This window comes from Artibeus jamaicensis, unplaced genomic scaffold, assembly GCF_021234435.1.
Source record: "Artibeus jamaicensis isolate MK-2021 breed Jamaican fruit bat unplaced genomic scaffold, CSHL_Jam_final contig_1085, whole genome shotgun sequence".
Lineage (NCBI taxonomy): Eukaryota > Metazoa > Chordata > Mammalia > Chiroptera > Phyllostomidae > Artibeus > Artibeus jamaicensis.
The window spans coordinates 2,909,614-2,980,578 of record NW_026521214.1 but is presented as its reverse complement, the minus strand read 5'-3'; the positions used below and the strand labels follow the sequence as shown (position 1 = coordinate 2,980,578).

At 47.4% G+C, this 70,965-nt stretch overlaps 2 protein-coding genes and 1 long non-coding RNA gene across 5 annotated transcripts; 1 reads left to right on the top strand and 2 right to left on the bottom strand.

Annotated features, from left to right (window-relative positions):
- Positions 1–26,222: 26,222 nt before the first annotated feature.
- On the top strand, positions 26,223–43,663 carry BTNL9 (butyrophilin like 9). Its single transcript, XM_053663770.1, has 11 exons — positions 26,223–26,366; positions 32,195–32,320; positions 33,598–33,945; positions 35,291–35,572; positions 37,831–37,962; positions 38,100–38,132; positions 38,409–38,429; positions 39,345–39,365; positions 39,593–39,619; positions 41,857–41,883; positions 42,702–43,663. The coding sequence occupies exons 2-11, from the start codon at positions 32,215–32,217 to the stop codon at positions 43,328–43,330; spliced, it is 1,626 nt and encodes a 541-aa protein (XP_053519745.1). The 5' UTR covers positions 26,223–26,366; positions 32,195–32,214; the 3' UTR covers positions 43,331–43,663.
- Positions 28,648–37,834, bottom strand: LOC128627167 (uncharacterized). Of its 2 annotated transcripts, none has more exons than XR_008391326.1 (3): positions 37,511–37,834; positions 34,551–34,688; positions 28,648–30,258 (listed from the first exon to the last, which is right to left on the bottom strand). It is a non-coding gene; the product is annotated as an uncharacterized LOC128627167 (long non-coding RNA). The 2 variants fall into 2 exon arrangements; XR_008391325.1 differs by lacking the exon at positions 28,648–30,258 and adding an exon at positions 33,886–33,932.
- A 23,145-nt stretch (positions 43,664–66,808) lies between the features above and the next one.
- LOC119057817 (olfactory receptor 56) lies at positions 66,809–67,912 on the bottom strand. Of its 2 annotated transcripts, none has more exons than XM_053663349.1 (2): positions 67,873–67,912; positions 66,809–67,779 (listed from the first exon to the last, which is right to left on the bottom strand). In XM_053663349.1, exon 2 carries the CDS (start codon positions 67,775–67,777, stop codon positions 66,809–66,811), a length of 969 nt encoding a protein of 322 aa, XP_053519324.1. In that variant the 5' UTR covers positions 67,778–67,779; positions 67,873–67,912. The 2 variants fall into 2 exon arrangements, with proteins under 2 accessions (XP_053519324.1, XP_053519322.1); XM_053663347.1 differs by having other exon boundaries at positions 66,809–67,778; positions 67,904–67,911.
- Between the last annotated feature and the right edge of the window lie 3,053 nt (positions 67,913–70,965).

The window sequence follows — 70,965 nt, the reverse complement described above, 5'->3', positions numbered from 1 at the left end:
CCTTTGGGACCTTATTCATGGTGACATTGAATGTTTGAAGGAGAGACCAGTTGCACTTTTCAATGGCCTCAATTCTGCACTTGTCACACAATTTCCTCAAGGTTAAGTTCGAGACAGACTTTTCCAGCAAGAATACTGCACAGTCAATGCTGTCCTGTCTAACACAGCCCACAAGGTGACAGAGAACCCGGTTTGACATGATTCTCCTTCCTTCCATCTGCCCCTGACTCTGGCCCTGTAAAAGTAAGAAGTGAGAGGACCAGGCGTTAAGGTCTCTCAGACTGTTAGTCCACATGAGGCATTGGTCTCCTTAGAGATTTGTCACTGTTGGAAGCTGAAGGGCACGGATTCCTCCCATCAAACCAGTCTTTTGAAGGAAATATTTGGGTGAGTGGTTTCTGGTTATGATACCAATTGTTAACAAAGGATCCCTGCAATGTTCAGTTTGGGTGTTTACTCGATTTCCAATTTTAGTTGATTATCATCATGTGGGACAGGTGAAAGAGTTTATTTCAAATTAACAACATCTTTTCTTAGTTTCGAAAGTCCTTGGCGTCTGAGAGAGAGAGAGAGAGAGAGAGAGAGAGAGTATCAAATTGGAGGCTTTCTTCTGCTCTGTCCACACCTGAACTCTTGTGTGAAGGAGGAGATGAAGGGAGCCACAGGCTGAGTGGAGGGGAAGTGAGACCCAGGAGACAAGAACAACCTCCCTAAGCTACATCCAGCCTGTGCTGCAGAGGGACCCAGCCTCGCCCCTCTGCCCCCAGAAAATGGAGGGTGTAGCCCAGGGCAATGCTGCCAGGGACACTTGCCCAGAGACCTCCCCCTTTCCTCAGCAGCCACTTCAGGCCTGAATCCCCCTCATCAGCAGCAAAGGGGTGGTTTTCTCACACCTTCCAGGGAGGGAGGTGTTAGCATCCCTGCCCTACACTGGGAAACAGACTGCAGTCAGAAGGAGGAGACCCTCGGTGGAGAAACTCGCCCTCTTACTGTGGGTTCCAGTCTTCGGAGGAGGAGGGGCAGGTGATGGGAGAGCCAGCAGGGGCCTCAGAGTGTGTACAAATCATCACTGAGACTCCAGGGGGAAAAGTTCAATGTACTGAACAGACTTCATGGGAAAGGAAATGAAAGTGAGAGGCCAAGATAAAGCAACACTTCATCCAGTAAGGGTTTTCCCCAGGAAGTAGCACTTTCCTCCTGGGAGACAACAAGCCCCTGGGGGATGTGCCCTGATCTCACCTGGCCTCCAGCTCCAAGACTTTCTGGCCCCATCTGCACCTCCATAGGACCCCAGGGGCCAGCCCCTCCCTTCAGCATGAATGTCCCCCCGACCTTGTTTCTCACTCAGATGGGGACGCTCAGTACTGGGGGTGGGGGTACAACAAGAGAGTTCTAGGAGAGACCCTGCCTTTCATGCACAGCTCATTCCCCAGAGCAAGGAGCCAAGGCTGTTCTGTACCTTCCGCACCCCTGTGTCCAACACTGGACCTTCTGTTTCTGATTCAGAATTGGGCAAGTGTCCTGTCTTTTCTTCAGCCCTCCCCCCAGTCCCCCTGGTGCATCCTGCTCCAAGGTGTGAGCCACGGGTGTGCTCTCTGGGCTCCAGACTGGACAGCAGACCGGGCAGGCCAATGAGAGCGGCTGGGCCGGGTGTCTCCCCATCCCCTGACTGAAGTGCTGTGGCCCTGACTGCAACCCACCCACTGTCTTTCCAACACCATTTCGGTGAACGATGCCCTGTTTGCGAACATGTGACCGCAGACAGGCAGCCTGTTTGCTTCAGAATCTAGGAACTAACTTCCAAACAAACAGACTCTGACCTTCAGGCGCTCCAACACCTGGAGATTTACACCGTGAAAACAGGACGGTGTAAAAGCAGGGTGACAGAAACCAGACCCTCGATTGCCTGGCTCCGAGCTCTGCAAGGACTTTGGGTGCCGACTGTGCGGACTCGCGTGTAACGCCCTCGTCAGAGCGCCCACCACCCGCTCTAGTTTTCTATGTCCTGCTTCCCCTGCTCCATCCTAACAGCCCCGCCTGCACTGAGAGTGAGAAGGTCTCCTCGACCTGCTTTTTCCTTCCACCTGCCTCTGTCTCTTGATTATTAGATTTTGAGGAGCAAGCAGCTGAACCGCAGTTCAGTGTCAGTCCTCAGACAGGTCAGGGGCTTAGGATGGGCATTCGGATCCTGAAACCCTGTTAGTACATCTGGTGAGGAGAGGAACTGCAGGTCTCAAGAGCTCTCTGAAGGTGTGTGGACCCACATAAGGGAGGACCCTGTGGGTGTCTCCCTCAGCCTCCCGCCTTCACTTAAACCTGTGAGCCAAGCATTCCAGGCTTCTATCAGCCATGGCATAGTCTGCTTTCTGTGACATGGAAACACTGGGACACTGGATAATAGTGCTGTAACAGCAGAGCTTTCCTCTCACGCTTTCTCCTGGGCCCCTGTGCTGTGATTTCAACCTCTTCCCAGGTTTTGGTTTTCAGGCTGGAGAAGGAATCGTGGAGTGGCAGGTGAAAGAAGCCACTTCCCCTGCCTTAACCCCTCATTCATCTCTTCCTTACAAGTCCCTAGTTTATGGGTCCCAGGACCTGAGGCCATAGGTGTCTTCAGAGATAAGCTTGTGGTGAAGGAGACCCTGAAACTGTCTGCAGACATGGGGAGGTGGGGCGGGGCGGTGCACGTTGCAGAGAACCCCATGATCTTCCCCAGATCTCAGGGGGATTGTGACATCCCAAAAAGTTAACCAGCCTGGGTCCCCCTCTCCCTCCTTCCTGTTCTCTATGGGAGCACTGACCCTCCTGCTCAGTCTGCTCTTTTCAGAACTGAGACAGGCTTGGAAACACAGACACCAACATGTGAGGGGTGACAGTGGGACAGAGGCAGTAGGCATGGCAGAGGGAGCTGACCAGCAACAGATATGAGCGCAGGTCACAGGAAGTCCAGGATGGGGGCACTGTGAGGGGGTGAAGTGGGCAGGCTGGGGGAAGTGTGAAGGGACGATAAAGGTCTCACAAAGTCGAACAGTGGGCATACTGGAGGCACAGTGGTAAGGCTGGGCTGACATGCGGGAGTTTGGACCTCACAGTTGGGCATCTGCAGGTATTGGTGAGGCCATTGCCGGACTGCAGATGAAGGAAGGGCAGGGGGAGTGATGGACAGAACCTCTGGCTCTGGGACCTCACCTGATTCTACCCTGAGCAGGTCTGCAGTGGGAGGGCTGGCCTCTGCATCCAGCCCAGGTCCCTCCCCAGCATCTCCTTCTGTCTCTCTCCCACCCCACCCTGGTGGAGGTAACTCTGGACATGGGCACGACTCTCTCCCAGCTCCACCTTTCTGCTCTGAAAGCTGTGTCCTGTAGGAACACTTGCCAGAAATGTGCCCTGCCCAGAGGAGAGATTCTACAGGAAGTGTGTGTGGGGGCTTCTCGGCGGTTCCTGGCAGGAAAACATTAGTGGGAGGTGGGCTTGGGGCACATGGGAATGTGGTACTGGGTGTGTGCTGGGACGACGTGGACAGACAGGTGGCATGTGTGCCTTTGTATCACAGAAATGGGTACCAGGTGCTCAGACAGAAAACGTGTATTTCACATTCAACCCCCTCACCCTACAAAATCATCCTCTCTTCATGAACACACCGAACACAAGTGGTGGTCTCCCTGGACTCCGGGGGGGAAGCCGCCTCCTGCTTCAATGTAAATGATCAGCCCTTTATTTACACGTCATTTTGAAGGATAACTGAGGATCTACATTCAGCATGACTTTCCACTATGACTCCCATAGTGATCTGCCCAGTGTCCCAGGGATCAGAGAAAGCAGCACCTTCTGAAAGGGCTCCCACATACCCAGACTTGGACAACCTGGAGCTCTCCCCACAGGTGACCACACCTGCCTCTCCAGGGTGATGCCAGAGGAAATCACACCTCACACGCTTCTTCATGACCCAGAGGTGCACAGGCTCCAGAGCCCTGCACGGCCAGCAGTGATGGCTACTGGGCCAGCAGGCTTGGTGCATGGGTGTGGAGTCAGGGTCATGGCTGCTCTGAGACTGGAGGGAAGAAGGCTGACAGTGCATCTAGTTTGCACCAACTCTGTCCACCAAAGACCTTTGACAAGTAACAACTTCGTGGGCTCCTTGCCAGTCAAACAGGGACAGGAATTTCCACCTCAGCAGCGAGTGAGCCTGAGGGGCAGCACATGTGAGTCAGGCTGCTTTCGTCTATGATGTGGCCTCAACTCACGACGTGTCCTTTAAATTATGCTTTTTTCCAGACTGAACACTGTTTGCATCCCATGTTGGTCCATTTCCCATCCTCCCAGTCACCCATGGAGTAATCATTGAGCACCTGCTGTGTCTGCCCAAAACATTAAAGAGGAAGTAATACTGTACAATTCATTTCACACGTCCAGCAGTGCCCTGATACCAAAATCAGACAAGGTCATTGAAAGTTTTGGGGGGAAATCTATAGACCCATCATCTCTCATGAACATAGATCAAGATTTATAAATGAAGTTTTAGCAGGTTGAATCTAACCATGTATTCAAGGATCATACATACCTACCATGTGTGGTTTACCCCTGGACTGCAGGCTTAATAATCAAATGTCAACCAGTGTAACTCACCACATCAGCAACTTAGATGATACAACAGTTTGGATGGATTTGAAGGGCATTCTATTAAGTGAAAAAAGTCAATCCCAAAAGGTTTCAGACTTCCGATCCCATGCTATGTAATATTCTCAGAATGACAAAATTAAAGAGATGGAGAACCCAGCAGCCACAGCCAGAGTCAGGGAAGGGAAGGAGCAGTGGCTGTGATGGGGCCTCATGAGGGAGCTCGTTCACAGTGATGGCACCGCACCCACAGCCGCAGCGCACACACTGCGGGGAGGGGAGCTGGGCCTGTGGTCCAGCACATGGCACTGTGCCTGCACCAGCTTCCGGTTTTCCCCATGTGTTACCGTTGTTGAAGATGTCCCAGGGGACACGCTGGGTGAGGGGTGCTCAGGACTCTGTGCTGTATTTGCAACTCAATGTAAGCCTACAATTATTTTGAAATAAAAATATCTTTCTTAAAAAGCAGCTTTAAATATGCAATTATCTCAGAATAGAGTTTAATGAAAAGAAATGATTGGGCTGAGCCACTGTTTATTACGTACGGCCACTGAGATAATGAAACGGTCAATGCGGGTCTCCAAGGTTGAACTCGTGAGAGCCCACTTCAGACAGCAAACCAGGAGGCTCTGGACACCAGAACCACTATCTTCAACTCACCTGAACTGCAGGGTGCCAGCCACCACAGTATCCAAAGTAAACGAGGGTTAAAACTGTGAACAAGAAACTTTGTGTGGACAGGTGAAGCAGTTCACTGTAATGTAACTCGGCTTGGCTGAGTTAGAAACAGTGCATGCCAACAGAATGAACATCTCTCCCACCCCAAATTCCAACCGCCACACATTTTCATGATAAAAATGATTAAAACTAACCAAAGCTGCCAGAAACAGAACTGGGGCCCCCAGTGCCTATTACCAGGACCCAGGCGGGTGTCAGGGTCCAGCTGCCACAGTCCTGGGGGCTCCTTGGGGCTCTGGAAACCCTTTTCTGGAGGCCACCTTTTGAGCTTTCCCACCTCAGGACAGTGGTGGAGAGCAGTGCTGAGGGCCTGAGTCTGCAGTCAGGCCCTGGGGAGGGAGGCGTATCTCTGAGGATCGTTAAGGAAGGAAGCAGATTGGGCTGGGAGGGTGTACTGAGTCCAGGGAGCCACTGGGGGAAGAGGGTCTCAGAGCACATTGTGAACGACTGAGGCAATGCTTTGTTCCCTGTGTCCTAAGGGAGTAAGAAATAGAAGCCTCAGAACTAGCAAAAGAAAATAAAGAGGCAGAGAGGGTGGGCTGGGTTGAGGGGTTGCTGTCTAGGAACAAACAGGCAGCACAGGGCCAGGAGATGGTAGAAACTTATCTCCTGGGAGTAGTTCCCAGCCACACTCGAATGCATGCACTCACCATCTCACAGATGGGTGTGTGTGTGTGTGTGTGTGTGTGTGTGTGTGTGTGTGTTAGGGGAAACAGAGATGAACTCTAAGCTCCTGGGTGGTTTGATTGCTCTTTTTTTTTAAAGAAGATTTTTATGTATTCATCTTTAGAGGGGGAAAGGGAAGGAGAGAGAGGGAGAGACACATCAATGTATGGTTGCCTCTCATGCATTCCCTGCTGGGAACTGGCCTGCAACCCAGGCATGAGCCCTGACTGGGAATCAAACCTCCATCCATTGGTTCACAGGGGCACACTAAATCCACTGAGCTACACCAGCAGAGCTAATGGCTCTTTCTATGGCCAAAAACCACTGAGTCACTCCTAAAACCTGACTTCACATCCTAGGTCTGGTCAGAAAGAGGCCCCTTTGCCTTAAAAAATGACAACAATATATTCTTATAATATGATAAGAAACATATTCTCATCAAAGTAATGCAGGCTCATGTTTAAAGAGTAAAATTGGGGAAAAAACATTATAGTTAAAAGTAATGGCCCCCCCAAATCTTTCCCCCTTCTTTGTTCCTTCCCTACTTAACAACCCAGGGAGCTGTGGTGCCCACCTGTGTGCCCAGGCCAAGGAGCACTGACACTGGGCTTTGCAGCGAAAGAAAGAGAAGCTGTTTCATTTGGAATGGCGCCACCCTGGAGAAGGGCCAGCCAGTGCTCAAAATCCAAACTCCTCATGGTTTACAGGCCAGAGGATCTACAGAGTGAAAATCATGGGTAAGGATTAGGGTCATGGGCCTTTGTGGATTGGTCAGTGATTGGGGAAGCAGTTGGTTTTCATCTTCTGGCCAGCAATTTCCATCTCAACTTTAGGTCACCTTATCTGGCTTCCGAGTGCTTGTGGTTGGGGGACAGGGTCCTTCTGCTTTATAACTCTGGAGCTGCAAACATCTGAACATGTTGACTGTTGACTGTTGGTTTCACCTCCTCATCCCAGTCTTGTGCCAGAGTTGAGAACCTTGTGGCTTCTGGTTTGGATTCTTCTGTAGCTACTTTCTCAGTGTAAGTTGCATGTTTGCATCCCCACTGCTTGTCTATTGATTCTGCCCTGAGCATCAGGATTAACTCATTGAGACCCTCTGCCTCCCACAACTCTTCCCACGTGCCTTTGTCACTACAACCTCATTTGCTGCATGGTCACATCTGCAACTAAGAAGGTAAAAGAAAATCTTTGCAAATGAACAGAGTCAGAGATATCACACTACTAAAGGACATTAATAAAATACGGGGGGATGTTTCCAGCACATTGAACCCAAGAAAAGACAAAGTGGAAGAGATATGTAACACAAGAAACAGTGGTGAGCTGCAAGACGGCCAGTGGTAGTGACTGGCACTGGAACTGCTATGAACACACTCAGGACTTTTAATGTAATTTCCAGAAAATAGTTCTTCAAACAGGAGAAGGAAAAATGGATGCACAGCATCTGAAATAAAACTTCCAGATGATTTCAAAACCTGGGAGTTTGAAGGAGGAACAGTTAAAAGGAAGAGAAGAAAAATAATGCTCAATATTTTTCTCATTCAGAAGTGACCAGGGTGTTTAGATATCAGGGGGGGAAATATGCAGGTTTATAAATTTTTGAAGGTAATTACAAATAGGAATGGGTCCTACAGCTTTCAAAACATGAGGTAGCACAGAGAAACAAAACTGCATGATCCACTTGGTCAGGAGCAAACGTACAAGAACACAAAAGCACGTTCTATTGGAACGAAAAAGGATGAGCCTTCCCCAAAGCAAGTCAGCAGTCACAATAAATGTGGCAAATTAAATTCTCCTGTGAAAAGACCAAGACTTTATCTCACAGCAGAAAAGAACTCTTCTGCCTCCAGCTCATAATCATGATGAATGTAGCAAATAGTTATAAACTGTATACCACGCTGTCCTAAATGCTTTATATATAGCAACTTATTTAGAGTAAATTTTAAGTATATTTTGTTGATTATGCTATTACATTTATTTCATTTTTTCCTCCTTCTATTTCTCTCTGCCATGCGTCCTCCTCCTACCAGTATTCCCTCCTCCCTTAGTTCATGTCCATGGGTCATACATATAAGTATTTTGGCTTCTCCATTTCCTATACCATTTTTAACATCCCGTCTATTTTGTACCTACCATTTATGCTTCTTCTTCCCTGTACCATTTCCCCCATCCTCTGCCCACCCCTCCCTGTGGATAACCCTTCATGTGATCTCCATTTCTGTGATTCTGTTCCTGTTTTACTTGTTTGCTTAGTTTGATTTTGTTTTTGTTTTTTAGAATTGGTTGTGCATAGTTGTGAGTTTATTGTCATTTAATGTTCATTGTTTTTATCTTCTATTCTTTAGATAAGTCCCTTTAACATTTCATATAATAAGGGCTTGGTAATGATGAACTCCTTTAACTTGACCTTATCTGAGAAGCACTTTACCTGCCCTTCCATTCTAAATGATAGCTTTGCTGGATAGAGCAATATTGAGTGTAGGTCCTTGCCTTTTATGACTTCAAATACTTCTTGCCAGCCCCTTCCTGCTTGCAAGGTTTCTTTTGAGAAATCAGCTGAGTTTTATGGGAACTCCTTGGTAGGTAATAAACTGCTTTTTTCTTGATGCTTTTAAGATTCTCTCCTTCTCTTCAACCTTTGGCATTTTAATTATGATGTGTCTTGGAGCGGGCCTCTTTGTATCCATCTGGTTTGGGATTTTTCTGGGCTTCCTGGACTTTCTTGTCCATCTCCTTCACCAAATTAGGGAAGTTTTCTTCCATTGTTTTTTCAAACAGATTTCCAATTTCCAGCTTTTTCTCTTCTTTTTCTGACACTCCTATGATGTGAATATGGGAATGCTTAAAATTATATCAGAGGCTGTTTATACTATCCAGTTTTTTTTTTATTCTTTTTTTCTCTCGTTATTCTGATTGGTTGTTTTTGCTTCCCTGTGTTCCAAATCATTGATTTGATTTTTGGCTTCATTCACTCTATTGTTGTTTCCCTATATTGTTCTTTATTTTAATTAGTACATCCTTTGTTTCCAACTGGATTTTTTTATATTGTTGAGGTCCTTGAGCATCCTTATAACCCGTATTTTGAACTTTGCATCTGATAGATTGCTTATCTCCATTTCGGTTAACTCTTTTTCTGAAGTTTTAATCTGTTCTTTCATTTGGGCCATGTTTCTTTGTGTCTTTATTTTGACAGCCTCCCTGTGTTTGTTTCCATGTATGAAGTAGAGCTACATAGACTCCTTGTCTTCGTATCGTAGCCTAAAATGGTAGGTATCTTGTAGGATCCAGTGGAACGGCCTTCCCTATCACCCAAGCTGGGTACTCAAGGTGTGCTCTTTGTGTGGGCTGAGTACACCATCATCTTGTAGTTGAGTCTTGGTTGCTATTGACAGGTCAATGGGAGGGATTTACCCAGGCCAGTCAGTTGCAAAGTTTGGCTGTGACCTCTGTTCACCAATCTCCGCCCTCCAAAGAGGGCTCCAGCTATGCAGGGGCAGGGTGATGGTGCTCTGGTAGGATCTGTAGCTGGCCATTGCTTGCTCAGGCCCTGTGGTTTTCTGGGTGGTGCAGGCCAAGGTCAGCCCCCACCTCTGTTTTGCCTGGGGCCACTCAGCATGAGCTACAAAGCAATCTGAGATGGCTGCTACTTGTGCTGGGCTTGGAGATTCCAAGGTAAAGCCAAGCTGTGAATGTAGGCTGGCTGCTCCTAGTGCTGTGCCTAAGGCCACTTAGCAAGAGATATGGGAGTTCAGAGCTCACTGAGGCCTGTTGTTGTTTGTTTCAGAGGATTTAGGAAGTTGTGAAGCAGGAGCCAAAATCAGCCATTCCTATGGAAAAGCTACTGTCAACAAGTGTAAATTGTGTGATGGAGCTCCAGGGGGCCTCCAGGGGTGGCAAACAGTGTTAACTAGGTTAAGGGAGTCTCAGATATGGCAGAGGCCTACTGGCTCTATGGATCTGGCTGCCTTTCTGTCTGGAAAAAGCTGTCCCTCAGCTCCCACCTTGATGCCAGACATATCAGTTCCTCTCTGTATGTCACTAGTGCCTTTCAAGCTGCCACCCTGGTGCTGGAGCTCAAAGGGAATTTAGCATGTGGACTCTTTAAGGGGAACTGCTTGGGACCCCAACAGCTTCTTCCACTGATTTAGTCCCTGCTGGTTTTTCAGCCAGAAGTTATGGGGACTTATCTTGCTGGCACTGGAACCCCGGGCCACAGGGCCTGGTGTGGGGCTGGGACTCCTCAGTCCCAAGATATCCCTCCTGAAATTTTATCCACCACAGGTAGAGGTGGGACTAGCCCTTTCTGCCTCTTTGCCCTTCCTACCAGTCTGCATGGATATGGTTTCTTTAATTCCGCAGTTGTCAGACGTCCATTCAATTCCATTTCTGCCAGTTCTGAGCCCTGGTTGTTCTATAATTTGGTCTTTTTTTTTAATGTGGTTGTGTGAGGAAGTGAGCCATATTTACCTATGTGCCATCTTCCTGTTTCATATTTTTAAACTCCTTTTTGTAAGCTAGGAATCAAAAGAAAAAACTTGATAGAGTATCTACTAGAAACATGTAGCAAAAACCACCTTTAGCACTAAACACTAGCAGCATTTGTTTTGAAACCCAGAATAATACTAGAATACCCTGCTAATGATGCAATTTTTAAGTCATAAATAATGAAATAGAAAAAAAATAATTTCTTTCATATGATGAAATTGAAGACCCAAGAGAATTAACTGAAAAAGTAGCAGAACTGTTAAGAGAGCTTGAAAGGGTAATTGAGTACAAAATATAAACCTGACAATAATTTTTCCCTCATGTACTAGCAATAAGAATAAGAATGCCCTTTTCCAAGTTTTACTGGAAAATAATTGTATATAAGAGTGAGGCATTCTACATAGTGGTTTGTTTTACATATATTGTTAAGTGTTTAGAACATTTTTTAACCCTGTTTATAATGGTCATGAGATCTGGGATATAAAATCCAGGGGAGGAATGTTAAAAATCAATGTGCTTCAAGAAGAAAACTAAACAACTGCGTCCAAGGATAAAAGTGGACTATATTTTTGAATAGGAAACTGCTGTAGTGGCCTGCCCAGGAGGGGAACTAGCCATTGAATCAATAGGATGAATGTAATGGCTAATAGCCTGCCCAGGAGGGGTCTCACAGCTGAGTCAAGAGGATCAGGGAGAGCAAGTAACTAAGTAACTGAGGAGTAAGAACATAGAAATTCATATTAACTCTTATCAGCAGTTCTGCTTTCTTGCTTTCACGCCAGAAGCAACGGTCCAATTGGCAGACCACCCCTCACCCTATATAGACAATTGTTCCCCACTGATCAGGGCCCAGAATCTGGAGACTGACTCCTCTGGGTCCACACATGGAAAATAAAGTTCCACTCTGTACACCGGAAAGCAGCTGAGTTGTTTTCTGTAACATTTTGGTTCCCTGACTGGGAAACAACTCACATGAGCAGGTCTTTGCCTCTGGTGAGGGTGATGGGGGAGTGGCTGAGAGGGAGCCCAGCAGCCGAAGGGAAGCACACACCCTGGTGATTTCGGGTCCCAGACACCCTGGGCTCTGTGGAAGTCATCCTCCGGACCGCTCTTCACCCGGCAGGTGGGGTGCGGACTGGAACTATCTGAACCTGAGAAGGTGCTGATCACTAAGTGCCCTGAGGACCAGAGCCTGAGATAAGGCCCACCCTTGTGGTGGAAAAAGAGGCTGATCACCTTTTAGGCAGGCAATTAGCTGTAAGTCATCTGGAGGCCAATTGGCCATCTGGAAGGGGATACATATCCCCATTAGGTTAGGGCAGTCCTACTCGGGAGGGACTGTATAAACTCTTGCATGTTTGTTGGAATGTTTGTGTGAGTGACTGTGTTTGTGGCTCCACAGGTGAAAACCCTACAGAGCAAGAGTGGGCCCCAACCTGCAGTTCCTTGGTCTGTCATATGGCATAACAGCTGGGAATTTAACCCAGGTCTACTCAATCAGCCTTAGCTAAGACAGACCCAATCTCCCCGAGAGCGGGGAGGCCAGGCAGGCGAAAAGAAAACCCCTTCCCTTTGTTTGTCTGTGTCGTTCTGGGAGGATCACCATGAGTGGGGGAACTTCCACTGTGTTAGACTGCATGCTGCAAAACTCTGACTGATTCCCAGGCCAGGAACTGAGCATGAATGCCGGTCAGTTAGAGGTTTTTTGCACCTCTGAGTGGCCAACATTTGAAGTAGGCTAGGCCCCTGAAGGAACACTGAACTTAGGTATAATTAGGGCAGTCTACCTCATAGTAACAGGCAAGCCAGGACACCCCAATCAATATGTTTATATAGACTGCTGACAGGAATTAGCACAGGACATGCCATCAGTGTGCAGGTCAGAAGCCTAAGACAGTAGGAAAGGCTGGCGGTAGGCGAAAAGTGGTGCAATCCAGTGTTTTAGTCGCCCAATCAAGAGAAACACACTGCCCCCCATTTTCAAAGGAGAGCCAGAGGAAGAGCCGCCTATCAGCCTGCCTCCCCTATATGCTCTGGAAGCAAAGAACCTCGTCTGTGACCTAAATTCTGGCTCCTGCCAGTCTCTGGTGGCAGAGTAGAGATGCTGTTCAAAGGGGTTGGCCTCTCTAAAATATGCCCCAGTATGACAGAGCAGTAGCCCAGTGAGACAGTGACCCGCCCCCGCCACTGGAGGAACAGGAGGCTGCTGAGGCCCACATGGCCCCCTGCACCTGGTCCCACTACACGGGTCATCAAAAAGACGAGCAGCGCTACCCCAGCCAAGCCCCCATGATTGAGCCAGAAGCGAACTGTGAAGACCTCCTGGGCCTGGGCTGGTGACCCCGGCAGTGGGTCCTTTGGGAAACCAAATACCTCCCGGGAGAAGGGAGCCACCAGATTGCCTAAGAAAGGAAAGAGACTGGCACATCGGCACATGGGAGCATGGAATGAGACCAGTGCACCTACTGTAGAGAGAAGTGGTACTAGAAAAGAGAGTGCCCCAAAAGGAAAAAGAAAAGCCCCACTGGCAGGCAACAAAGACCAGGGTTACAGGCACCTACAGTCCTCAGCCTAGCTGGATTAGACCCAGACCAGACTGCCACAGGGCTTCAGAAACTCCACCACTCCCCGCGGTGAGGCCCTGGCCAGAGATCTAAAATTATTTACCAAGGAGACTGACCCAGTGTTACTGTGGTGTGTAGATAACCTCCTTGCAGCCTCACCAAGCCAAGACCAGTGCTGGGAGGGTCCTTGCCAGCTGTTCGAATTGCTAACCAAGACAGGGTACGGGGTGTCATTAAAGAAGGGGCACAAATAGAAACAGAATGAGAAAAATGTCCCTAGAAAACCTGTTTAAAAGGTACCTTTATTTCCCTAACCTGGCTGCACTCTGCACCTCTGTGGCGACGCAGTGTGCTACTTGTGCCTGGAACAATGCGGCACAGCATCCAGGGATAAAGCCAGGAATACAGCACTGAGGGAGGCAGCCGTTTGAGGACTTGCAAGTGGACTTTACTGAAGTCAGACCCAGCTGAGGGTATAAGTACCTCTTAGCCTTCATCTGCACCTTTTCTGGGCGGGTAAAAGCCTTCCCCACAAGGACTGAGAAAAGCCAAGAAGTCATCCAGGCCCTGAAGAGGGAAATCATCCCAAGGTATGGATTGCCCCTGACTATTGGGAGTGACTATGGTCTGGCTCTCATCTCAAACATAATACAGGAGGTAACAAGGCTCCTCCATATCACATAGAAATTGCACACTGCATACCAAACCTAGAGCTCAGGGAAAGTAGAACACATGAACTGGACTCTCAAGGAAACTCTAACAAAGTTCCACCAGGAGACTACACTGCCTTGGACTGACTTGCTGCTGCTGGCACTACTTAGGGTTAGGAATTCCCCTAACCCTTCAGGCTATACTCTGTATGAGTTAGTCTTTGGGAGACTTCCTCCCATTCTCAGAATAGACAATGGGGGACCCCAGAGAGTGGAAACTCTGGTGGTGACTCTGCCTTCTGGGGAGATAAGACCCACTACAGCTTCTCCTGCCCTGCAGGTGGGAGAAGTCTCCACCATGGATTCACAGCCTCTGCAAGAGGGCTCTGCTCACCCACCCAACCAGGAGTTGGCAGGGGCTTCCTTGGCTCCTGAAAATGGAGCTGCAGGGCCCCCACCTTCACAGGTGACTGTGAAGACCTCTACCCCACCTCCACTGATGACTACAGCCTCGGTGAACCACCCCCAGTGGGTGGAGGAAGGCCTTGTGGTGCCCCCACACCCACAGGTAGAAGGAGTCTTGGGAGCTTCCAGGGCTCCTGAAACCAGAGTCCTGGGACCTTCGCAGGCATATGGAACCAAACTCAGGGTGCTGCCATTTTAGGTAAAATGGATGAGCCACATGAATGCCCCACCATGGAGGACAAAGCATTCATGGGTGCCGCAATCTTGGAACTGGCTAAGGCTTCTTTTCAGATTATGAGCTGTATGATGCTGCTGTGTGGACACTGCAGTAGTCAGGTTCTCTGTGTAACTAGTTCTGACAGGAATAGCTCTGGTTTTGAAGGTCATGAACTGAGGTCCAAGAGTGACCAACTGATTTATAGGGTGTTTGCAATGTCTAAGCATCAGAAAGCTGCAGGATGTCCCTTCGAATCTAGAAATTTTTAATAGAAGATACTTATAGTGCTAGGGACTTTTGGCTGCCACATACTGAGTTTAAGTAATAAGTTTAGGTAGAGTCCTTCCCTTCTGGGAAAAGAACCAAGAATAAAAGAGAATAATAGGTAAATCTAGATGAGTAGAAATGTGTATAAAGAATGTAAAAGTTTTAAACCTAAAGTAAAAAAAAAAAACCTCAACTACTTGTTTTCTGGTTTCATGGGAAAAGAACAAATTTCTCTGCCATTGGTCATTTCTGGTCAGAAACCCTGTGTACCTGAAGACCTAGAAAAGGTCACTGTAGCCTATTGGGGAGGATGCCTTTGCCACCCAGGACCCAGGAAGGGTCATTTGGGGCTGATGAGTGTATCAGCCTAAGGCAAAGCAGCATGTCTCTGCCATGAGACCAGGCCTGAAGGAGCATGTCTCTGCGAGGCACCAGTGGAGGCATTGGTGCCAGAGGATGCCTCTACCTGTATATTGTTCTGAAACTCCGTGTTTCGAATTTTGCTCTGTATCTGCTCTGAAAAGGAGGTTAAGGATCCCAGAAAAGGTTGAAACTTCATACTCTGTAAGAAAGTGAATGAGGGAAAGTGTAAAATATGTAAATGAAGAAGTGTATAAAAGGATCCAGAAGTTTTTTGGATGTTGCTGAAAGTCTGTGGGAAGCTATGCAGATAAAAAAAGGTGTATAAAAGGTTGTAGAAATTTGCAAAGTTTTGGAAAGGAATTATGTGGGGTTAGTAATAGAAGGCATAAGGCATGGAGATGCCATCTTGGTGAGTATCAGAAGAAAAAGGATTTTCCATCACACTTTGTATTTTTCTCCCTATCTGTTTCCTCCAGAATTTGGCATTCTGAAGTAGTAAGTGATGACATAAGGTTTCTTTGCGTAAAACCAAGAAGACCAGTCTTTAATAGTTATTTTGTTAACCAAGACTTTGACTGAAATGTCACACCTGAAGGAGGCATGTATGGGTTCTGGTTGTTACCAGAAAGCTCCCAGGAACTGGAATTGACCTGTGAAGCTATTGAAAGCCCCTGAGAAAAGCCTGGTACTTTGGTTGGTTGTGCAGTTTGTGCCAGTCTTTCCAGGGAAGGAAGGAAGTTTGCTTTCCTGAAAGATGGCTAAAAAGGAACCTGTAGGCACAATGGAGGCTCAAGAATTTGAGTGAAATGACTGGTACAGGCGAAGCTAGATGGCAGATGTGTGGCTCTGCTTCTGTGCCCCAAGGGGCAGAATGAAAAGTCAATCTAAGGGTTCCCTGTGTGAGTTCCAGCAAAGCAGACTTAAGGATCATAAGTGATCCAGGCTGCTCTAGGTGTGTTTATGCAAATGAACAGTCAAAATCAAAAGCAGGACCCAAATTAGTCCCTGGAATAACAGTGAGGGTGAGCTTAAAGAGAAAAATTGTGGTTCAAGGAAAATCACAATGCTCAGTATTGGACATCAGAATGGCGCAGCTAACTGTCTTGAAAGTTTGTTTTCATTTAAGAGTTGAAACCAGGTTTGGGATATCACCAAAGATGTACAATGTACAGGTGCAAAGGACCTATCAAATTGCCACTGTAAATGTCATTGCAGGAAGGACCTTCCAATGTAATGTCTTCCCAAAAGACAGTCTCACAGGCGCAGAGACTGCTTTGGGGATTATTGTGTAAATTAACCTGTGTGTTCTTCTGTTTTCATAGGGTGTATGCCTATGACCTGCCTATGCATATGAGTGATTAGTTACAATATAGGCCTCACTTAAGGATCCCATCTTTGTCATCACCCCCTGAGACACAATGGTTTGATTAGAGTAAGTAGTTAGGCTGATAACGAACTAGGGCGGTCTGTGGGCTTTACTTTAGAACTGATTTTTCCTTTTCTGTCTTGATAGCTTAGACAGAAAGGACTCAGAAATCTAAAAGGAGGAAAATCCTAATGTATTCCCCTCAGCCCAAGTGAAGTATAGTGGGCCACAAGAGTCTGGGATAGGTGTAGTATGCCTTGTACACCTTCCACTAGATAAGCCATTCTTTACTAAAGTCCCTGCCTTTGTCATGTAATAGTTATGATTTAATTGTGCTCCCAATTTCTTGCCTAATCTGTCACCTCCAGAACATGACCTGATCAGAAGGCCAACAGTCCAGTAATGCCAGCCTTTGGAGACCAAGCCTGCGACATCCTGGTGACAGCCAACTGACCAGGACCCTGTAAGGTCCTTCCCCTTGCAGGAAGGACACCCTCCATGCTGCACCACCCCTCTCCTCTTTCAGGGTAACCCTGACCCAAGGGTAGGTAGGACAACCTCCATGTCCAGCCAGAAGTAGTTACAAGAAAATGAGACCTTCGTCCATTGTCCTTTATATAATTCCAGAAGGAAAGAGGGGTTTCAGGACCCCTCCCTGGTAGTAAATCACAGGAGCAGAAAAATAATGAGGAAAGAAACCTCATTAAAGCTCTGAATCCAGAGAAAGGGGGGACCTATACATACCTAAGAGAGGAATGTTGCTACTATGTAAATCAGTCAGGGATCATAACTAAGAAAGTTAAAGAAATCAGAGAGAATATAAACCACTGCACCAAAGAAACACAAAGTTAGAATTAGAGAAATTGAGGAATAAGTCCTCAAGCCTGGCTCCAGTAGCTAGTTCCCTTTCTAGGACTCCTAATTATTATCTTCTTAGGTTTAAGCTTCGGCTTAAACCTGTATCCTGTGGATCATAGTCCAGAACTTAGAAGCAACAGTTACCCGCAGGGCAACTGCCAGGATCCTGTCCCTCCAGCGAGACCGTTATCAGAAATTACAACAGCCTCCTGACGTACAAGAATAACCATAAAGTGATGCTAGAGCAGTCAACAGCACTGTCAAGCATCAAAAGGGGGAAATGTAATGGCCTTCCCAGGAGGGGAGCTGGCCATTAAATCAATAGGATGAATGTAATGACTAATAACCTGCTCAGGAGGGGGTTCACAGCTGAGTCAACAGGATCAGGGAGAGCAAGTAACTAAGTGACTGAGGAGTAAGAACAAAGAAATTTGTATTAACTCTTATCAGCAGTTCTGCTTTCTTGCTTTCACGCCAGAAGCAACGGTCCAAGTGGCAGACCGCCCCTACCCTATATAGACAATTGTTCCCCACTGATTGAGTTCCAGAATTTGGAGACTGACTCCTCTGGGTCCACACATGGAAAATAAAGTTCCACTCTGTACACCGGAAAGCGGCTGAGTTGTTTTCTGTAACACTGCCACAAAGATGTGGCACTTCAATCCAAACCCCAAGATGTTTATTTTGGAAAAAATAGAGATGATTTCAAAGTTTAGACAGAAGAGAAGATACATAAATATAGTCTAGCAACAGGTAACGACAGGTATGCACTCTGAGAAATTCATTGTCGGGCGATTTCACTGTTGTGTGAACCCCGTAGAGTGCACTTACTCAGAACCGGATGCTACAGCCTGTCACACACCCAGGCTGTGTGATAAAGCCTATTGCTCTAGGCTACAGGCCTGTATATCATGTCACTGTACAAAATGATGTGAGACTGAATGAAGCACAGAACACGATGCCATCAAGACACATGGTGAATGGAGATGTCTGAGGCTGCTGCTAGTGGAACATGGCATATAAGTAGAAAGAGCTCACTCAAAAACTTGATGCCTGGCTGGTGTAGCTCAGTGGAATGAGCGCAGGCCTGTGAACAAAACAACTGCGGTTCGATTCCCAGTTCGGGCACATGCCTGGGTTACAGGCCAGTACCCAGCAGGGGCGCACGAGACGCAACCATACATTGATATTTCTCTCCCTCTCTCGTTCCCTTCCCCTCTACAGATAAATAAATAAAATCTTTAAACAAAAACAAAGAAAACATTGATAAAAAGCATAGCATATACATAAAGCAGTAACATAGTCATTTGTTATCATTACCATGTGCTGTGTCCTGTACATGATGGCACGTGCTGCACTGTTACGTGACCGGCAGAGCAGCAGGCGTGTTTACACCAGCATCACCACAAACACAGGAGGTGTGTGCTTTGCTGTAACATTGCATTGGGTCACTATATCACTAGGCAACAGGAACTTGTCAGCTCCATTATAAACATATGGGGCCACTGTGGTATTTGTGATTCCTTGTTGATGAAACATCATTATGTGGCAGGTGACTGTGTAGCTCAGACACTCCAGAAAAGGAAGCACAGGGCTGGCTGGTGTGGCTCAGTGGACTGAGCACTGGCCTGTGAACCGAAAGGTTACCAGCTCGATTCCCAGTCAGGGCACATGTCTAGGTTGCAGGCCAGGTCCCCAGTAGGGGACGTGAGAGAGGCAACCACACCCTGTTAAATAAATAAATAAATAAAATCTCTTTAAAACAAGAAAATCAAACTGTATGGAAGTTCCACAACCAAGGAGTTAAGGAACAAACATTCATCCAGACTGGTAGGAGGGGCAGCAAGGACTCACCGCAAGGCAGCGGCTGGAAGACCAGGGCCAAGGTGGTGGCTGGCAACCAGGCTAGGTGGTGGGACTGCGCAGTCCCACATTCACGTGCAGATAACCGGGAGGAATAACTAGGGAGCAAGTCAGACCACACGCCAAAGGCTCCCCCACGGGGAAATAAAGCCTCAAAGCTTCTAACCTGTGGGGGTTGAGGCAGCAGCAGGAGAAACTCACAGCCTCACAGGAGAGTCCACTGGAGAAACCCACAGGGTCCTAGAATGTACATACCCCACCCACCCAGGAATCAGCACCAGAAGGACCTAATTTGTTTGTGGGTAATGGGGGAAGGGACTGAAAACCGGTAGAGAGTGCAGCAAGCTGCAGTGTTCCCTGTTGGACACTCCCTCACATACAGCATCACTATGCAGCAAGGTGGGTTGCCCCACCCAGGTAAACACTTAAGGCCTGCCCCTTACTACACAGGTGTGTTGAGACAAAAAAAAAAAAAAAATGGCCCAAATAAAAGAATAGTTCAAAGCTCCAGAAAGCATACAACTAAGCAACAAAGAGACAGCCAACCTACAAGGTACACAGTTCAAAACAATGGTTTTCAGGATGCTCCAGGAACTCACTGGGTACTTCGACAGCACAAAAAAGACCCAGGCAGCAATGAAGGTCACATTATGTAAAACAAAGAAAAATCTACAGGAAACCAACAGTGATGGGAAGAAAACCAGGACTCATATCAATGCTTTGGAGCAGAAGGAAGAAATAAACATTTAACTAGAACAAAATAAAGAAATAAGAATTCAAAAAAATGAGGAGAGGTTTATGAACCTCCAGGACATCTTTAAATATTCCAATGTCCAAATCATAGGGCTGCCAAAAGGAGAAGAGGAAGACCAAGAAATTGAAAACTTACTCATACAAATGATGAGGGAGAACTTTCCCAATCTGGTGAAGGACATAGACTTCCAGGAAGTCCAGGAAGCTCAGAAAGAACCAAAGAAGGGAGATCCAAGGAGGAACACACCAAGGCACATCATAATTACATTAGCCAAGATTAAAGAGAAGGAGAGAATCTTAAAAGTAGCGAGAAAAGGAGACACTTACCTACAAAGGAGTTCTGTTAGACTATCAGCTTATTTCTCAAAAGAAACCTTGCAGAAAAGAAGTGGCTGGAAAGAAGAATTCCAGGTCATGAAAGGCAAGGACCTACATCCAAGATTGCTCTAGCCAGCAAAACTGTTATTTAGAATGGAAGGGCAGATAAAGTGCTTCCCAGATAAGGTCAAGTTAAAGGAGTTCATCATCAATAAGCCCTTATTATATAAAATGTTAAAGGGACTTATCTAGGAAAAGGAAGATAAAAAACATGTACAGTGAAATGACAGCAAACGTGCAATTATTAACAACCACACCTGAAACAAAAACAAAAGCAAACTAAGCAAACAACTAGAGCTGGAACAGAACTGCAGAAATGGAATACATGGAGGGTTATCAAAAGGGGAGTGGGAGGGGAGAGAGGGGGAAAAGGTATAGAGAATAAGTCGCATAAATGGTAGGTAGAAAATAGACAGGGGAGATTAAGAATAGTATAGGAAATGGGGAAGCCAAAGAACTTATATGTACAACCCATGGACATGAACTAAAGAGGGGGATGGGGTGGGAGGGCTGTACAGGGTGGAGAGGAACAAAGGCGGGGAAATGAGACAACTGTAATAGCATAATCAATAAAACATATTTGAAAAAAACAAGAAAAGGAAGCACGGTTGAAAGGGGGTGCCCTTCAGGTATCACAGTGTTATTAAAATGGTGAGCTGTGTGTGTGGGCAGATAAGTAGGCCAATGGAACATAATAAAGGCAGGCCCAACGTTGTACGGAAATGTAGTAAGTAATAAAGATGCTGCTTCAACTGGGGGAAAACCAGTGTTTTTTCTAAACAGTGACATGACATTTGCCTTCCATTGGAAACTTTATATTCCCTTAAAACACACACATGCACACACACTCCTGATTAATATAAATAAAACAACACATACAGATTATTAGAATAACAGGAATATTTGTATAATATGCTTATCATTTAACTCATATTTTATTCTAAACATAAAACAGATCCCAGAAGCTATAAAATAAATTGTTGGCATATTTATCTGCATGAAAATTTTACATCTTTCTAAGATGAAAGATACCATAAATAAAGTTAAAACACAAACAATGGGTAAAATATATGCCTCAATTATTACAGACAACACAAGCAATCATTCTAATCAATATCCAAAATATCTGAAGAATGACTACAACGTGATAAGAAAAAGTAAACAATCCAATAAAAATATAAACATGAGATAGAGCAGACAACTCACAGACCCAACATGCAAATAGACTATGAACATGGTAAGATTCTCAACTTTACTAGGGATAGGAAAAGGCACACTAAAATAAATTAAGACATCATATCAGTATTTATTAAAAGTTTTTACAGCCCTGGCTGGTGTGGCTCAGTAGATTGAGTGCTAGCCTGGGAATCAAAGGGTCCCTGGTTCAATTCCCAGGCAGGGCACATGCCTGGGTTGCAGGCTAGGTCCCCGATGGGGGGCTTGAAAGAAGCAACCACACACATTGATGTTTCTCTACCTTTTTTTTCTCCCTCTCTTCCCCTCTCTCTAAAAATAAATAAATAAATGAAGTCTTTTAAAAAATAAAATAAAAGTTTTTACAGAGATGGACACATTGAACCCTGCTTCAAGAAGTAGAAGTAGGCACAGTATTTTAGGAGGGTCGTTACCAAAACCTTACCTGCACCTACCGTTATCCAGAAACACCCAACTGTTCTGAGGAAATAAATACACAGAACACATCCACCGTGGCATTTGTTTGTAACAATGAATTTCCATGTATCAGAAACCAAGACAGAGAAGAAAGAAACACACACATGCAGGGGCAGGGGCAACAGGAACGGAGCACTGTGCAGTGACCGTGCAGGCTTGGGGCCACGTCTGAGCAGGCGCACTGTGCCCGTGACGAGGCCTTGCCACCTCTCCCTGGAGCCGGTTCTCAGAACTGCACCCAGGCGTAGGGCGTGCACCTCCCCAGGTGTGTGGTCACCTGGGAGCTCAGCCTCCTGGTTAGGGTTGTGGGCTCAGAGTTGCACACTGAGGGGCTGGGTCTCCTTGCTTCCTGCGTTCTGAGAGGAGGTCTCCTCTCCTTCTAGTCTCTTCCTCCCACCTCCATTCTCCCTCATGGGGTCTGCGGCAGAGGGGGTGTGCCGTCCCAGCTGTGGCTGAGCACTGCGGTCCAAGGAGCAGAGAAAAGAGCCCTGGCTGGCCACCCACGTCCACTGCCGTTTAACAGCCGCTCCCCTCCCCCAGCCCAATGGCAGGCAAACATTTTAGTCCCCTTCAGAGAAGGTCAGCTCTGTATTATGTTCCCCTTTGGTTTTTTCCTGAGGCAGTTACTGTAAATGGCTTGATGCTTTCCTCAACCTTGGAAAGGGGCCACCTTTTGCTCTCCTGGACCTTGCGAAAGGTAATATACCTGCGCAAGTTTAGGTGGGGATTTGCACACTTACTGGGTCCAGGCGCCCATAATCCAGGTGCAAAGTTGATTGAAATAACTGACTCAGGTTATCAACATTCTTCTTAAAGTCTTTATAGCGACACTGTCAAACTTACTTGGATGTGTAGAGAGCTAATCCTGAAAGAACAAAGAAAAAGACAGAAGGGTCTCCTACAAAGGGTCCCTCGAGAAAGTAGAAGTTCCTTTAAGAGAAATAATCAACCCATTAAAAAAATGATTGTGTCTGAAGCCCAATTTCCCTGGCAACATTTCCTCAGTGACCCCATTCTATTCTGGTTCCACCCCCAATGGGCTGGGCCCAAGGCAGTGGCCAGGGCCCAGTGCCTGGGGCCTTCGGGGGTGGTTTGTGTGGCCAGCCCCCTGGGTGTCAGGTCTCCTGAGGGCCAGAGTCAGGGCCCTTTCCAGAAAGGCTTTTTCCAGGCTAACAATTTGTCAAAGTATAAGTTTTTTCAAAATTACAATATGACTCACTCAAATATAAAATAAATACGTGTCAAAGATTTTATTCAACCCACTAATTTATGAATGGACCAGTAGTAATATGGTAGAAAATGGCTCAGAAAGCAGCTGAGGAACTGGATATTTAGAAGCAGCTTAATACAGAAATGTTGGGATAAGATTGCTGGCCTTTACAGAGCTGGTTGATGTCCCACAGGGCAATACATTTGGGGCTATTTTTTCCCCCCTAGACAGAAATTATTTGCAACTCTACTGGACAAAAATCTGCAAGTTAGATATACAAGTGCACAAAGCCTGGGACCTTCCAGTACTAGTAAACAGTGGTCGAAAAGTCCACCGCAATCAGTACATAATCCTCAGTTGTGCCAGTGCCCCGCACAATGCCGGAAACACACATTGCCCAACTTTTGGCCTTATTTAGAAATTTTAAATAATTTTTTCTCAAAATGATTTTCCTCTGACCGAACAGGTGCTGTTTCTTTGACAAGGGAGCCAGGGGAGGGTGTGGCCGACACAGAGCAGCCCTCCCGGAGCTGGGGAAGGTCTGACATCCTGGGAGGTGAAGCACCATCTCAAAGGAACTCCCTCGTCGTTTTTCTCCACTACAGTCTCTTTACGAAACTCGGTCGCTGGCAAACTCTGAGTTTGGGCTGGCTCTTTGAAAAAGCGTCATCAAGGTACATCCTCCAAAGCCCACCCACCACCCCTCCAAATGGACAGGACTCTTGAGCTCCCTGTTCCCTCAGGGCCCGCATTTGGCTGGTGGCGCCTTCTTCTCTCCATTGCGTAAGGCACGGAGCCCAAGTTCCCTTCCCAGCTACTTGTGCAAGCTAAGAGAGGATGCTGCTTAGTTCTTTAATACAAAGGAAGTCCCCAGAGGTGGGAAATGCCCTTGACCTTGGAGAGTTCATGCTGGTGGGGCAGTGGAAGGGTGTCCATGACTCTTTCCACCCCTCAGACCCCTCAGGACCCAACTAGGGATGAGGGTCTGCAGCTCAGGGAGGAGTCGGTGGGCTTCTTCCTCTCGCTCAATGTGTGCGTGCCCCTCACTACCCATGTGACAAAAAGCCTGATGGTGGGCACTATGCCAGCTGACAGGCGCAGAACTGTTGGTCTGACTTCCTTGGAGAAAAACAAAAGAAGGGACGTAACAAGGGACAATCAGTGCCCAAACTTTGGGCTGGTGCGGGGAGAGGCTGCGAAATGAGTGATTGTTCCTTCTGTCCCTGAACGGTGCAGACCAAACACCACCTTTTAATGACAGCCTCCTCTTCTGTGTGTCAACCCATGTGGCTGGCAGGCGTTCTTTGTGAGGAATAGTCTCTCCTGGTGCCTTGAGAATGCCCCAAGGGCCAAGGAGTCATGGTCACTGAACTCCAGGAGCCAGAATTGTAGAGGGGAAAAAACACAGTCACATAAAGACACTTGCAAATGTGCCTTGTGAGACATTTATGCAAGTTCCAACTATTGGGCAACTTGAAGAGAGGAAGAGGTGCCTGCACAGAAAGGTGGAGTTGACCCGAGATGATGCTGGAAAAGGCTGGCGTAGGGTGGGTGTTTCATGGGGAGGAAGGGGAGGCGCGGGTCCTTCCCTTCCCACTTAGAGCCCCCTGGGAGTCCATTGTTTCTAGACACAGGCTTCTGTGTATTTCTGGAGGCCTCCGAGTGGTGGTGCCTGGATCTGCAGGCGCTGGCAGGTGGGGTCCGCCCGCATCCTGGCAGGACTGTGCCTGGGGCCACAGGAGTGGACGGTACCTCCTGCCTTCGCATTCTTGTTGTGACAGCCTCATCCCAGTCCGGCCACCTGGGGGAGCCCAGGGGAAGGGCAATGAGAAACCAGGACTCACATTTCCATACAGCCCCTCCATTCAGCTTCCCTTCTCTTCTTTGGCCTGAATTGCCTCAGGTCCTTCAAACTTCCAAAGGGCTCTTGGTTGCTGGTAGAATGACCTGTGTGGCATGAAAAGACCTTTGCAGTCTGGTCTCATCTGTTCTTGCCCAGCCTTTCTACAGGGGATTTTCATAAACTCTCCCAGCGAGCCCCTAGTCTTCCCCTACCCCACACATGCTAACCCCTCCCTCTACTGAGAAGGGCTCTCCCCTCTCAGTGCCTTTATTATTTCCCTGACCCTGCTCTTTGGTCAGTGTGTATGTTAAGTTCAATCTATCCCTAAGCCCTCCTGTGTCTCCCAGCCCCAGGGACCGGCACCCACCACGCGAACTCACCACTCAGCCTCCTGTGCTGTCCCTAGGTCATAGTTGTGCGAGCATAAGCCCAGGACACGTGCACCGGCCACCAGGACAGGAAGGACCCCTACTGCACCTGCTCACCCAGAGCCGCGCACCTGTCCAGGCCCCTTCCCAAACAGCAGGCCCTTCTGCAGTCTCTGGAGCTATGTGTCCTGCAGGTGCCACTGCCATGTGCCACTGCTCTGACCCATCCCTAGGGAGGATGTCAGCGTGAGGTGCAGCCAGGCAGCTGGCCCCTTGATATACTGCGCTTCTGTCTCACTAACACCAAAGTTGTGCAGTGGCCTGTGGCACAACGGGGAACAGTGGGGTGATGGCTGCTGCTTCTTTTTTGCGCTCCACTAATTGGAGAGATTCCAGGACCGTGCCCCACTTAACTGCCAAGTTGTGTGTGACCAGCTCTTGCGTTTTACTTAGGGTGATGACCCCAGGTTGTCTATGCCCTGGCCCTGAAGAGGAAGGGAGAGCTGGTTAAGAATTGGGCACCAGGGCATTCCTAATCCCCAGCTGGAGATATTTCAGGCCAGGCTGTATCTTCTGCAGTGACGGTGAGGAGCGCGGGGCCGACTAGGGGCGGCCATCCTGACTCCCTGAAACCCCAGACCCCAGGCAGCCAGCTGAGCATTCCCTTCCCACAGCCCGCCGCTCTGCACATCTGCAGTTTGCAGTCTCCACAAAACTCCCAGATACCTTTCCCCTCTTTTTAAGACCTGAGAGGGAAATTTTCCTGGGAAATTTCATCCATGATTTGCCTCACAGAGACAGGATGTGACAGGCACTTCCTCCTTTTGTCTATCTTTCTTGGTTTGTATAGCAAAGGGCAGAGCGAGCAGCATGTGTCTTAAGGTGGAAGGTGCATGAGAAATTCTGTCACACCCACTGGTCCCCCCAACTAGGACCAAGACTCTTTACAACAATCATCTCCTTTGCAACGGAGCTGGGATCAGCAGGACTCATCTGCCATTTCAGACTCTCAGCTGTGACCTGCCAGGTATGTGGCTCGTTCTAAATGCCTGCCTAAACGTCCAGCTTTCAGAAGTGGAAAGCAGAAAGGGATGGCTTTTGGAGACAGTGCAGATGGGTCGCCCCATCTTCCCAGCAGGGCCTGGCTGCAGGGTGGGGTGTTCAAAGTGTGGCCACGGGAGACACCCAGTCAGGCAGTCCTGCCTGAGGAGGCAGGAATCTGACCGGTCCCATTTCTCCTTCTGCCTCACCAAGGGTCCCCTTTTAAGGAGGTTCATCTCCCTTAGAGACTAGGGGCAGAAACCCTCTTGTGGGCCTCCTGAAATCAAGCCGAAGCCAGCAGCAAGCATCAATCACCAGCAATGGACGGTCAGGCACTGAGGGACACTGAAGGAGGAAAAGGTGCCAGAGTGAGAAACCCCACTGTGGGGTTCACAGCGTGGGGCACTGGGAGTGGGAGGGGGTGAAGCACACAGCTGCTGCACGGCCCAAGCTCGCCAAAGTAGCAAAAGCAAAAGCAACCTGTGCAGAGATGCTCAGGAACAGAGGGACTGGTGGTTAAGAGAGAGCATCAGGTGTTTTTCAGAGCTGGAGGTGCAGGAGGAGAAAACTGGAGTGGGTTTGGAGCGGGGCCAGCGAGACAATGAGGAGAGAAATGAGGGGGAAACAGGCTTCCCCCGGGGGTAGAGTGGCAGCATTTCTTCAGGACCAGTGTGCACGACCCTTATTCTTTCCTGGGTCTTCAGGAGGGACCTGCTGGAGACTCTCTGGAGAGCAGGGAGAATGCACCTGCCAGCCGTGCTCAGCTGCAGCCCAAGACTCTGTTTCTGGTTGTCCCCCCCTTCATGGGCTCCTCCATCGTCCTCTCCCCTTCCACCCCACCCCCCACCCCCACTGCAAAACCTCCTGGCCGGAACCAGGATCTGAAATCCATTGACACCACAGTGTGAATAGCTGAGATGGGACAGTGTTTCCCCTCTCTAGGGACTTGCTCTCCCCAGTAAAAACCAGAGCCTTTAAATCGCAGAGGTTAGAAGGGCAGCAGGAGGGAGAAGGGTGCCCTTGGGGCCTTCAGCCCTCCAAGTCCCTTCAGGAAATTGCCAGACTCACTCTGTTCAAAGCTTTCAAGGCATGTCGTTGTGTGTTGGAAGCAAAGTGACCACAGGTCATGTGCCTTCTGTTCCAGAAGATGCTGCTCACAAGCTTGAAGGGAAACTCAGGTTTTGAGTGGGTTTTTTACATTTTTGTTCATTTGTTGGTTGGTTGATTTGTCTTGGGGCCGACACCTGGGGACTCGAACCTCTTCAGTGCACGTGATGCTGTTGGGCCAAGTGCTGCAGTGTGTGGCCAGGCGGTCCCTAACAGGGGTCATGATGGTCCGAGGGACAGGAGACTGAGGCCGTGCCCAGTCCTGACACATGGCACAGCAGTGAGGAATTTGTATTCCAAGAAGTTTAGAGCTTGGGGCTCCACCACCTCGCTGCGTGTGGACAGGTCACCTAGCCTCCTTGTGCCTCAGTTTCCTTGTCTGGGATTTGGACCCCTGGCAATAATAATCTAACACTTCTGATATAGTTCAGTGATTGGTAGATACTAAGTTCTCAATTTGCACTAATTTTCTATTGTTCTCTGTGTGTGTGTATGTGTGTACACAGCCTCCTCCTCCTGCAGCCTCATGACAGAAATCACATGGGTAGTTCATGTGGCTGGCTGGGTGGCTCAACTGGTTGAAGCATCATCGTCATCCCATACACCACAAGGTTGCAAGTTCAAACCCCGGGCAGGGTGCATACAGGAGGCAACCGACTGATGTTTCTCTCACACCTCTCTCTCTCTCTCTCTCTCTCACACACACACACACACACACACACACACACACACACACACACACGGGTATATCACAGCAGACAACTATGGTCCTGCAGTAGTTTCAGGGTCCAGCCAGTTGAGCCAGGGCTGCAGCAGGAGGACTCACGCTAACAATCAATGCGAGTCTTTTTTTTTTAAATTTATTTATTTTTTAAATTGATTATGCCGTTACAGTTGTTCTATTCCCCCCTTCATTCCCCTCCACCCTGCCCCCCATCCCCATCATTACCCCCCTTTAGTTTATGTCCATGTGTCTCAAGTCCTTTAGGTTCTATATTTCCCATGCTATTCTTGCCCCCCCCCATCTATTTTCTATCTACTGTCTATGCTACTTATTTTCTGTACCTTCTCCCCCCTTCTCCTCCTCCCACTCCCCCTGTTGCTAACCCTCCTTGAGATCTTCATTTCTTGTTGCCACTCCTGATCTAGCTGTCCTTTTAGTTTGCTTTCGTTTTAGGTGTGGTTGTTAATAACTGTGAGCTTGTTGTCCTTTCACTGTTCATGTTTCTTTAACTTCTTTTTCTTAGATAAGTCCCTTTAACATTTCATATAATAAGGGCTTGGTGATGATGAACTCCTTGAATTTGATCTTATCTGAGAAGCACCTTATCCGTCCTTCCATTCTAAATGAAAGTTTTGCTGGATAGAGCAATCTTGGTTGTAGGTCTTTAGATTTCATGACTTGGAATATTTCTTTCCAACCCCTTCTTGCCTGTAAGGTCTCTTTTGAGAAATCAGCTGACAGTCTGATGGGGACTCCTTTGTAGGTGATTGTCCCCTTAGCTCTGCTGCTTCTAGGATTCTCTCCTTCATTTTAATTTTGGCTAATGTAATTATGATGTGCCTTGGTGTGTTTCTTCTTGAGTCCAACTTTTTTGGTATCTCTGAGCTTCTTGAATTTCTTGGAAGTCTATTTCCTTTGCCAGATTGGGGAAATTTTCTTTTATTATTTGTTCAAATAATATTTCCACTGGTGGCTGTGTCTTTCCCCCTTCTGGTACCCCTATAATTCGGATATTGGAGCGTTTAAAGATGTCCTGGAGGTTCCTAAGACTCTCCTCATTTCTTTGAATTCTTGCTCCTTGACTCTTTTCTGTTTGGCCATTATTTGCTTTCTTCTGGTCCACTCCATTGATTTGAGTCCCAGTTTCCTTTTCATCGCTATTGGCTTCCTGTGGAATTCCATTCATTTCCATTAGTTTAGCCTTCATATGTTTGTCTAATTTGTGGCTATAATCAACCAGATCTGTGAGGATCCTGATGACCAGTGTTTTACACTGTGTGTCTGAGAGTTTTGCTATTTCTTCGTCGCTTAGATTTATCTCTGGGGCTTTGAGGTCTTTTTGCGACATTTTTGGTCTGTTCTGGCCCTTTAAGTGTGAGAAGCGGCACCTTGAACTCCCAGGTCGCTGGGTTGTGATGCTGTATGTGGAGGCGTGGTCAGAGCGGGGAAATGGTGGCGCCCTCTACCGCCACGGCCGGTCCAACCGCCCACTCCCTCGCCTGTCCGCTGGCACGCAAATAGGCGACTGCAGTCAACACGCAGCACTGCCTCCCCACTGTCTCCTCTGCAGTCGCTCACCTGGTGGGTTGCTCGGTCGCTCACTATGTCCAATCCTGCGTTTGGAACCCGTGCGTCTGGATTCGCGCATCTGGATTCCGAGCCTGGGTCCGTTCGACCGAGTCCTCCTGTGCAACCCCTCACCAGACGCCGGTTTCGCCCCTTACCGGTCGGGCTGAAGAATTTGTTGTTAACGGACTTCTGAAAAGTTCAATTTTCCGTGTTCTGGTTGTGTTTTCTGATGCTAATATTTAGTTGTCCCTAAACTTGGTTGTGTGAGAAGGCACGGCACATCCACCTATACCTCCATCTTAGCGGAAGTCCCTCAATGCGAGTCTTGACTGATTCCTCAGAACCCGGCCAGTCTCAGGGGATCTGTAAGGTGTCCTAGGCCCCCCTCATCTTGGCAGGGACTTGGCAGGTGCTGATAGACCTTTGTGGCTTTGTCCTCCTGGAGCTCCAGGTCAAGAGTCCAGAAGAAATGACAGGCCTAAAGAGAAGAGAAAGGAACAGTGAGAGAAAATGCAAAGCCAGTGTGCACCCCCTGCTCTGGGGGTCTTTGCTGCTGATTTCCAGGCCTGACACATACACATTCCTGCCAACAGCCAGAAAGGGGAGAGTCCAGACCACCTGGCCAGAGCCTGGACCCCGGTGCAAGGCCTCAGTCTGCTGGTGCGAATAGTCATTCCAGTAGCTGCTAGCCATTGAAACAGCCAGGACCCCTCCAGAAGGGACTCAGCCTCCTTCCCCACAGAGGCCCCTTCTGAGCACAAATCAAGCCAGTCCACCTTGCCTCCCTCCACCTTCCCACCTGCATGTGAGCTCCAGGAGAGCAGGACCCCTAGCCACTGGCCCACTCCCTCACAGTGACCACCCCTACATCCATTCTATTTACATGGGTTCAGGTCCTTCCAGGTCAGGGGTCACCTGGGGAGTCTCCCCTATCCCATGAAGTCACCCACACTCCTGCTCTGCCACTTTTATGTGGGCCAGCAGCTTTCAAGTCCTTCACCTAAACCAGGGGTGTCCCATGTGCGTACCGCAGGCCACATGCAGCCCAGGACGGCTGTGAACGTGGCCCAACACAAAGTCGTAAATTTACCTAAAACATTATGAGATTTTTTGTATATGATCACACGTCATAATGTAGTCAATGTGTGGCCCAAAATAACTCTTCTTCTTCCAGCCCAGAGACGCCAAAAGCCTGGGCACCCCCAACCCCTGCCAGCGGCATTGCTGACAGTGCAGCAGAGGCCCTTCAGCCACAGGTCCCTGGAGCATGTGCTGTGTCACAGGCCTGTGTGACAAGGGAAACCAAACAGTGCTGTGGGGTGGCCAAAGGAAGGACGAGGGAGGCGGAGGACACTGAGAGTAGGCACTTGATGGGGCTCCCCTCTCCCCCAGGGGTGCTATGATGGTGTGAAGGCAGAGGGGTGCTGGCCCTGGAAGATGCTGGGGAGTGGCTATTTGGAAAGTGATGGAGCAGAGAGAGGAGGTGCTGACTTTTGGTCAGAGCACCCAGCTGACCCATGGTGGGTTAGCAACCTCCGAGTTGACATTGGTTTCTTCCATTGTCCGAGCAAAGAAATTGAGGTTCAGCCAGTTACGAAATCTGCCTAAAGTCCCACAACTAAACAAAGGACAAACATGGAGAGCATCACATATCTCCCAAGATGTATTGGCTGCTCACACTCACTGGCTGTCAGATTGTGAGACTCTGCGGGTCCCAAGCGGGTGTCAGGAGTAGGAGAGGACAGCCCTCACCTGTCCTGGGGCTGGGATTCCTGGGTCACAGATCGGGGGAAGGGGTGCTAGATGGAAGCACACCATCACTGTGGCCTCAAAGATGCTATAGACTCAGGGACGCCCACCAGCTAACTCCTGGAGGCCACACCTGAGGTTTCAGAACTGGAGGAAGATGGCCCAGGTGTGGGTAAAGCTGGCCAGCAGCTGCCAGGTGTGTGTCCCATTCCTGAAAGATCAGCACTTCATGTTTGTTCCTCTGTTTTGTGGACCTGACATTCTAAGCCAAGGGAAGTGGGAGCAAGGTGGGGCCGGCAGCGTAAAAATGCATGTGAGAGTGTTTATAGATTTCCCTTTGTTTGTAGATAGTCACTATATCCTAGCGGAGCCACACAGTACACCGTGTGGCTCTATTTCTGGTTCTAAAACAATGTGAACCTCAGAAGCTGCTTCCTCTGGGACCCTGCGGCTTCGTGAGGCCAAGCGAAACCGGTGAAGCAGTGAGCAGTGCTGCCTGGTAAAATTAGAAGCAGCTCTCACATCCGGTTGCAGTTTAAAAGAAGCCAGGCATGGGGTTGGTAAGAACCAGACAAAAGATAACTGAGGCACTGACAGACCTCTGGCCTGACAGGCCCGGTGCCGGCTCCCCTGCGTCACCCCAGGGTCCCTGTTTCCCTCTGCAGGCGGCCTCACTGCTGAAGAGATGGCGGGCTTCCCAGCCTCCCTGGACTCCTTTGGGCGGGCGCCTTGGCCCAGCGGTCTCTTGTTCCACATGCTCCTCCTCCTCCAGCCTGGGGAGCTGAACTCAGGTAGTGCATCCCACCTACAGCCCAGCCACCCAGGAAGTGAGCACATCCGCCTCTGCCCACACCTCCTGCAGGTGCTTGCAGGGCCGAGGCAGTGTAGCCACACCAGGTGCTAGTATTTAGAGATTTTCATCCCAGTGGTGTCCCTGGCCAGTGCTCCTCCAGCATCTCAGCCACCCAGCATTCCTACATACCCCAGCTACCCCACACTCTCAAGCATGGCAGGGGCAGAACAAGAGGGTGCCCCAAAACTCGTATCAGTCTGTTCTTGGGCTGAATCAGTTGGAAAATACTCGTAAATCTACCTGTGCAGCTGCGTGTGATCAGGCTGCAAGAGAGGTGTACCTGAAGATTTGGGAGCACAGCTAAGAGAGTTGTTTGTTTTTTTCCAGAAAGCCAAGAACTGTAGATAGCAGGAATTATTTGAGCAGAGCTTTGCAGGATCCATCTTCTCTAGAAAGATGACAGATGGAGGGTAAACTGAGACAGGATGCATCCAGGGAGAGAGCCAAGCACCACGTGACAGGGAGAAAAGCTGGAGAGGGAAGCTGACTGGAAGTGTGCTGGGTCTTCACCTGGTGGCAAGAAGAGGTCTCATATGCGGTGGACAAAGAAAGGCACTGCCCGCAGTGCCCAAAGAAAGGCCCGCAAAGTGAGAGTGGGAGGGATACCTGAAGGGAGAGCTCAGGGTGAGGTTTTAGTCAAGCTTGGGGGGCACATAGTTTTTAGCTGAGCTTCGAAGACAGGAAAGGAGGTGCACAAAAGGCAGAATGACGAGGGTGACCCACAGGGCAGCAGGACCCGGAGCACCTCGGCCCTGCAGCCATAACCTTGACTTTCATGGACATAGCAGAAAACAGTCTAGCTTGGGGGACTGCAGGGACCAGATGGGGACATCATCAAAGAGGAAGACTGAATGATAGATCCTGGTGAATAGAAATCTGCAAGGCAGGGTTTGACCTTTAGAATAAAAAGAAAAACCAAGCAAGGAGCCCCACCCACAGATTGTTTTAAAACCGTTTGTTGGTATAGAATCTGTGAACATGCACACTAGAAAAACAGGAAAAGCAGACAAAACAAAGAAAACATCTATTCCCACTATGCAGAAATTACCAATTCATTTCTTTCATGACAATTACTTATGCAAGACACCTGACAGGCTCAGGCTGCCCTGTCCAGCATCTTAACCTCCCTCATTTGAAGGGCTTGCTGCAGATTTCTGAGCTACAAAACCTTCATGGAGAGCTGGTTTTGGCCATTCTTCTGGCTTCTTGTCCTAGAGGAGCTCCAGGTGATTGGCCCTGAGGCGTCCATCCTGGCACATGTCGGGGAAGAGGTGGAGTTCCCGTGCCACTTGCCCAGTTACCAGAGCGCAGAGCACATGGAGATCCGCTGGTTCCGGAGGCAGACCTCGGAGGTGGTGTACCTGTTCCCTGAGCCACAGGAGCTCCCCGGGCAGCAGATGGAGCAATTCCGGAACAGGACCAAACTCTTAAAAGATGACCTCGCGGATGGCACAGTGATCCTGCAGCTCCGCCGTGTAATCCCCGCCGACCAGGGCCCCTATGGATGCCTCTTCCTCTCCAGCAGCTTCTCTGGGGAAGCTGTTTGGGAACTGGAGGTAGCAGGTGCGTGGCCTGGTGAGCGCCCGCACGAGGGCTGTGGGGGGAGGGGGCATGCGCAGGAGAGGGTGCATTTGGCTAGAGCCGCTTTGCTCCAGAGTAGACAGGGAAGCCCAGGCAACAGGGGAATAGCTCTACTTAAAAAATAATAATGAATTAATTAAAAAGAAAGATACATTCGAAAATTTAAAATTTGTTCATGAGAAAAGATACACAAATGGCCGTTAAACATATGGAAAGATTATCAATTTGGCTCAGAATGGGGGGCAAATTAAATCCACAGGGACATGCAATGCTTTACCTCTCAGACTGGCAAAAATTTAAAAATTTGAGCCCACACTCTTGATGAGGCTGTGGGGGAGCAACCTTGCCTGCTCTGCACCATGCTGACCAAGTTCAAAGTTAAAATGCTCCAGCGCCTGGGAATTTGGCAATGACAGGATTGTCTGTGCGCCTCTCTTTTGAACACCAGCTCCCCCTCTAGTTTACCTCGAAAGTACACCTCCCACACTTAATGTGGGAAAGGCAGGTGTAAAAGTTTAAGCTTTGTAGCATTGCTTGTCGTTGCAAATCAGCAGAAATAACCTGAATGCGCAAGCGCGGGCACTGACCTAGTACATGCGGACCGATCCACACCAGGCAGCTGAAAACATGAGGCGGAGCTCCGTGAACGGGTGTGGAGTGATTTCTAGGTTGTGGCTAAGAGAAAAGAAGTGAGATGCGTACGATGGTCTGTAGTTTGTAAACGTCTGTGTAAGAATGAAGGAGAAACACAAAGGAAACACAGGGAGGATAAACCAGGAACTCATGAAAACAGTGTGACCTAAGGGAGGCGGTGCAATGGGATGGGAAGGATGACAAAGGTCTGGGACTTTCCTGACAAACTTTTTTTTTTACAGTACTGGCATTTAAACCATATTAATGTTTTGCATATTTAAAACATAGAGCCAGCACCTCGAGGATGGAACGATAAAGGAATACGTATATCACAAGCATTGTACTTGAGCTCTGGGGGCATTCAGGAGAGGGAGAAGACCATCTGTTGAAATTTGGGGAGAAATTATTCTTTTTTCTCCAGGACTGTCCCTTGCGTAATATGACTGTCAGTAGCCCCTTTCAGTCCAATGGACCCCCTCCATATTTCCAAATGTCCCTCAGGGCTAGTACTGTCCCCACATGTCACCACTGGTGCAGACTGTCATTTACAGTACACGGGTGGGGGCTATGAGCCCCCAAGTATGTGAAGAGAAGTCACAGTTATGATTCCCTATGGTGACTGCAAATGATGAGCTTTGCCCCCAACTTCTGGGAAGGAGCCTAATATTTCCCACTCCTCCCTCCTCTCTCCCAGGGATGGGGTCAGACCCTCACATCTCCCTTGAGGGCTTCAAGAAAGGAGGCATTCAGATGCGATGCAGCTCCAGTGGCTGGTACCCCAAGCCCCAGGCTCAGTGGAGAGACCATCGGGGACAGTGCCTGCCTCCTGAGTCAGAAGCCATCACCCAGGACGCCCAGGGCCTGTTCAGTCTGCAAACATGGGTGGTTGTCCAAGAGGGGGCGCACAGCAACGTGTCCTGCTCCATCCAGAACCCCCTCCTCTTCCAGAAGAAAGAGTTCACAGTCCAAATAGCAGGTCAGTGGGTGCTGGCTCACCTTCATCTTCCTAACCATCACAGTGTCCATGTCCATTGTCCCAACAGCCCTCTCTGAGGACACAGTGGTACAGGGTCTGGCTGTGTACAGCAGGACTGTCACATTCATTGTCACCGGGGGCCACATCAGCCTCGAGGCTGCCTTCAAAGGGCCAAATGTAATTTTAGGACTGTGTAAATGTCACTGCTCCTTAACTGGGGGCAAGGAAGAGTGACAAGAGCTGGTGGGGTGTGTATGTGGATTTAAAAGTGTTGGGTCAGGGGAGAAGTCAGTTAGGCAAAGAGTTGGAGGTGAGGCTATTTTCTAACATCAGAGTCTTTTCATGAGGCGCCCACTGAAAGGTTTAATGTTTTCAACTCTAACCGTTTTAGGTCTTGGGGACAAACCCAACCTATGGGCCACATCCCACATGGGTCCAAATTAATAGTTACATTACAATCACAGAAAGGAGCCTCACCCTTGTAAGTAACAACCTGTCCTCAGGTAGGACGACTTCACAGCACACATGCTCATTCAAAATACAGCTGGTAATTGGGGCGGCCATCTGGGGTAGCTAATTCTCTTCCTCCAAAGGAAAGGTAAAACATTTCATATCTTTTTGATAAGAATGTAGTTACACCCTGGCTGGAGTGTCTCAGCCGATTGAGCACCAGCCTGTGTGCTAACAGGTCACGGGTTCGATTCCCATCAGGGCACATGCCTGAGTTGTGGGCCAGGTTTTTGGTTGGGGGTGTGCAAGAGGGAGGAAAAAAAAAAGAATGCAGTTACATCTTGAAGCCAGTTAAACCCCCAGGACACAGAAATGGAGGTGCTTTCTCCAGGGTGTTTACATTTCAAGAAAAGTCTCCAGAAGAGAAACATTCCTGACAGGCAAAGCTGACAAGAGGCTTATTTACCTTTCAAATGGATTTGCATACATCTCAACAGGATAGAAAAAAGATTTCCAAGTTTCTCTAAGGAAATGGTTTAAGAAAGGGAAAGCCTCTTTCACTTTTTGCATCAGGGAAATTTCTTTTTTTTTCTTTTAGATTTGTGTTCATCCTTTATAAAGGGTGGGAAGCACAGGGATATCTGTTGGGGGGCATTCAGGTCTAGGGAACAGCAAATGCAAAGGACCCCACATGGGAATGTGTGTGGTTCCTGGAGGAGCAGGAGGTGGGACAGGAGGGAACAGGCACAAGATCAAGGGCAGCTGGTCAGAGCAGCATCAGACCCTGAGTCTCAACCTCTAGGTCACCGCTTAGCGAACCGCATGTGGTGAAGGACCAATCTGTTGTGGACCAATAGCTTTGCACCAGACAATAAAAACACACAGTTAGGAAATTTTTCTTGAAAAACACAAGAGCACATTGAGCCAAGTGAAATAAGCCAGACACAAAAGGATGAATGTTGTAAGATTCCACCTTTATAAGGTACCTAGAGCAGTCAACTCACAAGATGGAAGGGAGAAGAGAGGTTCCCAGGGGCTGGGAGGAGGGGAAATGGGGAGTTCGTGTTTAATGGGGACAGATTCCAGGTGGGGAGGGTGAAACAGTTCTGGTGGCAAGGTCGCCCAACGAGAACGCCCTTAATGCCAAGGAACGGGACGCTTAAAAATGGTTAAGAAGGTGCATCTTAAGTTATGTATATTTAAACAACAATGAAAAGGAAAAATATTTTAAAAGACCACTGAGATAAAAGCATCTATAATTTCCTTCAACAGACAGGAAATTGCTCTATCAAGTTGCCACAAGCTTTTCTAAGGGGTTATTCTCATTGTTCACCTGTTGACCGCCGGCAGAGGCCTCCCTAGGGAACCTGGGGAGGGGAGAAGGTGCTGCCAGTCCGCCCCCACGCGGCTTTGCTATCAGTTCTCCCAAAGGTGTGAGAAGTAGAAGCCAGGTGTCTGCCAGGAGCAGGAAGATGTCTGTGAACTCACCGGGTTTCCATGTCCACAAAACACCTTGCATCCAGATGCGAAGTGAGAATGGGAGGAAGCAGAGGCAAATCCGGGCCGTGGTCACAGCAGTTGGAGGCACTCCTTCCTTCCATCCCTCAGTTGGCAGTGCTTTCCCTTTGCACGGACCTAGTGCACGTCGCACGTGGCAGCCGCCATCTCGCCCATTGGACAGACGGCCCTGGGGCCCAAGAGCTTAAGTCGCCAGCTCTTCCTTGCTAGGATTTTCCAGCACCTGGAGCCTCCGCACCTGAGTGTTCTAGGCGCCTAAATCCAGACAACTCTCTCTGGGTGTTTTCCAGACATTTTTCTACCCGGGCCCTCCCCGTGGAAGGCAGCTTTCCTCGGGACCCTGGTGGGCGGCCTGACGCTGCTGCTGGCCCTGCTCGCGACACTGGCGCTGTGCTGCTTTCACCGGCAGCAGCGGTCCCAAGGTACCGGCCTGCGGGGTGCTGGTCCGGTGCTGCCTGGAGCGGGAAAAGGCGCGGGGCGGGGCGAGGCGGTGGAATCCGCGGGGTGGGGGGGTGGGGGGGGCGCGCACCCAGTCCACCCCCTTCCTTTTCCGTTTCAGAAAAGCTAAAGGAGCAAGCGGACACGGACAAAGGTGAGTGGGGACAGCGGCGTGCCCTCCGCCCCCGCCTTTGCCAAGCAGAGGGGGGCCCTGGGGCAAAGAAGGGAGGAGGTGGCCCCAGTGCCTGCGAGCTGGGCAGACAGACCAGTGGCGAGGTTGCGCTCTCCCCTCTCTCGGCCTCGGAGTGCGCTCCTGCTGCGCGTGCAGCCCAGCCTAGTCTCAGAATGCACGCGAGTCTCCGCGCTTTGGGGAAGCGAATGGTCAGTGTTCTTTGATCGAGATCTTCCTCTTTTCTTCCTCTTTTTTCAGGGAAACTCACTGCAGAACTGGGTATGTTCCTGATGCCGCGCCCACCGCTCTGGCTGCGGGCTACGGGGGTAACGCGGAGCGCGCTGCGGAAGGAGGGGTTCAGTGACTTTAGGCGCCCTTTGGAAAGCGATGTATGGCAGGATCTAATTTTTAACGCACTCCGTTGAGCCTCCCACCTCCTGACTCCCAAAGGGACTCTAGAGAAGCTGCCAGGGAGGCCTGGCCTTAGACCCTCTGGACCGACCCTGCCAATGATACGATTCACTCACAATTTTCCCGTTAAATGTTGACTCCCACTGACTGGCTTGTCTTCCTAGGATGTCCTTCTTTTTTTAATGCAAATGCCACTGTGAAGGGTGGCACCTTGAACTTGCACAAAAGTGTGTGTAGCGTAAACACAGTATAGTCTAATTTAGTGCAGAGAGCTGCCTTTCCCAGCAGCATTTACCCTTTTAAAAGACAAGGGATGCATTTCTAGTGGCAAACTATCAGTGTGGGCCTCCAGCCATGGGAAGCGATTCAGTGTGCTGTCTCTCCAGTTCTTGAAGCAACGTGCTCACCCTGTAGGTGACCCTGAGGCTCAGGCAGGCTGTGCTTAGTGCCTGGACATACCCGAGAAAGCTAGTGATTTCCAGGCAGACCAGTAGCAGCCCCTTCAAACCAGACCCTTCAAACTAGACCTGAGCCCTGGGAAGAGGCTCCTCAGTGCCAAGCCCTGTTCTCCCCACCTCCACCCCCGCCCTGTGCCGATTTCTGCCCTGGAGCCAATAGGATGAGGCCTCAGAATTTAGCCAATGGGCAATGCAGAGTCTCAGGTGGGAATGGGGTGAGCAGTGGTTTAAGACTACGGGGCATCTTCCCAGGGACCTGCTTGCCTTGGGGAGGTGGCTCCAGGCAGCCCAAGGCTAATGCTCTCTCTGTGTGTTCTGCTTATAGGGAAGCTGCAGGCGGAGCTCAGTAAGTGGCCCCTCTTAAGACTATCTTTCCTTGCCCACCATTTAGCAACTGGTTATCCCTGTAAGTTCTTCTCCTCTCCCAACCAGGTATGATGGCCAAGCTGGAACTCCACTTGCTCTGGACAGGAGAAGGGGGGAGGAGGGCAGGGGTGAGTGCAAATTTGGAAAGTGAGCCAGGGAGCTGCAGAACCCCCATGTTCTAATCTTGTTTTTCCTTAACTGCTTCAGACTGGAGAAGGGCTGAAGGCCAGGCCGGTGAGTGGGACCCGCTTCCCTCCCATTGTCTGCTTTACCTCTCAGCACACCAGTCCCTGTCTCTGATTAACCAACCACATTCCATCCTGGTTTATGCCACAGCCTCACTTGGCCTGAATTGACCTATGTCACTGGTAAAGGCTATCTCTGAGTTTTGTTTTTATAATGTTTCCTATTGCCCCGGGGTGCAAGCATACTGCAAACCGCTGGTGCCAGTCCTGGTGGCACATAAGAATCCCCCGGGCTCCCGGTGCCCACCCTCCAAGACTGGGGTGGGCATGTCACCCCACATGTAACCATTTCTCCCTGTATCTCCCTCTATTTCCCCATAAAGCAAGCCATCTAACATCTGTCTTTATATGTATTCTTGCAAAATGTGGTGCTCCGTTTTGTGCACATGCATTTTAGTTTATGTAAATTATTTTTACATAAGTAACTTAAATGCCTGGGGGTGTTCCTGGCTTTTCTCACTCACGTTTTAATATCCATCCTGCTGCTGTGTGCACACCTGGCCCGTTTTTCCCTCTGGTTGCCGGGCCCTGCATTCAGCCAGCCCCCCTCCTGGAGTGGCAGCCAGCCCTCCTCTAACTCCACTCCACACAAACAACACAAGCATGTTGCCTTCGGGCCGTGTGGAGATCTCTCTGGGAGGTACACTGGGAGTGCTGGCCCACGGAGGTATGTCACCAAGTGGGACAGAGCGACCCCCCAGGCAGTGCCATCATCCTGCCATTGGCAGCGCACAGAGTCCCCGGCCCCCACATCCATGTGAGCTCGCTGAGTCGGGCAGTGCGTGGGGAGGGGTGATTCTCACTGTTCTTTTAGTCTGCACGCCCCTGAACACTAGGGAGTCTGGGCATCCCTTTTATGCTATTGGCCGTTGGAGATTCCTCTTCTGAACAATGCCTGCTCATGTCCCTTTGCCAAGTTTGCACACAGGGCTACCATCCTTTTCTTATTGATTCACAGGACATATGTGTATATGTATATGATCTTACTCATTGGTGTTAAATGATAGGAATCCCTTTTTCTATTCTGTTCTCTGCCATAAGCTTGGTCCAAGGTGCCTCTTATTGAAGTCTTCGCTTTTGATAAAATCTAACTCATCACATGTTTTACCTCTGGCTTGTTCCTTTGAAGTTTTGTTGAAGTAAACCGTCCTCACGTTTAAGTCACAAAGATTCTCTTACATTTTCTTCTATTCACTTCATATGTGTAGGGCCTTTAATCCATCTGAATTGTGCCATTATATGTGGCGTTGGGTGGTAATCCAGTGATTTTGCTCCATGTCGAGAGCTGATTTTCTCAATGCCACCTGCTACACCCTCCTAGATTTCCCCACTGATGTGGCTGTCACCTTTTGTGTGCAGTTGGTGCCCAAGTTCCGGTGGGTCTGTTGGCCACTGGTTACCTTGCTGTTTCTACCTCCATCGCTTTTATCGTACCAAAAGTATGCCATTTCCACTTCCTTTCCAAAGTCAGTGAACCTTTTCAAAACATATGTTTTAGGGTAATTTTATGAAGTTCCTTTAAATCATCCAAAAGTAGTTTTGCACAGGATTGCTTTGAATTCATAGCTAAATTTAGAGAGAATAAACATCTTTATAGAATTGAGGTTTTCTATGCAAGAGCTATATGTTTATGAAGTTCTACTGGTTATTCTTATGAAAACCAGGGTTGAAAATCTCTGCTGTGAATTTGTGGAGCTCTGAGCCATCCATCTTCTATTGCTTTTGCTCTTTTGTGAGTTGGAGATGTCTCTGCTATAAAACAGAACGAGACAAAATGAAGCAGAAATCCACTCTGAACGGCTTGTGTGAAGAAAGGAGGCAAGACACAGTATCTGGAGGCCACGTTAGGACAGGAGCCAGCCTCAGCTGGGCCCCCTGAGGACTGAGCTTGCCAGTCAGACACTGAGGCTGCCTCTCCATCCATCAGGGCTCCCATGCTGCGTGTATTCGTTCTCTTTGCCCCCATGCTCTGCTCTCCCGCCAGTCCCCGCACAACTTCAGCCTGCATGCAGCTTTGGTTATGCACTGACCGCAGCCCCTTTCTCAATCTTGAATGCCTGGAAAAATGCTATGGTGGACCCATGCCAGTCTGGACCTAAACTAGCTGTCACGGTGGGGCTGGGGTCGTTCACTTCTGTGTCCCTCATGCACCTGGAGTCTCTCTCAAGTTTCCATGGTTACTGACTCAGCTCTCTGAGCCTCTTTTTCTTCTCTGTTTGGTTTCAGAGTGGAGAGCAGCCCAACAACATGCAGGTAAGTGAAGCCAAAGAACTGACATGACTCAGATCATCTGGGTCTTAAACAGAGGGAGGTGGAGAGACCTGAGAGTGGAGGAAGGGTCTGCCCAGATCCAAGTATGAGCCTGCACACACAAACACACAGGTGCACTTGCACACATAGGACATGCCCCCACACCTGCAGGTGCATATATGCACACATACATGCTTGTGTGCATACATGTGACTGACTCACACATGCATACATCATTGCACACACACATGTCCCCCACAAGCATGTAGCTTTCTGGGTTTTACTGGGTTTTTTCTTCTGGCAGGAAGGCTGTGTGCAGGAGCGAAAGCCAGAGTTTGTAAAGAACCTTTCAGGTGGTCTGGCAGAAGGGATACTTTGGGGTTGTATCCATGGAAGGAGTGTGTTTGGCAGCTGTGGGGATGGAGTACTGAGCACTGGACTCAGAGGCCCCATTCGGGTTTAAACTCCTAGAAGTGCTGTGCAACTGAGGCCCAGAGCTCACCTGATGCTCCCCATGCAGCCCTGGTGGCGAGGCCAGCAAGGCTAAGCACCGGCTTTGGGCTCCTTCCCTTTGACCAGGATTTGAGGGCAGTGAGCCGTTCTCTGTCCCCACGTGCCTTCCTTGTTTGCTATCTCCTCTCCATGGCACCCGGTATAGTGACTTGCATGCCACTTCAGTCCCACGTGTTTCAGGCTGAGGGTGGGTGTGAATATTCCACCAGTTGCTCCACTGACAGAAATATAGGTTGGCCTCTCCCAGGGAGTAGACAGGCAGAGCCCAGAACCGTCCCAGTGGGCAGTAACCAAGTGCCTCTGTGCAGTGGACGTGACCCTGGACCCAGCCTCTGCACACCCCAGCCTGGAGGTCTCCCAGGATGGCAAGAGCGTGCTTTCCCGCGGGGCGCTGCGAGTTCTGGCAGAGCCGGGAGACCCGCAGCGGTTCATGGAGCAGACATGCGTGCTGAGCCGCGAGCGCTTCCAGGCCGGCCGCCACTACTGGGAGGTGGATGTGGGCCGGCGCAGCCGCTGGTTCCTGGGCGCCTGCCTGGAGGCGGTGGCGCGCACAGGCCCGGGGCGCCTGAGCCCGGCCACTGGCTACTGGGTGATGGGGCTGTGGAACAGCAGCGAGTACTTCATTCTAGAGCCGCGGCGTGTGGCGCTCTCCCTGCGAGTGCCTCCCCGGCGCGTGGGCATCTTCCTGGACTGCGAGGCCGGAAAGCTGGCCTTCTTCAACGGGACCGACGGCTCCCACATCTTCACCTTTACCGACACCTTCTCTGGGCCTCTCTGCGCGTACTTCAGACCCAGAGCCCCAGATGGCAGTGAACACACGGACCCTCTCACTATCTGCCCATTGCCTGTTCCAACGACTCGCCTCCCGGAAGAGGATGACGGGGACACCTGGGCACAGCCCTTTGAGTCCTCAGACCTCGCCCTGGACCTGTGGTGAGGTGCCCTCTGGCCGTAGGGCTGGGTCCTGGGCAGCTTCCTCTGGGGTGGAGGAAGCATCGCCAAAGTGCCAGCAAGGGCGTGGGATTCTGCACAGTGGAAAGGAACAGAGAGAAGGATTTGGCCTGTGTAGATGTGAATGTGTTCCCTTGAAATTTTCTCTAAGAAAAAGAGGCGATTCCAAAGCTTGTATGTGTGTATCAGAGGACCAAACGAATGAGTAAGAAGATACTGATGTTGCCGGGACCAGGATGCTCACTGTGGAAGAGGGCAGGAAACTGGGAGGGAAAGAAGGGAGAGACATGATTGGATTAAAGGTATCTGTTAATTTGCATATGTGCATGTTTTTGTCTCTATTTTCCAGTTTATGAGAAATGAATTCACCTTGGGCTCCTATCCCAGGTTTCAATGTCAATTCCCACTGCCCTGAACTTGGGGAACAGCTGATTCCAGGGCTGGGACTGAGAAAGCCCAAACCTGCTCAGAAACTGATGGGAACACAGCCAGGGGCCATAGAAGCAAGGTTGGAGAGGCTCCACTGACCAGTTGTGAGATAATTAAAGAGAATAATGACAAGACTTGATCGATGAGGGGGAGAGCAAATAAATTTCACAGAGTGTGTCGAAAGTCAGGATTCTCAGAGAAAGAAAATACAAAAAATGCAGGAAAAATACAAGAAAGAGGAGGAAGAGAGGGAAAGAATGACTGTGAACTCATGGTTTTGACTCCATAGAGCTAGATGGAACACACGCATGTGGTCAGTGGGTGCATGGATGTGTGGGAGCCCACACACTGCTCCTGGCTCTGCTTTGCAGGCTTAGAAGCAATAACACCCCAGCGCATCCAGCTCTCAGAACCTGTTTTTTGTGCTATTTTCTACTAAAAGGAACCAAGGCTCCTTGGAGAAATGACAGACTCTGGATCTGGGGAGGGCTAACAGAAGACATGTGTGATATTATCACATATATATGTGTATACATATGGTGCAGCACAATTAACACCCCTCTTATTACATAATCTTTTAGTACAAAATCATAAGCATGTAATTCTGTAACATAACAATATCACACTCAAGCCCACCATAGGACATTTTAGGTGAAATGTTCAAATTAAAAGTATAAACTAGTACACCCATATTATTACCCTGCCAACCACACTTAAGCAGGCATCACTCCTGCATATCCCTGTATATGAATCCAACCAGAAGGTATCCAGCCATGCACCAGGAAAAACAAAGACACTTATTGAAGGAGATATAAGATACAAGAAAAATTGTACACAGGAGAGTGATGCCTCAGTCCTCTTTAAAGTAGGCACCTTGGGACCTCACACGGTTCTCCCAATCATCATCAGCTGCCTCACTCTATTGCCTGAATCTCAGTGATGTTCTGAAATCTCTTCCCTTTCAAAGGTGATTTTAGTTTTGGGAAAAGCCGGAAGTTGCAAGGCGCTAAATTTGGGCTGTAGGAGGGCTGAGTCACTGAGTGATTTGATGTTTTGCCAAAAAATCTCTGTAGGAGATGTGATGCAGGAGCAAATGCATTGTTGTAATGGAGCTGTCAATCACTGTTGCCCAGAGCTGCAGCCTTCTGAATCATCTGAATAGTAGTTTCCTTGGAGGAATGTTCAAGCTTAGTGCAAAATCTGATGCAGATTCGTTGCTCTACTCACTCGGTCATTTGAATGCAATGGCCACGTAATACACATGCTCACTCAACAGCGTCTACCACCCCTACTAACTAGTACAGTGAAGTCGTCATTGTTCACACATGTGCATTCCAGTCCCCTCTCCTCGGCTGCCAGATTACATGGATGTCACCCAAACTGTTGTCATTATATTAACAATGGGTGGGACTTTTTCTGGACAGACCACGTGTGTGTGTGCACACACATATATAGACTTTGACCTAGATTCTGGCACAGAAATCCCAAAAAACTTGGAATTTCCTAAGTGATAAGAGTACTATGAGAGTCTTGATATTCTTAACAAGCCCCTTTGAAATACACCTCAGGATCTGGTCTGGCTGCCTGAGGAGCCAACTAGGCATTGAAGTTGTAACTTAGCCCCACCCCACCCTGGCTTCAGGGAGGGGCTAGAGAGTGACTTCTGTAGTCAGTGGCCAATGATTTACTGTCATGCAAATGCAGTAAAACCTCCATAAAAGTCCAAAAGGACTGGATTCCAGAGCTTCCAGGCAGTTGAACCCTTGGAGGTTCAGGGACAGTGGCACTCAGAGCATGTAAGCTCTGTGCCCCTTCACAACACCTTGCCTTACGCATCTTTTCCATCCGGCTATTCATGCGTTACATCCTTTTATAATAAACTGGGAATCTCATTAGCAAACTGTTTTTCCAGGGTTCTGTGACCCGCTCTAATAAATTAATCAAACCCAAGTAGGGTGTTGTGGAAACTTCTATAAATAGCCAGTTGGTCGGAAATGCAGGGCATGGCCTGCACTCACAATTGGTGTGTGAAGTGAGAGGGCAGTCGCAGGACCAAGCTCTTTGCCTGTGGGATCTGACTCTGTCTCTAGGTAAATAGTGTCAGAATGGAGGTAATAATTTGGTGGTGTAGAGAAAAAAACAAAACACGTACTGGAACAGTCTAAAACACCTCATACCAAAAGGTATTGCTGAAAGCATGACAGGGAGATGCCAACTGGACAGAAAAGTCAGCTTTAAAGGACTCCCATTGGCCAAATTTGAACATCAAAGTAATTGATGGCAGTTAAAGTTTGAAAAAAATAAGAATCCCAGAGTCTGTGTATTTACACCAATTCCATAAATAAAGGTATAAATAAATAAATGGGAGATGCCATATGATCTCACCTTTAACAGGAAGCTAAACAACAAAACAAATAAGCAAGCAGAATAAAAACAAAAGACACTGAAATAGAGAATAGGGGTACAGTGACCAGAGGTGAGAGGGGAGGGAATTTAAGGGGGGAAAAGGGGAGGGATTTGGAGGAACAAGTATGAAGGACACAAGGACAAGAACTAAAGGGGGTGGAAATGGGAGGGAGGTGGGGAGCACAGGGCCGGTTGGGCTGGAATGGGAGAAATAGACAGAAAACTGAAAAATAAGTAAATAAAATTTAAAAAATAAATGGGAGAGAAGAGAAAGCTCTACCTTACTATTGAAGTCTCAAAGTATCTCCCCCCACAAAATACTAACTACTTATGGGGGGGGCAAAAGTAAGGTTTACAGTTGTTTATATGAAAAATACAATAAATAATAACAATAATAAACTGTTTCCTGTACTTGTGATGGTAAAGCTACTTCGCCTGCCCCTTTATTAATTTAGAAGTACAGACACTTATTAGTCAACTTGATAGTGGAGGAGGCTGTGGCAGATGCCATCTCAACCGTGGGGTCGCGTGGACGTGAATGTGGACATGGCTCCTCCAACCCCCATAAGAGAAGGCTGGCTGGAGGGCCCCTGCCAGAAGGAATGTGTATTGTCTCACAAATGGATTGTAATTCCCTCCTTATCCCCTTTTGGGAATGGCTTCCTGTCCTGTACCTGCCTCCTGACCTTTTCTCCTTCTGCACACACACTCTGAGGTAGGACATGTGCCCCTTTGTCTGGGACCCCTTCCAACAAGTCTTGGACTCAGGGAGACATGGCCCTGCTTCTCTGATCTGCTGTCGCTGCTCCTGCACTGTGAGTGATAAAGGCTACCTCTGCTTCGCCCAGTGCTCATGTGGTTTTTCCAGCTTATTCAAATGAGCATCAAGATCCCCAGGCTTGTCCTCCTGTGTTACATGAACCAGGTGACAAAATTTAACATTACCAGATGGGACACATTTATACCACATGCCTCCTGATACATTGCAGTGTGAAGAACTTTACAAATCGTGAGGAAACAGAAGTGAAACTGGCTGATATGCTAAAAATGTCAAGGTCAGGAGAGACAAGACTAAAGAATTGTTTCAGATGGAAGGAGACTAAAGCAACATGACAACTAAGTACCATAGGTGACTCTACATAGGATCCTGGGGTCTACAAAACACAGTAGTTGGGGAAAAAAGAGACCTTTGAAAATGGCTCCAAATCAGATGATAATATTGGATGTTATTTTTCTGATTTTGATGTAAAAGAATGTCCTTAATTTAAGAATGTAGTCACTTAAGTAATAAGGGGTAATGGGATATGATGTGTGTACCTTATTCTCAAATGGTTCATTGAAAAATATAGTGACATACAGAGAGAATGATAAAGGAATGCAGTAACATCTAGTAAATGTTTAATAACTACCTTTCTGGGAAAAGCTGCAGCATTTATTGATTTCCACGTTGTCGATACTCCCACGGTGGCTGATTTTAAGCTGCAGGGGTGACATTGCCGACGGAGCTGGGAAGGGTGTGCACAATGGACCTTTCCAAGACCCAGCTCCTGCACATCGCTGGTCTCCTGCCATTCCACACAAGGCACTTGGTCATCGCTGTGATTTATTTCTCTAACAAATCAAATAAGTACACTCTGGAGCTTATAAAAATATGCTCAGCCACCTGTTTAACCTTATTAATATACCACATGTAATATTCATAAAAGGGAAGTTTAATTCTCTCTAATCATTTGTATTAACATGCAAATACTTTAGGGTCCTACTCACAAATGTTTTATAACATTACAAATGTGTTCCTGGACTGTATACAATCATCGCCTATTCCTTTAAGATCATTTTTATGTATTAAATAGGAAAAGCAAACATATAGCTAATCCAAAAGGCAACATTAAACTATTTTTAAACAACCAGTTGTTCCAACAGTGCATTTTCAATAAGAGGAAGCCTCCATCCTTGATCTTGGAGGAGATCTTAACTACTTGTTTTGTGAACCATAAAGGTTGTGCCGGAGGCAACCCGGGGGGGCCCCTGACCATTCAGAGTAGACACTTGTCTCTTTCCAACTCTGCCCCTCTGCCCCAAGACCCTCCGGCAAGTTTATAAAATAGGACGTGATGTATTTAGATTTTCCCACTGTTCAAACTTTCTGCACAGCTATCCCGCAGAACTGTGACAGGGAACCCCCCAGGTAGGCATGAAGCCCAACCCAGTGCACAAATGCACCTGTAACCAGTCTGGTTGTGCAGCTTCCTGACCTCTGCACTGAGGTCAGGAAAGAGGCAGCCATATCCTCCCCAGTGCCCTCCCCATTGCTCAGGTACCCCAGCATTGGCTGAACCCCTCACCTGTACTCCATCTCGAAGTGGCTTGGGGACCACTACAGCACAAAGGCTGGGCAAAGGCTGGCAGGGTAGAAAGAGGACCTTGATCTCGACAGTGGGGGTGAAGCAAGTTATCACTGGCCCTACAGGAATCTCACCCAGGAGACAAAAGTCCCCAGGGAGTCCCCAAGGTACTCTCACACCTTGTCAGGGGGCTTATAAATTGGTGCAGCCATTTTGAGGTCAATTTGGATAATGTCAACCACTTTCTAAATGTGACCATCTTGTGACCCAACAGTTCCACACTCAGGAATCTGTCCCACAGAGGTGTTTGCACAAGCTCCTAAAGATACAGAGGATGTTCACTGACTCAGTATGAAAGCAGAGGCTGGCAATCCCCCACTTGCCACAAGGAGAACAGTCAAATAAAACATATCCATTCATACCATGGGGTGCTACGGTACCATGGATTTTAAGCTGCACATTGATTTTTACAGGGAGCATGTATCATCTTTGTCATTAAAAAAAGTGAGTCGGCCATGGCTGGTGTGGCTCAGTAGATTGAGTGCTGGCCTGCAAACCAAAAGGTTGCCCGTTTAATTCCTAGTCAGGGCACAGGCCTGGGTTGTGGACCAGGTTCCCAGCTGAGGGAGTGCAAGAGGCAACCATGCATTGATGTTTCTCTCCCCTCTCTTTCTCCTTCCCTTCCTCCCTCTCTAAAAATAAATAAATAAATAAAATCTTTTCTTTTGAAGAGAGTCATTGCTTCTTTTCTTTTTGCCTCATATCAGTGGGAAACAATCACAAGAAAGTCATTTTAAAATGTACAGATGAATCCATCTGATTGACCAACAGCCTTAACACTCAGGGGTAGTGATATGACATGTTTTCATGCCTTTTAGAGGGTTCAAATCACCACCTTTGATTGCCTCTGCAAAATCCTTCTATCTTATTCCTCAACAGCATCTTGGGCAGAGCCCATAGTGTTCATAAAACTTTCATTGTTCAATGATCTATGCAGTTTGCAAACTCCTATCTCATATTCAATTCTGACCCATAGCAGACTGGGGACCTGCAGTGAAGAGGGGGTCGTTCTGCCTCCAGAAACCCCTCCTCCTTCCTCTGACAGGCTCTTTCTGTCCCCTCTGCACTGAGGTCAGGAAAGAGGCAGCCATATCCTCCCCAGTGCCCTCCCCATTGCTCAGATACCCCAGCATTGGCTGAACCCCTCACCTGTACTCCATCTGCTCATATGGGACAAGCCAGTGCTTCTGTGATGCTCGGCCCGTCACCTACAGGCAGCATGCGTAGGAAGGAGGCAGCAAAGTGGCTCAGTTTGGCCCACTTTCCAGATGATCTGTGACCCCCAGGAAACTCCTGCCTTGAGTATGTGACTCGTTCTGAGGGTATTGGGTGGTCTCTCTCCAAGGGCCACATCTCCCAGTTTTCTCTTCCTCTGGACAGATCAACATTCCTAACAAACAAGATACCAAGGTCCTCTTCTTGCAGGCACTCCCCTCCCCCGCCCCCGAGACTTACAGATGATTCTCTAAGGATCAGTTTAGGATGGGAGCAAGTACACTCCCCCTGCTCTCCACAGAAGGCAGGAAACTGCCTCTCCGCAGAAATGTCACAGCCCCTGGACCTCCCACTGGCTTCAGTCTCCTTCCCATCTCTCCCACTTCAGCTCCTAAAAGGAAATCAGCTCTTTTTTTTTTGCCAATTATTTCACGTATTTATTTTATTTATAGCTTATGGTCACTATACATCAGCTGCATATAAAAGGGAAAATATTTAAAAATTAAAGCGTAATTGTGAAAATCCAAAAGATATACGTAACACAAAAATACCGGCATAAAAGCAGGTTCATACACACAGCAGCAATGAGATCTAGCTGATGTTTCAAAGGATGATGGGTGTGCTTTTCTTCTTGAAAACCGTGCCCATTAAGACACTAAATGTCTCAGCCTATCAGTGTGTATTCATGGGAACCACAATGTATATCTAAAAATATTTTTCATGTTGAGCCCTGGCTGGTGTGGCTCAGTGGATTGAGTGCTGGCCTGACAAGCAAAGGGTTGCTGGTTCAATTCCCAGTCAGGGCACATGCCTGGGTTGCAGGCTAGGTCCCCAGTAGGGGGCACGTGGAGGCAATCACACACTGATGTTTCTCTCTCTTTCTTTCTCTCTCCCTTTCCCTCTAAAAATAAACTCTTTTAAAAAAAGTTTTTCACATCAAAACTGTTGTGAAAGATACACCTTCCAGAATGAACCTCCTCTCAGGCTTCATACCAGTTTCTGATGTCTGAAACGGATTCAGACTGTGTTCCAAATGTATTCTGATTCTTGAAGGTTAAAGAAAGTACTTTCAGAAGTAATTAAACAGAATTATTACAAACTCAGTGGTGCTGGTGCCCCCCAGCCTCACCCCAAGTGGTCATCATCACCTCGGGCTTTGCTCCAGACTCGGGGCAGGCAGGCAGCCCACTCCCACCGCCCCGCCTGCTTCTGGCCCAGGCTCCACTGGCAGCTCCACCCTGGCTCCAGGTAGCATCTGGGCCGGTAACTGCGCCTGCTTCCTTCCAAAGTCCTGGTCTGGAACTGTGTACCACAGGGGCCAAGGCTCAGGAAACCTCTTATACTGATGAGACTTGGGGGCTCCTCCTCCAGCCAGCGCACCCCTGCCTACTGGCTGCCACAATCCCCATCAAGCCGAGGAACTCTTACTGTCTTAGTCTTGCCCAGGCACCATCTGGAGAAGATTTTGTAGACAAAGGTCCAGAACCATGTCATTGTATCTGTCACTGCTGCTGCCCCCCTGTATTATTCTCCAAGCCACCCCTGGAGGGTGAGCTCAGAGAAGAGCTGGTCAGCAAGAGACCTGGAAGACCCCTGGGAAACAGAGAAACAGCAGGTGAGCTGAGCAGCATGGGGCCAGGTGGGGATAAGGGCTGGCTGGGGTCCTCATTGGGCCTGAAGCTTGTTTCAGAAGGGTGACCCCAAACAAGTCGGGACCCAACTCCCACCTGCCTTCCACTAACCTGGGAGCTCATAACCTCCTTGTAAGGCAAAGTACTTACCTGTCTTTTTAAACTTTTTTAACTGTTACCTTCTTGCTGGAACAAGTTGCTATCAGTAGGTAAAAGAAGCAAGAGAAGGAATTGACGGCATTAAAAGTAAGCAAGGTCTCCCTGGCTGGTGTGGCTCAGTGGACTGAGTACTGGCCTGATGAATTAAAGGGTCACCAGTTCAATTCCTAGTCAGGGCATGTGCCTGGATTGTAGACTGGGCTCCTGGGTTGGGGTTGTGCAAGAGGCAACCGATCAATGTTTCTCTCCCTCTCTTTCTCCCTCCCTTACCTTCTCTTTAAATTCTTTCAAAAACACTAAGCAAATTTAATGCAAGCAAATGAGATAAATAATACAGGCACATCTGTCAGCAGTCAGCAGCTCTGGGAGAGAACCTGAGATGCAGTGAAAAGGGAGCCCAGACTTCAGGTTTCTGCTCCATAAAGTAAAGAGCTAGGGAATGTCACTCATCCTTACAGCAAGAAAACTGGGTAAATTAAGAACAATGACTCTTGGTAGAGCCATTGAGGTCACGGGGCAAACTGCTGCCCTGAAAAACAGAGAGAGACTCGGGTTACCAGGAACAGAAGCCCCAGAGAAGTGTGCACCACCAGGAACTGACCAACTGCTAGAGGTAGAGTGTGGACCAACCTGAGAGCTCCCAACCCCAGGGGAGTCAGTTTCAGAGTTTTACCTACAAGAGCCCAATGAGGGCCTTGCTGCGAAGGTTGGGGAAAAAGCCCCGCATGCTTCCAGCAGGGGCAGAGGGGAAGCAATCACTTTGAAGTGGGCAGGAACACTCTGTTCTTCCCCCAGCTTTCTGGAACAATGGCCAGCACTCAAGGGAAACTACTTTCTCTGACCTGGGTAAGGGTAGTTAGCCAAGACCAGATTCTGCTAGCCCTCCTATCATAAATGAGGCGGGGAGGATGGATGACACTGAGACACACTTGTAACAGTCAGATCCCAGGGGCCTAGGCTCCAAAGACACTGAGACCTTATCATAGTACCGTAGAACATTAGCCCCTAACACCTACCTGCACAGCAGCTGATCCCTGCATGTTAACAGAGGATAGTAGTTTTAAAAGGTTGCAAGGCTCAGACTCTGTTTAAGAAGGACTTTCTAGAGAGACAGAAGCAAGGACACGAAAGCAAACTGACATCTCAAACAGTTACAGCTGTGGCCGACGGTAAACATGGTCTCCCAGGCCTCTCACTGGCCAAACACAAACCATCACACTAAAGCCAACTCACCTCAGTTCCTGTTACCAATACATCAGGCCAGCAAAACTGCTTTGCAGCAAAACTTACCAGGCATACTAAAAGGGAAGAAAACACAGCCTGAAGAGAAAAAGAAAGCAACAGACCCAAACTCAGATAAACAATCATTTTGGAATAATCAGACCAGGAATTTAAAACAATAATTAATATGCTAAGGATTATCATGTGAACCATGGACAATATTTCAAGAACAATGAATACTGCAAGCAGAGAAGTTGAAACTCTAAGAAAGAACAGAAAAGAAATGCAAGAAGTAGAAAAACTCTGTGACTGAGATACAGAATGCCTTTGATGGGCTCACCAGAAGTCTGGCAGGACTGAGGAAAGAGTCCTGAGCTTGAGAGACTATGGCAATAGAAAATTCCCAAACTGAAGTACAAAGTGGAAAAAAGTAAAGGGAAAAAAAAAACCAGAACAGAATATTCAAGAAAGGCAGGACAAATACAAAAGGTGTAACATATGCATAAGAATACCAAAAGGAGTATTATGCTAAATGAAATAAGCCAGACAGAGAAAGACAAGTATTGTACTATTTCACTTATATGTGGATTCTAAAGAACAAGATAAATAAATAAAACAGAAACAAACTCATAGATGCTGAGGATATTTCGATGGTTGTCAGAGGGGAGGAGAATTGGGAGATAGGTAAAAAAAGTGAAGGGATTAAGATGTGCAAATTGACAGTTATAAAAACAGACCTGGCTGGTGTGATTCAGTGGATTGAACACCAGCCTGTGAACCAAAAAGAGTCACTGGTTCGATTACCAGTCAGGGCACATGCCTGGGTTGGGGCCAAATCCCTGGTTGGGGGCAAATGAGAGGCAACCAACTGATGTTTCTCACTCACATCGATATTTCTCTCCCTCTCTTTCTCCCTCCCTTCCCCTCTCTCAGAAAATAAGTCAATAAAATCTTTAAGAAGAAAACAGTCTCACAGATGTAGAGTAGAGCATCAGGAATACAGTCCATAGAGACTTCTGGCCAAGATGGAGGCATAGGTGGAAATACTGTGCCTCCTCGCACAATCAAGTTTAAAGACAACAAAGTTTTAGTTATAAAAAAAAAAAACATGCAACCAAAACACAGAAAATTGAACTATACGGAAGTCCAACAACAACGAACCCTTCAGCCAGACCAGTAAGAGGGGCAGAGCCAGCGACTGGCAGAGCAGGGTTGTGCAGGAAAATGGCCAGACCAACACAAGTGCACAGGTGGTGGTTGGCAGATCCCAGGTGTGGGGTTGCAACAGGCAGACCCAGTGAGGGAGCAAGGCAGCAAGCCGACCATGGTCACACATTCGTGCGCAGATAAACCAGGTAAAGGAGCGAGCAGCGAGACAGACCAGGCAGGCCCCAGCAGAGGGGACCGCTATTGCCCATCTTTGACCCCGCCCCCACATACAGCATCACAACCCAGTGACCTGGGTTGCCCCACCCTGGTGAATACCTAGGGCTCTGCCCCTCATACATAACAGGCAAGAACAGACCAAAACATTATGGCTCAAGAACTCAAAGCTCCAGAGCCAATAACTCTAAGTGACTAAGAAATAGCCAACCTATCAGATGCAAAGTTCAAAACACTGGTGATAAGGATGCTCACAGAATTGGTTGATTTTAGTCACAAATTAGAGGAACAAATAAAGGCTAAACTAATTGAAATGAAGGGAAATACACAGAAAACCAATAGTACTGGAAAGGAAACTGAGACTCAAATCAATGGAGTGGACCAGAAGGAACCAAAAAATTACCAAACAGAAAAGAATGAAGAAACAAGAATTCAAAATAATGAGGAGAGGCTTAGGAACCTCCAGGACATCTTTAAACGTTCCAACATCTGAACTATAGGGGTACCAAAAGGGGAAGAGGAACAGCCACGAGTGGAAAACTTATCTGAACAAATAATAAAGGAGAACTTCCCCAATCTGGCAAAGGAAATAGACTTCCAGGAAATCCAGGAAGCTCAGAGAGTCCCAAAGAAGTTGGACCCAAGAAGGAACACACCAAGGCACACCATCATTATATTAGCCAAGATTAAAATGAAGGAGAGAATCCTAGAAGCAGCAAGAGATAAGGGGACAGTCACCTACAAAGGAGCTCCCATCACACTGTCGGCTGATTTCTCAAAAGAGACCTTACAGGCAAGAAGGGGCTGGAAAGAGGTATTCCAAGTCATGAAATCTAAAGACCTAAATCCAAGGTTGCTCTATCCAGCAAAGCTTTCATTTAGAATGGAAGGACAGATAAAGTGCTTCTCAGATAAGATCAAATTCAAGGAGTTCATCATCACCAAGCCCTTATTAAATTAAATATTAAAGGGACTTATCTAAGAAAAATTGATTAAAAAGATGAACAGTGAAAGGACAGCAAACTCACAGTTATTAACAACCACACCTAAAACAAAAGCAAACTAAGAGGACAGCTAGATCAGGAGCAGAACCATAGAAATGGAGATCACATGGAGGGTTAGCAACAGGGGAGTGGGAGAAGGATAAGGGGGGAGAAGGTACAGAAAATAAGTAGCATAGACAGTAGGTAGAAAATAGATAGGGGGAGGGCAAGAATAGTATGGGAAATATAGAATCTAAAGAACTTGAGACATGTGGACATAAACTAGAGGGGGGGAATGGTGGGGGAGGGGGTATGCAGGGTGGAGGGGAATGAAGGGGGGAAATAGGACAACTGTAATGGCATAATCAATAAAATATTTTAAAAAGAATACAGTCAATAACATTGTAATAACTATGTATGGTGTCAGGTGGGTACTGATCAGGGGATTACTTCATAAAATATATAAATGTTTAATAAGTATACTGTGTACCTGAAATTAATATCATACTGTATGTAAATTATAATTGAAAAATAAGAAAGTTATTTTGGGGGGGGCAAGAATAGTATGGGAAATATAGAATCTAAAGAACTTGAGACACATGGTCATAAACTAAAGGGGGGGTAATGGTTGGGATCGGGGTAGGGTGGAGGGGAAAAAAGGGGGAATAGAACTGTAATGGCATAATCAATAAAAATAAATTAATTTAAAAAAAAGAAAGCTATTTTTTTAATTACCAAAAACAGGAGAAGGAAGGGAACAAAAGAAATTTTTGAAGTAATAATGGCTAAGAATTTACCCACAATAATAACAGCAAACTACAAATCCAGAAGCTCTGAGAACACTAGGTAAGATAAAACACTAAAAATCTATACCTAGGATCATATTCAACTTGCAGAAAATCAAAGTCAAAAAGGGAGATCTTGAAAAAAACCAGAGTGGAAACATCTTACTTATAGGAAACAAGGAGATCCTGTCACAAATCATACAAGCAAGAATTGAGTGAGGTGAAATATTTAGTGTGAAAAGACAAAACCACCAACCTAGAATTCTTTATCCACAACAATAACTCCTAAAATTTATATAGAACTACAAAAGACCTTGAATATCCATACCAATCTTAAGAAAGAACAAAGTTGGAGGTGTCACACTCCCTGACTTCCAACTATATTACAAAGCTATAATAATTAGAATAGTATGGCACAAGCACAAAACAGACACATAAATCAATGGAACAGAATAGACCAGAAATAAATCCTCACTCACTCATATGGTCAGTTTATGGTCACTTAATGAAAAAGATGGTAAGGATATACAATGGAGAAATGAGAGTTTCTTCAACAAGTAGTGCTAGAAAAACTAGGCAGATAAATGCAAAAAACTGAAATTAAAGCATTATTTTATAGCATATATATATACTCAAAATAGATTAAAGACTTAAATGTAAGACATGAAACCATAACAATCCTAAATAAATTATAGTAATTAAACTCTTTGACATCACTCTTTTTGACACTCTTTTGACATCCAGTATTTTTGTGGATATATCTACTTGGACAAAGGCAACAAAAACAAAAATCAGCAAATGGGACTACATCAAACTGGATGTTTGATGTAAAGCTTCTGCAGAGTAAACCATCAACAAAATGAAAAGACAACCTCTTGAACAGAAGAAGATACTCACAAATTATATGTCCAATAAGGGGTTAATACCCAAAATATATAAGGAACTTATACAACTCAATAACAAAAAAAATAAACAACATAATTTAAAAAATGGGCAGAGAACATGAAGAGACATTTCTCCAAAGAGGACATACAGACGGCCAACAGACATATGAAAAGATGCTCAACAGCACTATCATTGGAGAGACACAAATTAAAACCACAAGGAGATATCACTTCACACCAGGCAGAATGACAATCACCAATAAATCAGCAAATAATGTGAGCTGACAAAAATGTGCACCACTGGTGGGAATGCAGATTGGTGCAGACACTGTGGAAATTCCTCAAACACACACAGAATTACCTTTGACCCAGAAATTCCATTTCTGGGGGCCAGACAGTGAAGCCTTGGGAACAATGTGAAGGGATCAGGCGTCCCCCAGGGGGCCACAGGGCGATTAGTCAAACACGCAATTCAAATCAGATGTTCAACTTTAAGTATTCTTCCAGGATGCAGAAGTTAGGAAATGAACTGTCTGGACATAAAAAGTGAGTGTGGGGAGACCGGTCATTTCTCAGGTCTAGGCGGGAAGGAGGGGAGAATTGGAGGGGCAGCAAGAGGGAGTGTGTCTGAGAGGAACTGCAAACTCAGCCTGAACACTGGAACCTCCAAGGTCCCACCCTCCCCAACCAGCCAGCTCCCACCATTGCAGGCAGCAGTAATTCCATTCTTCTGGTCCCTCAAGACACAGCCTTTGTGACTTCCCTAACTCCTCGTCACATCCCAACCTACACTGTCAGCAAATTCTGTCAGTTTTACCTTCCAAATAAACCCAGAATTGGACCACTTTGACACCTGACACCTGGACAGCGACCGCTGGAAGAAACCACTTCATCACGACACCACTCAGAATGTGCTCTGGTCACTGCAGCCAGATTTACATTGGGAATGCGGTTGTTTGGTCTGGGACAGCGAAGCATGTCACTCAGCTCAAGGAGAATTTGGCTCTTGTTCTGTCGCCTTCCCACCTCCCTGGAGAGGTCATGTGGTTCCATGGCAAGGTGGACCCTCAGACTGAATCCTATCACATTCACCTCCAGGTGAAGAACTTCCCCTAGAAATTCTATTTCTGCTCTTGGGTGGGGCCCTGCCCCATCCCAGCGGTGCTCACTCAGGTGTTTTCGTTGACTCAGCGTCTCCTCCAGACTGCGGAGCCAGATGGGCCTCCTGCAGACCTCACTGCAGCCCTCACTGTGGAGGCGTCCTGAGCTGCTGTGTGAATCTGCCAGACACAGACCAACCGGCTGCCTGCTTCTCTTACAGCCCACTCTCCACCAGTCTCCACCACACACCTTAGCAGGCATTTGCTGTTGGTGTGGGAGGAAAACGGGACACTGATTAGAACCTACTACATTCTGGATGTTGGAGACCAAAGAAATGCCACTTCCAAGGAGTGCCAAGCTACAGAGAGACAGCTGGGAACAACCACAACTCAGTAGGTGAGGCCCAGGACAAGCGAAATGAGGGAACAGGCAGGGCAGTGGAGCTTGGGAGGTCCCCACAGCAGGCAGCCCCTGAGCCTGGTCTTCACCCTTTAGGGTGGCACTTCAGAATCAATCACCCAAGGGCTTGTCAGAAATGCTGGTCCACCAGCCCCACTCCAGACATTTTGATCCAGGTGGAGCTCTGGAAGCCGAAGGGTCTGGGTAATACTGACTCAAGTGGACTCACTTTAGGAGCCTGGAGACACATAACTGTGAGGTAGGGGAGTGATCAATCCACTGCTGGTCTTTGCTGCTGCCTCAGAAGCCCTGCAGCTCCAGGACACCTCCTAGAAGCTGCAGGGGAGGGACAGGAGAGGGCATGTGCAAGGAGTGTAGCTGGGGACAAACTAGAGCAGGCCAGTTCTTCCCTCTCTGGCCAGTCCTGGGACCCAGCAGCCTGGGTGCCGGTTCCACCAACACTCCACACCAATGACCCAGTGCAGTCCTGCCTCACCCTGAGCCCCGCCACAGCTGCTCTTTGAGCTACAAGAAGGACAAGCAGAAGATGGACCCGGGGATTAGGGCTAATTCCCCCCCCCAACCCCGCTCACCTGCATGGAGTTTCAGAACAAGCAGAAAAATCTCAGAGGCGCCTCCACTGCCAGATGAGGTCAGAAACTTTCCTGTGTCAAACTCCAGGACAGTCTGAATCTTCCCCCCTTGATTTCTTGGAGAAAAACAGTTGGGAAAAGATGCGCAGCAGTGGGGAGGGGAGATAAAGGCCTGGTGCCCAGATGTGAGTGACAGGTGCTGAGTGGGTGGCATGGGCCAGCTTCACAGAGCTGGGAGGGGCCTGAGCCAGGAAGAAATGCAGGGCCTCCAGGTGTGGGCAGCTGGTGGGAAAGTGGCTTCCTGCGCTGGCTACTAAACCAGAACCTCTGGAGGTAAAAACCCCACATGCATCCCGTCAGAAGGCAACCTGGGTGACTTTTACGCGTGGTCAACCTGAAGAGACCCACGAAAAGGCCCAGAGGGTCCCCCCGGGCCTTTCCCAAGTTCTGTGGACAGTGTGCTGGGAACAGCTGCTGTGTGTTTAGCTCTCTGCTGGTTTCCCATGCAAACCAGCCTGGGCCATCTTTCACCCCAGAGTTGGAGGGGTGGGCAGAGGTCATTGGGTTCCAAATTTTAGCTGCCTCTCAAAATCACATGGTGTCTTTAAAAGCCACCATGACCCTACCACAAACCAAGCACATTATAAGCCCTCACCTGGGACACAGATTAAAGTCTTTAAGGCTTGCAGGTGACTAATGGGCAGCCCAGGAGGCACCTGGGCCACAACCAGGGCATGAACCCGCTTTGTACCATAAACTCCCTCTCAGAATGTTGGTAAAAGCACAAATACACAGAAAATACAAAGGAAAGCCATTATACTAACATACAGTAATCAAAAACTAAAACAAATGTATTAGGTGGGCCAATTTTCCATGTTAAAAATGATCTGACAACAGTAATTTCAACCAGATATTATCACTGTACTTATTATACAGTAAATAACAAGCTATAGCAGTGGATCTAAGAAATGATGTAGTTTCAAAGACATGATCAGCATAAACAATATTTCGAGGTGCCTGCAGCAACGGCAATGTAATTTCAATAGAATCCCTAACAGCTGGAATTCCTATTGGTGATTTGTTTTTTCCATTCATGACTCCCAGAGAGCATCGTCACCTGCTGGCGTTTGTTAGGAGTGCAAACCCTCAGGCCCCACCCTGCAAGGGCTGCACTTCTGTCCTTCCCTGGGATCTACAGCCAGCTCCACGCCCTCCCCATCTCAAGTAGAATGTTTTTCATTCTGTGAGCAAAATTAAGTGGAAAGGTATCTCATGCTAAAAATCAATAAACATGCTAGCTTTTTCTTTTTGCGTGTGCAGAGTTCAAAGAACTGAGTGCCTAGTCATTTGCAGACATATCTTGTTTCATTGCATACAATTTCTTTATCTTTATTGGCCATTTCTATTTCTTCCATGAACTGGGAAGTTTAGGCATTGTGTCTATATTTCTGTGAAAGTGTATGTCTCTTACCAGCTCTCTTTATAATCAATCTCTGTCTTTTGGTCAAAAGTTGACATTATTTACTACTTTGTCATTTAATCTGTTTGTTCTATACATGAATATCTTTATAAACAGATATTATATTCAAGTATCAGTCTTTGAAATTTCTTTTTTTATTATTAAGTTTAGAAAGATTTTTTCCCCTGTCAGCTGATGGTAAACATACACCTCAGTTTACTTGCTTGCTTGTAACTCTTTATTCTTTATTCTGGAGTATGGTAAGTAAAGAGGTCTGTTGATTTTCTCTATAATAAACGGTTGTTTTAACATTCATTATGCTGAGAAATACTGGGAAACAGAACAGCAGCCTCTGACAACTCACACCGGGTCTGTCACCATGAGTCAGCTGGTGCTCCGATGGACAGAAGCAACTTCACAGAACACCAGCAACAGACAAGGGCAATCTGATACTGGGCTGAAGCAAGGAAAAAACAAGATATTGCATATTTTGTCTGAGCCCAGACAAAAACAAGGTCACTGGGTCCCTCACGAAACTCCAAGCATCACTCTTCTGACCAATGTGAGTGACAGCTGCCCATCACCAGTTAGAGATCCAGTCTGCTTTCCTGGGTGGGACTTACTACAATTCCTGATCACACAGCCATCCTGCTTCTTAACAGCAGGCACTGCACAGCCACATCCTGCTTCCTTCGACACTCCTCAAGGTCACTAATCAGAGTCCCAGTAAATCCACATACCACCCTCTTGCTGAGTTGCTCCACAGCACCCCCACGTGAGTTCTTCTTCACTGCAGTGAGCAATACACCCAACTTGTTCAGTTACTTGTGGCCTTTGGCTGGGGGTTTGGACAGTGCTTTCCTACCATACACAGGTCCTCTGTAGTCCTGGTCCCATTTCTAGTTTTTCAAGATGTTTTCAGTTATAATCCATTCTAATACAGGCATCATACTTGATTCAATATCTGCTCAACAACAACCACTTAGAGTTGCTCCTCTTTATCAGGTGCTGGGCTGGGTAACTGGGCTACAACTTGAAGATAGGCAACAAGAATACTCTCCAGCTGATGAAAAACTCCTTCAGAATTGTGACATGTAAAAAGGACATGAAGGAGGGCATGAGAGCCCTACTTTTTAAAACTTTCTCCCCAAAAAGTGAAGATCACTTTTGTACCACCCCCTGGGATACCCCATTCTCCTCTCCCCACCCCCATACACATGCCAACAAAACCTGCTAAAGCCTGGGAGGGAAGCAGGCAAGGACTACCTAGTGCTCCGACTATCCCAGGGCCCTGCTCACCTAGAAACAGGTAGAATAAAATGTTCCTCAAAACTGTTCCATCAGGTCAAGCCCTACTGATAGAGGAACTCAAGAGCTAAGGATTTTAGGGGCTCCAGTCAAGATGGAAGCATAGGTAGACACGCCTCACCTTATTGCACATCATAATAAAGAACACAACTAACTGAAAAATGAAAAACACCCAAAACTGCCATAATATCACCCAGAACTGTACGGAAGTCTGACAACCAAGGATTTAAAGAAGCTACATTCATCCAGACAGGTAGGAAGGGCTGAGACAGGCAGTTCAGAAGGAGAGAACTGGGGCAGAGAGGACTCTGTGTGGCAGTAAATGGGAGTGGAGAGGCAAAGAGGGGAAGAAGCGGCAAGTGGGCGGCAGCTATCAGAATGGGCAGCCCCACTTTCACCTGCAGCGGATAAAAATCAGGGAGACACCTTGTGAGCAAGTGAGCCAAGCCCCAGGCCAGACCTTGCAGCATTGGGAAAAAGCCTCATAACTTCTGGCTGTCAACCCAGTGGGGGTTGGGGCAGCAGAAAAAAACTACTAGTTCCTGAAAGGAGCCTGGGATGCACGCAAACCCACCCACCCTTGTGGCCTTTGGCTGGGGGTTTGGACAGCCAAAGGGGACCATAACAAGGACAGTAGCTAGAGGAATGCCAGTTATACACAGGTGTATGAAGTGACTTGAAATAGGCAAGGACCACACAAGCACCTGGAAGTCAGCCAACAATGGCACTGTCCCCTCTTTGATCCCTCCCTCGCACCAGGAGACACAGGTTGTCACAGTGGGCGAAAACCCAAGGCTCCACTGCACAAAACCTACCATGGGCACTAAAATGAAATCAAAGCAGCTTTACCTAGTACACAGACAAGAGAGGCTGCCAAAATCAGGAGACAAAGAAAAATGGCACAAACGAAGGAACAGAAAAGAACCCCAGATATAGAGCTAAACAAAATGGAGATAGCCAACCTATCAGACACAGAGTTCAAAACACTGGTAATCAGGATGCTCAAAGATCTCACTGAATACAGTAAAAGCATAAGGTAATAAATGAAGGCTCTACTAATGGAAATAAAGAAAAATCCACAGTAAACCAACAGGGAAGGGAAGAAAGCTGGGATTCAAATAAATGATTTGGAAAATAAGGAAGTAATAAATAGTCAACCAGGACAAAATGAAGAAACAAGAATTCAAAAAATGAGGAGAGTTTAAGAAGACTCTCAGACATCTCCAAAAGGGTGAACATCCAAATCACAAGGATGCCAGAAGAAGAGGAAGAACAAGAAATTGTAAACTTATTTGAAAAAATAATGAAAGAAAAATTCCTTAATTTGGTGACAGAAATGGACATACAAGTCTAGGAAGCACAGAGAATCCCAAACAAGTTGGACCAAGTTGGACCCAAAGAGGACCACACCAAAACACATCATAATTAAAATGACAATAGTTAAACATAAAGAGAGAATCTTAAAAGCAGCAAGAGAAATACATAGGGTTACCTACAAAGGAGTTCCCATAAGACTGTCAGCTAATTTCTCAAAAGAAACTTTGTAGGCTAGAAGGGAGTGGCAAGAAGTACTCAAAGTGATGAAAAGCAAAGACCTGCAACCAAGATTACTCTATCCAGCAAGGCTATCATGTAGAATTGAAGGACAGATAAAATGTTTCCCAAAGTAAAGCTAAAGGAGTTCATCATCACCAAGCCCTTATTATATAAAATGTTAAAGGGACTTATTTGGGAAAAAGAAGATCAAAACTATGAATAATAAAATGACAACAAATTCACAACTATCAACAACTGAATTAAAAAACAAAAACAAAGCAAACAATAGAACAGAAACAGAATCACAGAAATGAAGATCACAAGGAGGGTTATCAATGGAGAGAGGGGAGGATGGAGGAAAAGGTGAAGGGAATAAGAAGCATACATGGTAGGTACAAAATAGACAGAGGGAGGTTAAGAATAGCACAGGAAATGGAGAAGCCAAAGAACTTATATGCACGACCCATGGACATGAACTAATGTGGGGGAATGATGGTGGGAGGGGGAATATAGGGCAGAGGGGAATAAAGGGGAGGAAAAATGGGACAACTGTAATAGCATAATAAAATATATTTTTTAAATCATGAAGTATGATCTTTTTAATGCATTGCTGGATTTGTTTTGCTGACATTTTCTTGAGGTTTTTGCATCTATGTTTATCAGGGATATCGGCCTATGATTTTCTTTCTTTTTTTTTCAATTTTAAAGCAGTTTATTAACTGTTTATTAACTGACAAGATTACAAAAATGATGATGGTAGATACCTTAGTGCATCCTTCTAATAAGCCTGTTGTTGATCTGGTCCTCGCTATTACTAGCTGTACTTTATATCCCTGTGACTATTTTCTAACTACCAATCTATACTTTTTAATCCCTTCAAAAATGGTTTCGATTTAAATCAAGTGCTGAGATTAGTAGGTTTCATGGCAGAAGGGACTGAGAACTAGAGCTCAATGCCATGCTCAGGAAAACACCAGGCAAGGCTTTGGAGGCAAAAACCAGAACTGCTGCCATTTTCCACTCAGGTTCTTCTGGCTTTTCCAGGTGATGCTGAGCCCCAGTTCAGATGGCTCATGTTGGAAAGCCAGTAATCAAGAGATAGGGGGCCCTGGCTGGGTACATCTGTGGTTACAGTGTCATCCCAATATGCCAGGGTTACAGGTTCAATCCCCTGTCAAAGCACAGAAAAAAGCAACCAATGAGTCCTGACTGGTGTTTCTTGGTAGGTTGGGTATCACCCTGCAAGGCAAAAGATCACTGATTCAATTCCTGGTCTAGGCACAAGCCTGGGTTAGGAGTTTGGTCCCCTGTCGACATCCACAGCAGGCAACGAATCACTGTTTCTCTCTCCGGTCCATGTTTTTCTTCCTCTTTTTCTCGCCCAGTTACATTCTCTCTAAAACAAATAGGCAAGTAAGCAACAAAAAAGACTTTGAAATTTCACCAGGTCACTTTGGACTCATGTACATGAACCGAAAGGAAAATAGGAGAGCAGCTCTTCTGGAGTGAGGTGGAGAGATTGATATGATGACCAAAGGGAAATTGCCTATAACAAGGGATCTCCAAGTGTTTCCATGTCTAAGAGAAAAAGAATGGAAATGTATGGCAACCAACCAAAGAAAACTCAGACCTTTTGGGAATAAACATTTAGACTACGCTGACAGCCAAATTATCACAGACAAATGAGGTTTTAGCAGAGGGCAAAGGAAACAGAAAATGGGAAGTAGAAGAAAGTTATAAACATCAAGTATGGCATCATGACCAGTTGGTATACATGGGTAATGTGAGTGTCCATGTACGTAAGCTAACTTGTTCTTCTTTGTCATCCCTTTTCTCCCTTACACCCTGAGTGCAGGTGGGACTTATACTCAGAGAGGAGGTATAACTGACATCATTGGCCACAGATGGATACCATGACCAATAAGGTACCATGGGTACAAAGAATGGTTACACATGGTTCTGCTGCTGCTTCCCTGTATGGAGTTCAAATACAGATCAAATGATGTGGCTGCTGAGCAGCCAAAGGGGTGGACAGTGCAGTTTCTAGGCTGTTCCCTCAGCCCCAAGCCCACATGTCCTCACTTCAGTTGAGATATGAGGCCTGCTTTGCCAACAAGGTGAGCAGGAGCATCTGCCAACAAGGCACAGAAGTGGACAGTCAGCCGAGAAGAGGAGAGAGAAAACAAACTCCTCCTTCATTTCCCATTTCTCCATCAAAGTCATCTCAGAAACATTCTTCACTCTGGATGTTGGTTCCACTTTGCAGATTTTGTCTTTACTCTCCCATCACCAGTCTCCTTCCGTCCTTCAGAGGACCAAGCCCTGGCTGACCTGCGCCTGTTCCTCACTATGTGGGGACAGACAGTGACCTCTGAACTCCTGGATTACTGAACCAGCCACACAGCACCCACTTATCACAAGCCTGACACCCAGCTCTACAGGCCCCTTTTCTTCCTCTGGGCCCCGGAGGAGCCACCATGAGTCAGGGCTGGGCAACCTTCTCAGAGGCCTGGGCAACCCTCACAGACCCCCTCTGAGGGACCAGCTGGTCCATGTGTCCTCCTCCAATGCTTGGGCACAAGACTCCAGGTTTCACTAATCTGAAACCCTCCCCCAGATTCCCAGGCCTAGAAAGAGTAGCTTCTTTCTGCAGGTCTTTTTCTCTGCCATCTTTAGTGTTCTGGTGCTATTTCAGTTCTCAAACATATGATTAGCAACCCTTCATATTATATTTTCTCTGTTAGAGTATTTGATGTGGTGTTTTCCTTACTGGGTCCTGACTGATGTACATAGGTTTTACAATAATGACTCAAGTTCTGTCTTTATTTCCGTTCTAATCTTCATCCTCCATGCAAAAAAGTGTGTAGAACTTGAAGTGCTGAAGTGAATCACAGCTGTTACAGCAAATTTGGCATGTGAACACATACAGTGCTTTAAAATGTTTTGTATGTTTTATCTCATTTGATGCTTCCTCTTGCATTCATTTAACAAGATTTTTACCAAACAACTTCTACTTATAAGGCACAGGGCCAGGTACTGATATTATGCAAATAAAAAGGCATTACCCCTGCAGAGGTAACTTCTAAATAGTAGGAACATATTTTTCTTTCATAGAAGCTTTACAGAGTGTTCATTGAGTCAAAATAGAAAGCGAGAACTGACCCAGGAAGAATTATAAAGATAATTTCTGCCATCTAGAATTCAGATACTCATAATTGTCATGCTGAATCATCAATTAAATAATATACAAGTATGTAAAGGGACCAGAATACTGCCCCACACTTCATAAACACTCAATAAAAGAGTCACAGAAAAGAACAGTTAAGACATAGAGTGAGTTCAATTCAAGAACTCTCTAAATGGGGATCCATGGCAATAGCAATGCATTGCTTCTCCATGAGCCTTCAGAGTTCCATGTAGTGATCCATAGGAGAATCCATGTGAGGCATGGCAGGTGTCATTATTCCTGTTTATTGATAAGGAGACAGACACTAATAAACAGTGAGTGACTTGCCAACATCATGTAACCAACATCTGGTGACACCAGGTGCGGGATGCCCTGGCCATTCAGTGTTGGCTGCCACTCCTGCAACAGTCTAGCCCCTTCCTCAGGGCCCCCATCACATCCCGGTTCCTTAAGCTATAAATGAGGGGGTTGAGCATAGGGGTAATGACTGTGTAGAAGATAGAGACCACCTTGTCATGGCTGGGGGTCCGGTAGCGCCTAGGCCTCAGGTAGATGAACATGGCTGCCCCATAGAAGAGGGAGACAGCTGTCATGTGGGAGGAACAGGTGGCCAGAGCCCTTTTACCAGCCTGAGCAGAGCGCATATGAAGCACAGCCCCCAGGATGCGAACATAGGAGGCCACGATGATGGAGAAGGGAAGGAGAAGCATGAATACACAGCAAGCAAAGAGCAGGGTTTCAAACAGTGAGGTGTCAACACAGGCCAGTTTCAATAAAGCTGGCACCTCACAGAAGAAGTGATCCACAACCCTGGAGCCACAGTAGGGGAAGGTCATCACTACCACCATCTGGATCAAACCATCTAGTAGCCCAAAGGCCCAGGAACTCCCAGCAATCTGGAGACAGACCCTCTGACTCATGCGGGTGGAATAGTGCAGTGGGTGGCTAATAGCTACATAGCGGTCATAAGCCATGAGCCCCAGCAAAAGCCCCTCTGATCCAACAAGAGAGACAAAAAAGCCAACTTGCATGCCACAGCCAACAAAGGAGATGGTCTTCCTACCAGACAGGAAGCTGGCTGCCATCTTTGGCACAATGGTACAGACCAACATGAGATCCATGAGGGAGAGCTGACTGAGGAAGAAGTACATGGGTGTGTGAAGTCGAGGATCTATGCTGATGAGGGCCAGGAGGAGGACGTTTCCACAGAAGGCCACTGAGAACACTACCATGACCACAGAGAAGAGAGCCAGGTCAGCTGGGCTGTGGGAAAAGATGCCCAAGAGGATGAAGCCATCTGTGCAGGACTCATTCAACCATATCTCCATGGCTGTGTTGTTCACAATCATCCTGAGAATTTGGACAAAGAAATTCTGAATTAAGTGATATATTTTTATTTCCCTCTAAATTCTTCTTCTTTCAGCTATATATTTTGTAATTCAGCAGAGCTCAACAACATATGCTTTGGAACATACAAGTGCATGTTCCTTTGTATTCCCATGGCACAGATGGTAGGACTTTGTTAGATCCAACTGTAGCCCATAGAGTTGGACCACATAGCCATACTTGCAGGTTTCCATAACAAAAAAAGAGTAACTTAATTATTTTGTGTGTCACAGGACTACTGAACAATCCTCTTTCAGCAAGCAAAATATTGCCTTTTCCCCATGACACCAACATTTTTCAGCAGGGATTCTGCAGATGCAGTCAACTGTCTCTAACAAGACTAGAACCATTTCATACCCAAGAGATAATTTATATGGGTTAAAATTCCATGTAATGTATTATTATATGGGTTAATAAAACGGGTTTATATGGGTAGGTAATAGAGACAGGAGACATTCTTTATTCTGCTCAGGCCAAATAAATCAAAATCATTTTCATTCCTCTATGTCATTTATTCCTGATATCCAAACTATGAGCAGAGCCTCTTAACTTGACATTCAGAGCATCTCAGAATACCTCTAACTCCTCTCATCCTGATGCAACTGCCCTGCTACAACTACAGTCCTTCCTCCAATGGATCGTTTGAGGCTTCTACTCAGTCTCCTGGCTTCCATCAGTTGAATCTCTTGGGTCTATTCTCACAGCAGTTCAAATGATTCTGTGAAAATATCAGTCATATGATATAACTCTCTTACTGAAGGGTACATCAGTGACTACCCCAAATCTTCCAAATAAAGCCCAAATTCTATAAGGACTTAAATCTCTCTCCCTCTCCCTCTCCTTCTCTCTGTCTGTCTCTCCCTCCCCCACCTCCAACACACACACTGGTGCTGGTACCTATGGCCTCATCCCCTACAATGCCCCCTTCACTCATTGTGCTTCCATTAATTTCCTCAGACAACCTGGACTCACTCTCACCTTTGGGTGTTGCCTTTTCTTTGCCCTTCCCACAATTCTATCTCTCACTTGCTTTATTTTCCCCCTATTTTATAGAGGGTTCTTTTTTTTATTTTTGAGAGAGGGGAAGGGAAGGAGAAAAAGAGGGAGAAAAACATCAATGTGTGGTTTCCTCTCACATGGCCCCCACTGTGGACCTGGCCCACAACCCAGACATGTGCCCTGACTGGGAATCCAACCATGAACCTCTGGTTCACAGTCCAAGCTGAATTCACTGAGCTACACCAGCCAGGGCTATTTTTTACCTTTCTTCAATTAATTTTTTAAATTTTTAATTGCTGTTCGAATGCAGTTTTCTGCACTTTACCCCCATCCCAGCCCACCCCTCTCACCTGCTTCAGAATTTTACTTAAATGCCAGCCTCTTTAGAGATCTCTTCTGTGAAAGACACATGAAACATATGTACAAATGTCTTTGTACTCTCAAGCCCAAGCCCTTTCCTGCTTTTTTCCTGAGCACTTACGCCATTTAACATGCATATGCTAACATTTTTAACTTTTATTGTCTGTGTCATCCCAGTGAGACACAGAAGCACCATTGGCTTTCACTGTGACACTGGCAGCCCCTGGAGTGTGGCCTGGCTCATGGGGCACCCTCAGCACAAAACGGCTGGCTGCAGGGGACCATGAATGATGGAGACCTGTGCAGTCTCTGCTTCCGTTTTCTGAGAGCAGAGGACTCCCCTTCCTTGCAGGAGCCTTTGTTCTCAACTCAAATGTGCTACTTTGCTGCTGGCTTCCTTCCTCTGAGGGAAAGTGACTCATACAGTATGAAATATTTTTACATATTTACTAAAAATAAGCACTTCTCCATAAATGGATGACAATAGCATCTAGGGGGCTTTAATGGCAGGTCTATCCAGTCTCCTAGGACACACTACAGGGTGTGTCTTTGGCACCTGTCCTGTCACACACTCACCCCAATGTCAGAATCCCTAGCTGTCTCTTCCTCCAAAATGTATTCCACCATGGCCCCTTACACTCCTGCTTACCCCATCTGGCTACACCTGTTCTCTGGATGGTGAAAGTGGTCCCTAACTAGACTTGCCTCCTCATTGCCCCCTTGCCTCCACCCCAATCTACTTGAACATAGCACTGGAGTGAAGCATCCTCATGAGAATAAAAGACAACATACTTCACAATGAGGCAAGGCTTTCCTCTGGCTGCCTCTCCATCACCTGGATCCAGGTTCACTCTGTTGTCCCTGGAGTCCATTTCCTGCTGGCCTCACCTGCCTCCTGCCTTTCCTCCCACCCAGCAGGCAGACACCAGCCTCAGGGGCTCCAGTTCACTCGGCCTCTTCATGGAAGGCCCTCCCCTCATTGCTCCACCCTGTGGCTTTGCCTGCTCCCCACCTTCTCAGCCAGGTTGCTTCTCAACACCTGTTTAGACTTGAAACCCCTCTGCTCTCCGCACTCCTCCCCTGCCTTGCTTTTCTCACAGCACTCAGAAAATCGGTCCTGCTACATTTAATGTGCATGGATTTGTCTCTCCTCTCCCAACTAGAACCCATGGTGCCTGAAGTCACTGTGCTACTGGGCAGATCCCTTGCTCACAGTACGGTGCCAGCATCTATGACGTTCTCAGTAGGTATTGCGGAATAGTTCATTGTGCATCCAAAATGACTCAAGAAACTATTCTAGTGTCTCACATACTCATATTTTCTCCTCTCTGACTTCATTCCTGTATGCTGGGGGTGTAATTAATAGCTTTATTTTTCTCCCTAGAAATGACACCACATTCTTTTATGGTGTCATTGTCTCTACAATATACTTTCAGGGACGAGGTGACTCTATGTCCCATACCAGTCCTTCCTTTCCTCTCCTTCACCTCTCCACATGCATCCTCGGTCTTCCTGTTTTCAACCACCCTTCACCTGGAACCCCACCATGGAGCCACCAGCCCAGACAAAGGGAAGGAGGAAGGGCAAATGTCAGTGAGAAATTAAGAAAAAGACAGGAGTAGATCAAAGGAAGAGGACCAGAAAATGAGTGAGAAGACACATAACATTAGAAAGCATATGCACAAGCCCAGCAAAGAAATGCGGAAGGAGGCAGACATTAGGAGGAAGAAGAAATGCTGACAAATAAATAGAAATGAGGACACAAACCAGAAATCAGAAAAAGGAACTGTAA

Bases quoted from the DNA above. Each gene is read 5' to 3' on its own strand.
- BTNL9 (XM_053663770.1), top strand. From the start codon at position 32,215: ATGGCGGGCTTCCCAGCCTCCCTGGACTCCTTTGGGCGGGCGCCTTGG. The intron at 35,573-37,830 runs GTCAGTGGGTGC...GGTGTTTTCCAG, and splicing joins GTTCACAGTCCAAATAGCAG to ACATTTTTCTACCCGGGCCC. The intron at 41,884-42,701 runs GTAAGTGAAGCC...GCCTCTGTGCAG, and splicing joins AGCAGCCCAACAACATGCAG to TGGACGTGACCCTGGACCCA.